The sequence below is a fragment of the Hermetia illucens genome, chromosome 2 (genome assembly GCF_905115235.1).
Source record: "Hermetia illucens chromosome 2, iHerIll2.2.curated.20191125, whole genome shotgun sequence".
In the NCBI taxonomy this organism is placed as follows: Eukaryota; Metazoa; Arthropoda; class Insecta; order Diptera; family Stratiomyidae; genus Hermetia; species Hermetia illucens.
This window is the reverse complement of record NC_051850.1, coordinates 133,942,724-134,014,812: the sequence shown is the minus strand read 5'-3', so window position 1 is coordinate 134,014,812 and position 72,089 is coordinate 133,942,724. Positions and strand designations below refer to the sequence as shown.

The window sequence follows — 72,089 nt, the reverse complement described above, 5'->3', positions numbered from 1 at the left end:
CCACCTCTTCGAAAATAAAGACAGATTTGCCTGATTTGTGTTGTGTCACAGAAAACTTTCAAAAGCCTCAATCGGTGTTATGATATAATTTAGGGAACGAAAAAGGAAAGTGAAGGGGGCGGGGAGGAGTTTAGGATCAAGATGGAAATGAACTGAGTCTGGCATGTGCTATAGGTAGAAAAAAGCGGGCATGAACGCGGAGGCTTATGTGTAGGATTACTCTATTTCTCTGTTGAATAGAATTGGTTTTTGCAAAGAAAATTCCCCTCACCGATTTCAATTCTCTTCATCAATAGCAAAGCTGCAACAACCGCTAACCGCTCTAGGCCTGCATTAGTTAGGAACTCCAGACATTCCATTGCCGAGGTCCACCAATTCGATATCCCTAAAAACTGTCTGGCGTTCTGGCTTATGCCATCACTCCATCTCTCTTTTTCTACCACAGACATTGCCCTTATTGACTTTCCGGGCTGGATCATCCTCATCCATATGGATTAAGTAACACGCCCACCGTAACCTATTGAGCCGAATTTCATCCACAACCAGACGGTCATGGTATCATAAATTCCGTCGTTATAAAGGTTACGAAAACGTCCGTTAGTCATGTAAGGGTTGAACATTTCTCGGAGGATTCTTCTCTCGAACACGGCCATGATTCGCAATTTTTCTTGCTAAGAATCCAGGTTTCCGAGGAATACATGAGGACTGGCAAGATCATTGTTTTATACAGTAAAAGCTTTGATCCTATGGTGAGACGTTTCGAGCAAAACAGTTTTTATAAGCTGAAATAGGCTCTGTTGGCTGCCAACAACCGTGGGCGGATTTCATCGTCATTGCTACTATCGGTTGTGATTCATTATTATCATTTCATTCATTCATTAAATTATCAACGGTCTCAAAGTTAGTCTTCTATCTTTATTGTTCTAGTTTGATCAGTGCGATTCGATATTGTTGGTTTAGTGGTTTTTGGCGTTGACGTTGCCACAATGTACTTCGCCTTGACTTCATTAATGTGCAGCCCAAGATCTCGCGCCGCCTTCTCAATCTAGATGAAGATGTACATCGATATCGTTTGCGTGCTGTTAGTTGCAGTAGCTTCACTTCAATGCCTCCGCTCTGCGTCTGCTTCTTTTAGTCATTGGTACATCCGTTTCACCATTTCAACTAATGCGTCCCATGCTGTATTCGATTGCATCATGCCCCTTTCCAGATTTTTCACCGTTAAGCGGGTATTCTGCTCAGTTTCGAGGTTTTTCCTTAAGTTCTCGAATCTTGGGCAGATAAACAAAACGTGTTCTGCATCTTCGGCTAGGAAAATCGGGCGATTCATCCAAACATGGCGGCCTGGTCTGATTATGCTTCAGGTTAAAGTTGCGTAATTAGGCAAGTCCTCACACGACCTCCGCGTGGTGGCCGCTGGAAACCGTCTTCGGGCGGGCCAAGAGTGTGTAGGGCCGGGCTGGGAGTAGGCCCATCCAACTGACGAGGATCTGCTTGTCTGCTGGTCATGTGTTAGGGGCAAGTAGATCTGGCGGGGGGATGGACTGAAGTAACAGCCCGGGGATCGTCCTCCCTGCATCGGAGAAGGTGCTAATAGGACCCCAAGCCAAGGTGGAACAGCATACGCCGAGGGCTGCGTGGCCAATGGGGAGCTTGGTCTTTAGTATGCGAACTCTGAATAACTTGGGCACCTTCAGTTTCAAATAAGACCCTTACCCTGGTGGCCGGGCCAGCCAGGGTGGACATTCTTCCCGGACTACTCGTGGGACCAAGACATGGACTCAATTAATAATAAAAAAACCAAAATGACGATAGAAGAGGAGGCGATGATGCCAGGCGCATCATCGGAGGACGAGCTGCTGGCCTCCAGCCAGGAGACAGTGGCCGTCGAGAGCAGTACACTCGGTGCCAGCCGTAGCACCGTTATGCTGAAACCAACCGCAGGGACCTCACGGAGCGAGGCGTCAGACGGACTAGTGGATTCTAGCCTGGAATCCACTGCCGTCAGGCTGGGTGTAGCGAGTACCAGACATAGTACTCCTGACCCGAAGCCCTCAGCGTCGGGGGATCCCTCGAAAACGAAAACCGACAAGAATCGCCGGAAACCGGCTAAGAAGCGAAGGTCCACGGGTGTCCTGCTCAAGAGTCAGTACCAGAAGGCCATGCATATTCTCGGCAAGATTGCCAAGAATAAGGAGGCCGGTACTGTCGACGAGCGGGATGAAAAAGACCTCGCTAAATACCAGGCGATTGTTGATGAATACAACAGCAAACGCCGGGCTGACGAACAGAAGGCGAAGCCCATCGCTCTAAAACGTAACCGATCTCAAGACGAGGTCGAACAAGATAAAAAGCGGAGTAGAGTGGGCAAGAGCGCAGACGCCAGGCAACATACGAAGGAAATTGTTCAGCAACCGTCAGCCGGCGGGCCACGTACTGCGAAGACCTTCAGCGATGTGGCCAGGAGTCACTTATGGGTGGCGCTGGCGGATGGCAATTCTGCTAGCGGCAAACTAACGCTGGAGGTGTGGACCAGTGTTGAGGCTAGGCTGTCGGGCATGGTCTATGAACATCTCGTGGAAATCGGAGGCAAACACCCGGGACTCACTCCCCACTTTGATTCATCTCATGTGGTCCGTGGGTTCCACGTAATAGCTTGCATGGACCAGTTCTCTAAGGACTTTCTCGGCTCGTGCGTCGCTAAGATCAGCGACGCTTGGGAGGGCGTTAAGCTCAAGACTATCCCTTACGACGAGATTCCCAGGAGACCGGTCGCTCGCATTTGGTTGCCGAAGATCCGCATGGAGAAGGACAAGCTGGTCCATTTCCTGCGCCTTCACAACCACGGGATTCCCATGGACGACTGGGTTGTTATAAAGGAGGAGGAACCTCAGATAAACAGCCAGCCCGTACTACTCCGCATAAACGAGGAGTGCCTGGAGGCACTGAAAAAGGCCGATTACAAAGTGTGGTTCGGAGTCAGGTATGCCAAAGTAAAAGTGTTCCGCTCCGCAAAACCGGACGACGACCTTGACCCAATCGACGCCGCCAACGAGCTGTTGGAGGAGATGACGATCGACGGTCCGACGGGGGCTGTCGAACCCCCCACGAAAGCAGATCATGCTGAGGGTAACGCAGATAAATCTGCAGCACTCGAAGTGTGCCTCGGCTAATCTGCTCGTCTTCCTCTTAGAGGAAGACATCGACATCGCATTAATACAGGAGCCCTGGGTCGGAAGCGACCGAACCATCAAAGGGCTCCAAAACAAATATTTTAATCTATTCCACAGCACAGGAGACGCTGATCAGGCTAAACCTAGAGCATGTATTCTTGCGAGGAAGAGTCTGCACGCTTTTCTGTGCCCGGACCTGAGTTCCAGTGACCTAGTTGTGGTCAAGCTGGAGCAGGTGGGGGCAGAGAACGTGTATATTTCCTCGGCGTACATGGCTCACGACCGATCAGCTCCGCCACAAGAACTACAACATCTGATGAACACCATAACACCAAAGAAAGCCAACCTGCTGATAGGCTGCGACGCAAATGCAAGGCATACGCTTTGGGGCAGCTCTGAAATCAACGAAAGGGGTGAGTCATTCTTTGATTTTATTATTACTTCAAATTTATCGGTGTGTAACAGGGGCAGTACACCAACCTTTCATTTCCCCTGCTCGGAGAACTGTGACGGTTGGGAAGAGGTCCTTGATATCACCCTAATAACCGACAACGGGATTCTTAGGGTGGAGGACTGGAGAGTGTCTGACCAGAGATCCTTCTCTGACCACAGTTGGATACTCTTCAGTCTAGATCTCGCCGCAGAGGTCCCCAAGCCCTTTAGAGACCCCAGGAGGATCGACTGGAGAAAGTTTGGTCAGGTAATTAAGAACAAACTCTCCGGTGCGCAAATTGGTAGGATTGGCACGACAGACGAACTGGAGTCAAAGGTCGGGGCTCTGGAGAAGGCTCTTGATACCGCCTTCAAAGTCTCGTGCCCTGCTAAGTACAGCAAAAAGACCCTGCCACCGTGGTGGAACGAAGATCTCTCTAGTCTCAGGAAGTTGACCAGAGAAATCTTCAACATCTGCTACAGGCAAAAATACTGGCAGCCATACAAGGACTGCCTAAAGAAGTACAAGTCGGCCATCAGGACCGCCAAGAGGCGGTCTTGGCTAGACTATTGTCAGAACATTGAAAGCACTAGTGAATCCGCGAGGCTCAATAAGATTCTGTCCAAGGAACATAAGAGTCCATCCTTCCTTAAAAAGTCGGAAGGCTCCTGGACGGAATCTTCTAGTGAAACCTTGGAGCTGCTGGTGCAAACGCACTTTCCCTCCAGCGAGGAGGACTGTGGGTCAGAACCTCGCTTGGAGGGTTTGCGGCAACCCCAGCTGTGCGAGACTATCAAATCGGTAATTACCGGGGATAGGATCGGCTGGGCTATAAACAGCTTCTCCGCATACAAATCTCCGGGCCCAGATGGCATAATGCCAGTCATGCTACAGAAGCAGCAGGAAAGGGTTGTGCCGTGGCTTGTTGAGATTTACCGGAGCTGCATCACTTTAGGATACGTACCGCAGTCCTGGAGGCGCGCACGGGTGGTTTTCATACCGAAAGCGGGCAGGCGCGGTCATGAGTCCGCGAAGGACTTTCGACCAATCAGCCTGACCTCTTTCGTGCTGAAGACCCTAGAACGCGTCCTGGACATTCACTTAAGGACGATTATGGAGAGAACGCCTTTCTCCAAGTCCCAGCATGCCTACCTCAAAGGAAAATCCACAGAAACCGCCCTCCACGGGTAATTGGCACGGTTGAGCGGTCGCTGCAGTACAAGCAGTATACCCTTGCTGCCTTCTTGGATATAGAAGGAGCCTTCAACAACGTCAGTACCAACGCCATCAAGGAAGCCTTGACCGGTATTGGATTGGAGGGGTATCTCACGCATTGGATTATATCCATGCTGAGTACCAGGATAATCCAATCCGATCTGGGAGGCAACCACTTGACCAGAGCTGTGAACAGAGGCACGCCCCAGGGTGGTGCTATCTCACCGGTGCTCTGGTTAATAGTAATGGACAAAATTTTACGTACATTAGACAGCAGCGGGGTGAAGGTGGTGGCGTATGCCGACGACTTGGTGATACTAGTATCTGGGATGTTTCTGTCCATTATGAGCGACATTATGGAAGGAGCGTTGCGAAAGGTGTGCCTGTGGGCCGCAAGATGCGGACTCAGCATAAACCCAACCAAAACGCAACTGATGCTATTCACCACCAAGACAAGGATACCTGAATTCCATCTACCACGGCTGAATGAACAAAGATTGGTTCTTTCCTCTAATGTGAAGTATTTGGGTGTAATCCTGGATCCTAAGCTAAATTGGAGGTTGAACATAGAACTGAGGGTTAAGAAGGCCTGTATAGCCTTCTATGCTTGTAAGAGAACCTTTGCCAGGAAATGGGGTCTCCAGCCGAAGATGGTTCTCTGGATGTACACCGCTGTAGTGCGTCCGATCCTGACGTACGGATCTATTGTATGGTGGCAGGCTTTGAAGAAGAAATACAATAGAACGAAGCTTAATAGGATTCAAAGAACCGCGTGTGCAGGTGCTACGGGGGCTCTGAAGTCTTGCCCGGCAGATGCTCTCAATGTACTCCTGCATCTCCTCCCCCTTGACCTCCACATCAAATATGTTGCAGCGTGCAGTGCCGTAAGACTGCGTGAGTCCGGATGCTGGGCAGCGAAGTCCTATGGCCACAGCAACATTCTAGATGAAATACCTCGAGAAATCTGGGCATCCCCCACGGACTATGTCACACGCAAGCTGAACTTCACGAGAAACTTTGCTGTGGACCTTCCAACCAGGGCAAAGTGGAAGACCGGCGGCGTGTTGCAAGACTATGACACGGTATTCTTTACGGACGGATCAAAGATGGCCTATGGAGTCGGCGCGGGGGTTTTCTCGAATACACACGGTGTATCCAAGTCGTATGGTCTCCCAGGTTTCACCAGTGTATTCCAGGCGGAAGTACTGGCGATATTGGAAGTCTGTCGATGGCTGGAGCGTGATTCGAGTCCCAAGCGTAACATAGCCATTCTGACCGACAGCCAAGCGGCCATCAAGGCCTTGTACTCAACTACGACATCTTCCCGGTTGGTGGGGCAGTGCAGAGACACGCTCAACCATCTGGGCGGCACGCTCAAGATCACTCTCCTCTGGGTTCCCGGGCATAGGAACATAGAAGGGAATGAGCGGGCTGACGGATTGGCCAGGCAAGGCTCTGCTCTTGGCAGTCCCTCGGGGAACACAGTCGGTGTTCCGCTGGCGGCTGTCGGGGGCCGAGTCTACTCGCACTACCTAGCAGCCGCGGGCCTGAGATGGCGAAGGCTTACAAGCTGTGCCAAATCAAGGAGAATTTGGCCCGCTTATAACATAGCCCGATCACGAGAGCTCCTGTGCCAGACGCGTGCAAATGCATTCAAGATTACGGCGGTCTGCACGGGGCACTGGCCCATAGGGGACCATGCCGCTAGGCTCGGCTTACCCTACAACTCGCATTGCCGAAGCTGCGGAGAAGGAAGGGAAACCCTCATGCACTTTCTCTGCGATTGCCCGGCTCTAGCTCGAGTCAGGCTGCGGACACTGGGTAAACCATTCTTTGGGGACCTCGGTGAGATTTCTAGTTACAGGGTCGGAGAACTGCTTTCCTTCGTGAATGCTACGGGCTGGCTCTGAGGATCCGAGCCAGCTGGACTCCGCTTCCCTGTTCCTATAACAACAGTCACGGTCTTGGGAGTTTGTGGCATCAAAACGGCGCACCAAAGCGCTAATTGGGCTCCTCGGAGCGGCCACTGATACCTACCTACCTACCCATCCAAACATTCTATGGCGTAGCCAGCAATGGAGTTCCTTAAAGGGGGAGATACCTGTAATAAATTCAAAAATCTGAGATTTTTTTCATGAAAAAATGTTCCGTATAATAAACCCTGCGAATTTCAAATTGTAATTCTAAATGATTTTAAAGCTATAACTTTTGAAATACCTGGAAAACGCCGACCTTTTCGCAATCTCTTACATCTTGATTCTCTTTAAATGATTAAAGATTGTATATATAGATTTTAGTGATCATCATCATCATCAATTAGTACAAAACTTTTTTATCTATCTACTAGTTGAACCTACACATTGCGCAATCAGCCAGATCTTAAGACCCCTCTTCAGAGAAAATAGCATTTTTGATGGCACCCCAATGCTCATCAATATTCCCAGGCAGGATGCCGAATAGATCTGCCGCTAGATTAGCATAATAGCTCTCCCACTTTCGAGCAACAGCTGGGTCGTACAAGCTGTCAATGTCGAACTTAGGAGGTCGCAACTCCCCAAGCCTGCGAGAAGTGGCGACGCAGCACCCAAGCGAACATAAGCGACCATCAGATGGTATACCTTTTAAGGCTAATATCAGCGCCTCTCTTGTTACCCACATCCAGAAAACAGACTCTTAAATCTAGCGAAGTGGTCGATCTAATTGCTCGTACGGTGTCGGTTGAAAACCAACTGACCTTATGGCAGTTTCTGTGTTCGAACAATGTGCTACCAATGACGAGGCGGCGGAAGTTGCAGAAAATCCGTGAACCTGCCACCATTACCGTTACGGCCAAGAGCGTGCTTCCCTATTACATGTCCGAACAAGGTGTTGTCAGATCTCACCGTTGCATTTAGATCACCCATCATGATCACAATGTCACCTCTAGGAAGCTTTCCCTGAAGCGCGTGCAATCGGTCGTGGAAAGCATCCTTCTCCACTACATCGAAAGCCTCCGTGCGTACCATTGTACAACTTTCATGCTCCTTGACCTGGACCGAAATCTTGCAGTTAGAAGTTTGTCAGAAACTGGCTACCAAGCCAAGAGAGCGCGCCCTGCGGTAGCAATCAGAAATAACCCGGCATAGGATTCGCATCTGCTACCATTAACTTCCCAGAGTACAAAAGCACATTGCCGCAAGAGGAAGAGTAGTGCTCTCCAAGGTTCCACCATCTTACTTCGCTCAGGTCCAGAATGTCTAGTTTATATCGCTGCTACCACTTGGCTTTCCAAAGTACAAAAGCGCATTACCGTAAGATGGACGTTGGAATCATTCCTCTTCTTGGAGAAGTCGGGCATTTCGATGACCCTAGATATAGTTATCGAGGACCGTGCGTACATTTCAAGGACCAATCATTAGCCGTTTTCGGCAGCCAAATTTTCAAATTGGTAGAAAAGCATCTTAGATCATACCTAGATCGAGATTCCAAAAAAATATTACATCATCATCATAGTAATATTTGACCTACATTGAATAAATGAACCGTAAAATCCATAATCTAATACTTTGCATCTATCATACCATAACACAAATGAATAAGTAATTGCAATACCTGTTTATTAGACTAGCTGCGATAGTCGCGAATATAATTTACTAAAGTCATCCTCCTTACTTTCAATACTTTGTCAATTTATCTATATATATACCCAGTATAAAACGAAACTTACTTATTGCTTTGGCGCAGACACTAGACAGACCACAAGTAACTCAATACAGTCTGCAACCTGAAAGTGTTTAACTAAAGATACATATTACACTTCTCCCCATGATAGACGCACAATCTCTCCTTAGAACCATGTAAGACAATTTTGAAAAAAGATAGACCTTAAACTCAACAAAAGAAAGAATGTTATTGTCTTCATATCGAAAACACTCTCTACGTCACTTATTACTTATGCGTTACAGGTAAGAAACCTGTCCATGCGAAACCAAAAGACTTCGACGGTTTAGGTATTTATTTGAGTTGAATGAATTTACAGCGCAAGCATTTATACATTCCCAACGGCTACTTTTGTCGATTTCTCCCACTGAAGCCAGACGCAGAACGTTAGATGGAATTTAAGAGAGTCAAACAGGTGGTTCTTGGGAGAGAGGTGACAACGATGGTGTTAGATGGAATATTCATTCCAACGTGCCTGCAACCAGGTGAGATAGGTAAGAGTGAATATCGAGAATCGATTATTTCAGATACAAAGTCCACATTATTACTATTGATTTTCTTATCTATATTTCTCCAAAAGCTGATTATTATAGAAATCTATATTTAATATAGTATCTTTATAGTATATAGTATAGTATCGAATCGGGCCAACTGGGAAGAAACTTACATCCAGGAACCCCTCTTTTTGGGTTAAACGCCCTAGTTATTCAAAAAATGGCCGGAAGCAGTATGACCGAAAGTGGCGACAGGTGGTAATCACTATTTTATTGTCATATTTTCAGGGTAAATGAGTTAGATTAAAATTATGTTAAATGAAATAACGTGAAGCAACTTAGCACTAGATGGTTATCATCTGAAATTTTCTAATATAATTCCGATTGCATTACATTCAATCAGTTACGAGGGTAGTTAAATAAGTCTTTAGAATAAAGTGTAAAAACAATTTTTTTGAGTAAATTTTTTTCTATTTTTCAACATAATCTCCTTGGAGCTCTATACACTTGGTCAATCGTTTTTCAAGTTTTTTTAATCCTTCAGAAAAGTGTGTTTTCGGAAGTTCCTCAAAATAAGCACTTACAGAGGCAATGACGTCTTCGTTGTCCGTAAATCTCTGTCCACCGAGCCACTGGGGGCTAAATCTGGTGAATACGGTGGGTGTTCGACCAATTCAAAGTTTAATTCTTCAATTTTAGTCATTGAAACCAAGTACGTGTGAACTTGGGCGTTGTCGTGATGAAAAAAATTTTTTTTTTCGCCAAATGTGGTCGTTTTTTTTTTAATTTCTTCTTTCAGCTGCCCTAATAATGATGCATAATACTCACCAGTAATTGTTTTACTCTTTTTCAAATAGTCAATAAGGATAATTCCACGGGCATCCCAAAGAACTGTAGCCATAACCTTACCAGCTGACTTTACGGTCTTCGCCTTCTTTGGAGCTGGTTCACCCGTGCCGATCCCCTGTTTTGACTGTTCCTTCATCTCAGGAGTGTAGTGGTGTATCCATGTTTCATCCACAGTCACAAACCCACGAAAAAATTCCTCAGGATTCCGACTTATGCGTGCCAAAAGAGCCTCAGAGGTGACCACTCTATTTAGTTTATTCTAATCTGAGAGCGCTGGCTAAAAACAGATGATTTGGGGCGATTCGGGCGCCATCCGTTGGCCATTCTAAGGACTTATTGAACTACCCTCTACTATATTAAGCTCCTTTCAATAATTTTTCTAAGACTTACAATATATTTCCCTGGGCCAGGTGGGGACTGAACATGGTTTTCAGATAGTTAGCAAACTCCGCTCATTTTTGATATGGCTTGTTACCTAAGAACCATCCTCCAACTTTATGGAGAATTTAGATTGGTGCATGTATAATATTGTATTTCGCCCCTTTAATGGTTTTCCGAATGGCCGCATAGAAGGGGAATAAAAATTCAAATATCTTTCAAGCTCTGTACCTCAATCCTGTTTATGAAATTTCTTCAGTTTTTTACCGGCTAATGCTAGCTGATGTTTCAGCGTGATATATAGCTATTTGCTAATCAGATTTTTTAGATATATCATAGATTAAAAAATTAATTTCAACAATAATCTTTAAAGTAACTGATAAAATTGAATAATTTAAGCGGGCCTTAAAGACCCTCAAGAATAGTATTTTAGACTAGGTTAGACCTCTTTCAAAATAATATAATCGCAATATATACTATATTATGACTGTATTAGTGTATGAAAATGTCTACTGAGATCAGGCACACAAGACTAAATTACTAGTATGCAAGGAACCTTAGTTATTTTATTTCCATAATAAGTCGACTCACACCACCTAATTGGTAGCCATGGATAGACACAAACCAGGATAATGGTGCCCTAACGTGAGCAGTGACGATATCCATCTGGCATGACAAGGATTTCCGATTTAGCTAATGAATGAAAATAGGTTGCATATGAGCTGATATCTGTGAAATTTTATTATATTAGCACAACAGTAGCATCTTACGAAAACTTAATAATCTTAGTAGAGTTCGAAGTAGTTAGTAGTGACTCAATTGAGACTCATGGCTAGCACCTGATCGTAGTCTCGAATATAAACTCTCATCAGGAGCACATCTAAGGCAACTACACAGCTAAGATAGTGGGTCGCAGCTTTTTCCCTAATTCCTCGTAATTTAAATGGTCAATTTTACCATAAATCCTTCAAAAGAGCATGAAGTTTCAGCTTCCTCCTACCAATACCTAGGTAGGAAAAGGGCAGGATATAGCGGAGGTAGTAGTGAGAGAAAGAATAGCACGGCGGTTAGTAATAGCTCTAACCCCCAAAACAGAGGAAATCTACCAAGACTGAGAACGGAGAAAAAGCCGTAATATCTGAGCCCTTGTCGAAGTCGCTACTGGAATCACTGAAGAAGAGAGTCCTCAGCCGGAAGACCAGGATACAGGAAAACAGGCAACCTAATAAGTGCAGAATCGTCTTAAAGAAAATGAAAGCTTTGTCCAGCGAAATATTTCCATAGACGTTATAAATGATATGGTGGAGAACACTAGATCTTATCACATGCCTGTAATTTTTTTAATATTATCTCCAAAGCAGTATAGTAAATGAGCCGCAGATATCAAACGCGAATAAAAGAGCCGTCATTAAACCACAAGTGCAACACCCAAAAGTAGATCACGCTATTGGAAGACGCTGCTGCATTGATGACATTGACGGTTAAAATCACCAATTTAGTAAGGAATTTCCTGAGCCTTCGGCGTATTTCACAGCGCTAGGTAGGTTAAAACAAGATAACTTTTTGATCTACAGGTCACAGAGCCTATCATGAAATCAATAGGCAGAAATCATACTGCTCGCAAGAGTTAATGAGCGACATTAATGGGAAACTTTGGCACCTCGGCAATAATCTGGGAGCTCACCAATAACCCTGCTTCATGGAAGCAACTTAGATGGATAGAATACTGCAGCCATGGAGTACCACAAACTCCCAACTCTTGACGATAGATGACCGAAAAGCTTCAGGACCGGATATTAACCCCACCGATGTATTTAGTAGAAACACGAGTTTTTTCTTCTGTAAAAAGGGGGATATCCACCACCATCAATCGCTTCTTTGTCAGAGGGAGTTAACTTCTTATGAACGCTGGGTGCTGGTGTGTTTTCTGTAAATAGAAAAAGAAAATTGTCCGTTTTGAAGTTTGATTAATATATCTAAGAAAGGCTATTGTTATTAACTTCAATCTCATTAGTGAAGGTTTTTTTAGGGTATAGCGTGTTGATGTTATCCAACATATTGTTGATACTTGTTTCCGAGATCACTGCCAAAATGTCATATCTTTAAAAACTAATTTAGCCATATAATTAATTAGAATAGTATTATAGATTTATATTAGTATAAATATACCTAATAAACCCACTGATGAGCAGACTTGTTATCAGCAAAAACTTTGGACTTCAGATATCCCCATAAAAAGTAGTCGCAACCTCCAAGCACTGCACTAGGTTCGCCTCATCCCATGCTTCGAATTGGAAATCTGCAGAAGTTTCTTAGCATCAAAATTCAATGTGTGGGTCTGAATATCTTGTGTGAATAAACGCCACGATCCTACCATGGCATGATACGACTAAACTGCAACATTGATCTAACAATGGAAGGTTTTTTGCCTTTGCACAGATTACCCTAACCCTTTGATGCCTCTCAACGCTGTTATCCTGGGTTCGAATATTATCATGGATGTTTATATTCATCTCTGAGCTACCTAGCTTTTCAATTTCACAACATTATTTTTCATGATAATGCAACTCAAGCACAGTCTCATTGAAAAGAGACTGTGAGACTGTCCTCCACTCCACAAAGGAGTGGATGGGAAACACACGTTTGGCTAACAGCGGAGCATAAAAGAGTCTTACAAAAAACAAGTACATAAACGACTTATGTATGGGCGCTTTGAAGCATGAATTTAATATATTCATTAAATTTTAGACACATGCCAAGATGCCCAGGTATCCTATGTATTTATTACCAGGAATTTGCACAAAACCGTCCTCATCCGCGACAATAAGGAAATCCGTCAAATTACTTTTCAAGTATATGAGTACACGAATGCTTTCTTGTGTACCGTATATAACATATATAGACAATTAAAACATCGTCGAATGCAACTGATAGTAGTTATGGCGGCGAAATCCGCCCGATTGTTGGCAGTCAAAAGAGCCTCTTTCAGCATACAAAAACTGCTCTCCTCGAAACGTCCCACATAGGGTCAAAGATCTTACTATACAAGACGATGATCTTGCCAGTCCTCGTGCATTCCTCGGAGAATTGTGTTCTTAGCAAGAAAAATTACAGACTCTTACAGCCTTGTTTGAGAAAAGAATCCTCGGAAAAATTGTTAGCCCCCTACAGTAGGATGGACGATTTTGTAGACTATACAACGATGAAACTTATGAGGGATACCAAGACAGGTCATTGGTTATCGGTAATATTCCACTGAATAGGTTTTGGTGAGCGAGTCACTTAATCCCTATCATCATCGTGCCACTGCAGCCAGACGTCGGGCCCTGCCCGCCTAGATCGTTGTCCTCCAATTATCTCGATCGCGTGCCCACTGAATTATTTCTAGCTGATCGTACACTTCATACAACTTCGTATCGAAGGTCCCATCCATCATGGTCGCAAACTGCTCCGGAAATTCGCCGATGGACTCTCCTTTCGAATTTTTTTAGCAAATTTTCGGTTAGGGTTCAGGTTTCGTACGCATAGCATAACGCTGGTCGTATGATGGTTTTGCATACGCTGAGCTTCGTGTTTCTGTGCGCATGCTTCGATTTCATTATGGGAAGGACCAAGGAGAAAGCATTTTCGCTAGCTGTATCCTTCGCTTGCCTTCGTCAGTCTCATTGGCATCCTTTGACAGGCTGCTACCTAGGTATATGAAACTGCCTACGAATTCGATGTTGAGGTTCCCTACGTTGATGCTCGAATGAGCTGGAGTCCCACTTCTTGATTGCATCATTATTTTCGTTTTGTTCTCATTAGTGTATAGTCACAGTTGAATTTCTTTCGCAGCAGTATCAAGAGTTCTTCTGCGTCGGTCAGTTTTCGGGACACAATGTTGATGCCATCTGCTTACGCTAACATTGGTGTTTACTTAATGAGTAGCGCCCCGCCGGTGTTGGTATCCATTGCTCGGATAGCGTATTCCAGTGCTAAAATGAGGAGCGTCGACGCCAGTCTAACGCCCCTCTTTAAACTAATACGTGTTTCAAAAAGATCAGTCAGCCTGTTCTGGATCCTAACCTGTGAGATGGAGTTGATCATGGTCATCTTCGTCAGTCGCACTAGTTTAGCTGGTATACCAAATTGCAGCATTATGTTGTACAGTACTCCACGATCTGTTGTATGCCTGCTTGAAGTCGACAAAGATTTGGTACACGTCAACGTTATATTCCCAGCACTTTTGCAGGATTAGTTTAACGGTAAAAAACTGGTCGGTTGTGGGGCGACGCGGTCTGAAACCGCCTTAGTACTCGCTAGTAAGTCGTTCGGCGTATGGTCTTATTCTATTCACCAGAATTTTGGTCAGTATTCTGTAGGGCGAACAGTTTGTAGTTTTTACAAATAATCTATCTCCCTTTTTGTGGATGATGCTCCTGCGCCAGTCGTTTGGGATCTCCTCGTTCTCCCAGATTTGCAGCAGTGTATCGCAATTAGCAGACCCATTCCACCGGATTTTAACAGCTCGACTGGAATCTCGTCCACACCCGGCGTTTTGTTTGATTTCAGTGACTGCATGGCGAAATCAACTTCTTCAGCTGTCGGAGGATGTGTAGTGGGGACAAGATCACCAATACCGCCATCGATTTGGGTGCCAGGTGTCGGATTCAGAAACTCTTCAAAATAGAAACCCCAGCGTTTGTTGATGTTGTCGGTCCAAATGATGTTTCCATATTTATCCTTGCAAAGGCTAGTATTAGGTTGGTAACTGTTCTTAATTGTATTTACTAGTCTATATGCTTGTCTGATGTTTCTATTAGCTAGGTTTTCAGTAATGTTTAGCAACTGCTCATCAAAATTTTTCCCGTTCCTATGTTTAATTATTCTATTCGAAATTTGCCGCAGCTAGTCATACTTTTCTTGTTTGGCTCTGGTCGCACCTTGGATATATTGTCTGTAGGCTTCGTTCTTTGTGCCGAGTGAGATTCTGCATTCATCGTCAAACTAGTTAATTCGCGTTCGACGGAATTTGTATCCCATGACCTTCTCTGCGACTTCCTTGGTAATGCCTTTAAATTCTCCCCAGTGCCCCTGTACATCGGTGGTGCTGATATCGCGTAGCATAGGTGATAGCTTTTCTTCCAGAGCGGCTATATATGCCCGCGCCATAGCATCCCTCAGGAGTTTATCAGTCGCGAAGATTTTGGTAGGGGTGATTCCCAATTGGTGCACTGGACGCCCATCTTTTACTAATGAGGATATGGTCAATTTGGTGGACGGGGCCGGTGCGGGAAGAACGTGGAGCTTACGGCAAGATTTCTACTGCTGACGAAGTCAATTAATCGTTGACCGTCATGATTGAATTCCTCACGATGGCTGTCTCCTTCAATGGTTCCCCGATGCCAGCTTTCATTTACGATTTTCGCATTAAAATCCTCCAACAGTATTTCGACATCGTTTGTTGGGAATGAGTCAAACATTGTTTCCAGGCGTACATAAAACTCGTCTTTCACTGCATCTTCCTTGACTTCAGTTGGGGCGTACACGTTGATGGCCCAGAGGTTGAAAAACGAGTCCTGATGCGAATCGCATACAACCTTTCTTTGATAGGTTTGAAATCGGTGACGTGTGGCTTAAGCTGTTTGATCATTAAAAATGCAACTCCAAACTTTTTGTGACTTTCTATTTGGTAAAAACAATCCCGCCCGGAAGTCCTAAAAAGGTAAAATCTGTAGTAGAAAAAGGTGGCTTGGCAGACACTTCCTCATGGCCAGGACTTCGGACAGCGTCTAGAGATATCAAACTCAGCGCAAAACCGGGATGTTAGGACTTCCTTAGTAAAGCGTCATTGACCGGATACCGGTTGTTGTGTTGCGCTGTTGCTGATGATGAAGGCATCGAATCACGTTTTTGATTCACCTAGTCCATATTCAAACTACTGCTGCGCTTAAAATTTGCGGAATACTCTGGGATTGTTTGCAGTGTTTAGCCACAAAGTTTATTTATACCCTATTCAGATACTAAGTGAAGGCAGATTAGCTACCTTAAGCATAGCCGTCATCCTAAATTTAAAACTCTATCATGCTTTGTTTGATGAGACAATGAATGAAATTATTTTAAAAGTTTGGCTCTTCTGTGGAACGGTTGCGCCAAAGTTATGGGGTCTAAATGAAACGATTAATCCTCATTTATTCACGGTTTTAATGCAACTGATTGAAATTTACCTTATTAATTAAAATTTTACCTCGTTAGAGAGTTTGTTTCTCAAAAAAATTACAATTATGGGTTTTAGGTCGATTTTATGCCCTAGACGTTAGCAATCGTCGGAAAACATCTCTAGGCGAATTCGCTTGAATTTTAGTCTTTGGAGTATGGAATTGGATCGGGTGAGTGTATTGTGAGTAGAATTGGGAAATATTACTCTGGAAAGTGAGGCATGTGCGTCTTGGGTTTATGACTATGAGGTATCAGGAGTATGTTTACTGGTGCAGAGAAAGGAATGTGCACATCCCTTACTACCGCCACTCTTGCAGCTCTATGTTAGGGTCCTTTCAAAGCTTCAAAATACGTTTACAGTGTTCGGCACGCAACGTTCTATCAAATGCACAAACCCCCTGATAAGGTATGGTAGTCAAAAGCGCTTTATATATATTTTGGCGTGTATAGCAAAAAATCACAATATTTTGTAGGATGTTATTCCGATTGTCTCGCTATAAAAGATTTAAGCAATCAACTTTGCAAGAAACTATTGAACACTAATCTCTTCGGTTCAATATAAGGATTGACTTAGAACAGTATCAGTACCTTTTGGCCAACCCTGCGCAAGTGACCATGTAATTCTGGTTACCTGTTCACGACTCAGCCTATAGAAAACTCATAGAAGAAATTAATGAAACTAACTCTTCAATTTGAATTACATACATACGTCGCGTCACGTCGTGCCTCAAATTAGAGTGGGAGCCGTCGTTGCATAGTGTATCTGTGGCCCGGTCAGTTTCTATACGACAGTGGTCAGATACAGTATAATCTGAATCTAAAGTGCATCTTAGATTTATAAGAGGTAAATAGCTATGTATAGACATAGTGCTAGTGAAAGTGCTGATAACCAGGAGCATTATAAAAGTGCATTACTAGTAGCTAAGAAATTACTCACGTTTCTGAAGATGGTTGAGAAAAACATAATGAGGGACAGGTAGTGTGTGTGGATATTTAGTGAAGAGTTTTTAAGGCGGTGCCCTCGAGTCATATATAATTAACCGAAAGTGGTAATCGGATGAATATCTTCAATTGATACGTAATGGAAATCTTATAATCGTTCTATTCGAATGACATCATGATTTATTCAATTAGAAATAGAAAAGCGATCTTTAAATACTATTCGTATGCAATCTTTATTCTATATGTGCATTATTTAGATGATTATCATTACCCATGAATATAGCTGCGTCTGAATCGTTTATCGGTTTGGTACATTGTGTTTAATTAGTTGCATATATGGGTACTTCCCACTAATTCTTGCGGATCCCATCTAAAGACTGAACGATAGAGTCACCAACGTTTGAAAGAAAACGCCCAAAATAGTACACAGTAGCGCAATGCAAACATGTGCCTATTATTTCGATCTGCTCCATGAGCTGTGGTGATGATAAACCTATAACAACAGTGAAGACGTTATCGAAAGTCAACGAATAGTGAAATTTAACATTGAAAGCATCTACATATAATTCCGAACATATTTTCACTTTGATACTACTAAACTACCTATTTCTGGCTTCCAATCCAAAAAAGAAACAAGTTTTCTGCTTAGATCAGAATTTTCCAATGGCTACATAGTGTAAAGCTTTTTTTAGATGTTGATGCTACTCGTGACAATAACCTTGCTATTTGCGTTTATTATTTACTTTGCAATGAACTTGCTAATATTCTGTTGTGCTCATTGTTATGATAACACAAAAGAGAAGAATCGCTAATACGTATTAGAATAAAATAACGGTTCGAATTTGAGTGATTATCGTAACAAGATCGGGAGATTTTTCCACAATCAAAAGAGTGGGTCATGGTTCGTTACATACAAATTTGCTAAATATGCAGCCGTGATTCGCTCGTACACCGCAACCCAATTCGAGTTAATAGCGTGGTGACATGCAGGCAGCAGAAATAATAGAATTGTTTTTTTTTTCACAACCGGCGTCTTATTAATAATTCACGATGAAACTGAGGACAAAGATAATCACAATACTTTTCTCTCTGCATGGGTAATGGAAACACACCACAACACGTTACATTCCAGAGTTTCAAGTAATTACAACAAGTTATCAAGTTTCAAAAATATCAAATGATTGGAGTATAAACACACTAACTCTGACTAAATCGTTTTCGTTAGGGTTTTGTAAAAAATCCCTAAAGATAAATGCAAATTTCAAAATTTGAGAAAAATTCTTTCAAATAGAGACTCTTCCAAAGTTGTGCTGCTTAACCCAATATAACTATAATTTTACCATACAGTTGTGCAGATTCTAATTTTGGAGTAAATTGTCAAAATTTTTGACTGTTTTTTTTTTTAATTTAATTTATTTTTTATAAACGTTGTATATCGTGATTCTTACGGTTTAAAACTTAAAAAAATATATGAAACTCAAATTTATTTTAAAAATAAGAAAATAAAGTGAAATCCACATAAATTCACTTACTCACTTAGTTACTTCTCTCACTAACTTAGCACAAAAACGTGTACACATATATTCTCAGAAGTAATTCAATACTTTGTTGAGCCTTCACCATTAAATATTACTTCAAATATGCGCTTGAGCATGGAGTCAGTAAACTTTTTGAATTCATCTTGCGATATGAGATCCTATGTCTCTTTTACTACCCTTTTTACTACCAGAATATTTTTATATTACCTTCCGTACAAGGATTTCCCACATATTCCCTGGAGGGTTGAGATGTGGGCTGCGGATTGCCGCGTTTTCTTGCTGAAAAATAAAGTCATCACCGCATAATTGTGCGTGCAATCGTTAAGGTACTCAGAGGTCCTCCATACTTTTCTGAATTAATTTATGTTAGAAACCAACCAACCCCAAATTATAACACTGTCCCCATCTGATGCCCGACTCATTCTAAAACCATCTCGAAAATGTTCGTCAAGTAAGTAGAAATGAAAGCCATCAGTCCCCGCTCAATAATTTTTTTATCCTTTCCTTTCATGCTTGGCACGAAATTCATTTTAAGCTTTTGTGAAATTCATATACCTCAAAGATGGCTGCAAAATTTTGTTACACCGAATATGGCCATGTGGGATATCAAATGAAAGGTCTCGATTAGTACTGCAAAGTAGCTATTAGTTTTAACATTAAACATTTCTGGGGCGCGAAAGGATCCACCACTTGAGGGAGCCATTCTGAGAAACTACGGAACCGAAAAATCTGAAATAGTAGTCCATGCACTTGGTATCTAGACGTCAAAATACTGCTCTCTACAATATCTACTCAAATAAAGTTAATAATAATATATTTTTATATTTTGAAAATTTACTGTGAACCCTAGTTCATCCTAGATCCGAATAATTGCAGTGAAGTAGACTTTAGTAGGGAGCATCATACTGGAAAGTTTTATGGAAATTCTACTATTATTAACAAAGTTAAAGTAGATCAAATTTGCCTTCTTCACATCAAATTACTACTCTCCACAAGATAAACTGTCAGTACCACATCGAATTGAATATCGGATATAATCAACGTACTTCGGGTACCCAGGTATTCTCACACAAAATAACAACAAAACCTTTCATACCTGAAACGACCAACTTCTGGTTTCCCGACTTGTTAAAATTAAATTGAATGCCTTGCTATATGAATTGTTGATTAACATTCTATTTATTCCGTTCAACTCCATTCGGGCTTCGCGTTGCTCGTCAGTTTGATTTACGAGAATTTTTTTATGTTCCCTACTTCCAAGTATTTCAACCTAGCATCTGATATTAAGTATTCTCCCAGGTACTTCAACCTACTTTGCACAATTGTCGGCCACTGTCCCAGAAAATGTGCGGAAGTTTCTTCACTCTGCTCACAGAATCTGTAGACAGTATCGGTAGATATCTCTAGCTTACCCCAAGTTATAATTTAGCCTGCAGTGACCAGTGAGTATTTCTATTAAAATGCGGAGTCTTTTCTTGGGTAGGTTTAAGCAATGTTTTGAGCACTTAGGTTCACATCTCTCGTGTGCACCCTTGACTGTTTCATTCGCCCAGTATAGTTCCCTAGGCCTCCTCTTCATTTTCATAGTCGTAGCCATTTTCGATTCCACATTAGGGCTCTGATCCCCGTAGCGGTGTCCTTGCTACTTTCCTGCCCGGGAACCCAGAGCATCCAGGCTTTATTGAGCGAGCCGACCGTATTCAGTCTGCTAAAGCATACTTATTCCTGGTTGGAAATAAGTACCGTATTAGTCGCTTGGCTGTCAACTAGAACAGCAATATTCTGCCCCTTAGAGTTCCTTTCGAGTTTGAAGGAGGCACATCTTTCTATGGCGTATATTTTTGCTTCTAACATATTAGCGTTCTTGCCCGGCGCCTGCTCCCTCTGCTGGGGGAATCCATCAGTGTACGAGGTAATCAGCTATTGATTTAAGCTCTAGGTCACTGCTATGCTCTTCCAGTTTACTATGTTGCTCCAACGTGATTTTAACGTGGAAATGAAACCTCGTGGTCAAGTTATCCTTTTGTATCAGTAATTCAGGATACCAGCTAGAAAGAATATCCATCTTCCTTGAATTTAGGCAACTTCCCGCCTCAATACTACTCTCAGACGTTCTGAAGATCGCCCTTCTGCAACTGTATTTGTAGATGAAAAGGATTCAATCCCAGAACAACCTCTGGGAATGTCGTTGGTCATGTCCTCATTGCCCCACTGATACCCACGCAAGCCAGTCGTGTACTTCAGCTCTGTGTGCCTTATTATTATAGTGTATATATATGATAGTACACCATTTTTGGGGTGCATTCACAGTTTCTCCCTGCTATGGACCTGCAAGTCATAAGAGCCCTTGCAGCTTTCCAATATGTGTTTTCTACAGACACAGAGAGCTTTTGATCTTATGTGATTCCTCTGCTACTCATTTCATCTCTCTTGGTACTATAGTGGATTTATGCGCATCCCCTCCTTTTTGCACCAGACGCATAGGATATTCTCATATTCGTCTCTACAAATTAAAACACTGCCATCAAGGTAAACTTGGAGCTGAATTCCAGTATTTTTTAGCGCTCCTCGGATGTCGTCAGCTACCATACTTCACATTAGCAGTGATAGTACCCCGCCCTGTGGGCAACCTTGAGTATTGAGTAGTATGACAATAGAATTTGTATCTGTCGGCACTTCTATTTGCCTACTCTCTGATACATGACCGTTTTGGCTGACCATTCTGCCCGGTAAACGTGTTAAAATGCGATGTCAATCAAATTGTTCTGAACGACTTAGGGTGAAAGCAATCCTTTTTACCCACTTTGGGAATAAAGACCACTTTTACCCGTCTCCATACCCTAAGTATAAATTCCGAAGCCTACCTCTTTTACTACTTTCCAATTCACATTTTCCCTTTCTGTCCATTGTTGGGGTATCAGGCAGTATGTTGTTGCCTTCCGCCATGGGGAGGACCCCAGGCAATAAGTTCTGAGGAGTAGATAAACTCTGTCCTCCTCATTTTCGGTAGATATCCCCTCCTCCTTCCTCAAATAGACACAAGGTATTGCCCTGTCCTGGCTATAGCTTTATATAGCCTGCATGTTTCTCTTCATAGAATTTCCTAAAGCTGTTTCGTTTTGCTTTCCTGATCGCGTTGCTACACATTGTCACTGCATTTTTGTACCTCTGCCAGTCCCCGGTTTTTTCTTGCCCATTTAAAGAGTTTTTGGAACTCCGTTTCCATTCCGGTTAGGTTCCTCTTCCACTAGGATATGTCCCTTGGTGACTTAGCTGACCAGCTGGCCTTATATGGGACAATTATTCTACCTACTTCCACCACTGTTTCCAGCCTTATTTCGCTCCTGATCTCACCGCTAACTTGTAGTTGAACCGTGTTGTTACTTAGGTGTCTTGTGTAGGAGTCCCAGTCTGTTCTCCTGGAATTCCTTACTATTCCTTTTACTTGAGGACAACTCAATATTGAATCTGATTTTTCTTTGATCCGGCATAGATGGCTCATCCGACACTCTCCAATTTTTTACTATAACTTTTAACTTAATTTTTAATAATAATTCTTAATAATATTAGTATTTCCACTAAACCTTTGGCTATTGGCTAATGACAAACATTGGGGGTTCTGCACATATATGTAGCAGTCTTCCAATGAGTGCAGCGTAATCTGTTTTGCTCTATATCACGGAGGTATCGATTGATGCTCTTGGCAAGGAGGTATACCGTAAGTGCCTTGCGCAAGTACGGTTTCGGGGAACTTTGCGAGAGGCGCCTGCCCATCGCACTGTCTTTAAACCGGCCGTGATCGCGGGAATGATTCTCGTTGCCCTTTTTGCTAAGGAATGTAAAGCCGTATACAAGCGCAGGAGAGTAGGTTACCCGTGAACGTAACTAAATCAGTGACAACTCTCTTGGCAAAACGAAACAGGAGGCAAATGGGCTGCGCGGCTCATTAACAACTTAGGTGTTTGGCTTAATCAAAAGAATGGTGAGATTGATAATTTCCTCCTTCTCCCAGCTCCTAAGTGAGCACGGAGGTTTTCCTTGAACTGACAATTTCCTTGTTCCTCTCCCCTCCCATTGGCGAAAGGAATTCTCTGACTTGAAAGTTCCCTTAAGCAGGAGATTAGAAAGGGTAGCACGAAATAATGTGAAAAACAGTTCGTACATAGATCTCTAACGACGGTGAGGCGTTCAGTTGCTAGTCAGACGAGTAGTGTTGTGGGAATCTAGCACTGTTTGCATAAACGCATTCACTTACTCTACCCTAAAAAAACAAGTCGGAATTCCGGAAGCTGGCACTTCGAGTATAGACGTTTTGTGTTCATCTTTGTGAGAAACTTTCTATGCACATTTTTGCATTCGCATATGGCTAAAAACCCAAAAATTCCTTCATATTTCTTTTTCAAACTACAAGATATACATACATATTCTTCATCACCATCAACGGCGCAACAACCGGTATCCGGTCTAGGCCTGCCTTAATAAGGAAGTCCAGACATCCCGGTTTTGCGTCGAGGTCCACCAATTCGATATCCCTAAAAGCTGTCTGGCGTCCTGGCCCACGCCATCGCTCCATCTCGTCTTCTTTTTCTACCATAGATATTGCCCTTATAGACTCTCCGGGTGGGATCATCTTCATCCATACGGATTAAGTGACCCGCCCAATGTAACCTATTGAGCCGGATTTTATCCACAACCGGACGGTCATGGTATCGCTCATAGATTTCGTCATTGTGTAGGCTACGGAATCGTCCATCCTCATGTAGGGGGCCAAAAGTTCTTCGGAGGATTCTTCTCTCGAACGCGGCCAAGAGTTCGCAATTTTTCTTGCTAAGAACCCAAGTTTCCAAGGAATACATGAGGACTGGCAAGATCATAGTCTTGTACAGTAAGAGCTTTGACCCTATGGTGAGACGTTTCGAGCGGAACAGTCTTTGTAAGCTGAAATAGGCTCTGTTGGCTGACAACAACCGTGTGCGGATTTCATCATCGCAGTTGTTATCGGTTGTGATTTTCGACCCTAGATAGGAGAAATTGTCAACGGTCTCAAAGTTGTATTCTCCTATCCTTATTCTTCTTCGTGTTTGTGTTTGACCAGTGCGGTTTGATGTTGTTGGTTGATTCGTCTTCGGTGCTGACGTTGCCACCATATATTTTGTCTTGCCTTCATTGATGTGCAGCCCAAGATCTCGCCCCAATGGCCGCCTGCTCGATCTGGATGAAGGCAGTTTGTACGTCTCGGGTGGTTCTTCCCATGATGTCGATATCGTCAGCATAGTCCAGTAGTTGGGTGGACTTGAAGAGGATCGTACCTCTTGCATTCACCTCAGCATCACCGATCACTTTCTCGAGGGCCAGGTTAAAGAGGACGCATGATAGAGCATCCCTTTGTCGTAGACCGTTGTTGATGTCGAATGGTCTTGAGAGTGATCCTGCTGCTTTTATCTGGCCTCGCACATTGGTCAGGGTCAGCCTAGTCAGTCTTATTAATTTCGTCGGGATACCGAATTCCCTCATGGCCGTGTACAGTTTTACCCTGGCTATGCTATCATAGGCGGCTTTAAAGTCGATGAACAGATGGTGGAAGTGTTGTCCATATTCCAACAATTTTTCCATCGCTTGCCGCACAGAGAAAATCTGATCTGTTGCTGATTTGCCTGGAGTGAAGCCTCTTTGGTATGGGCCAATGATGTTCTGGACGTATGGGGCTATCCGGCCTAGCAAGATAGTGGAGAATATCTTATAGATGGTACTCAGCAACGTGATACCTCTATAATTGCTGCATTGTGTGATATCTCCCTTTTTATGTATGAGACAGATTATGCCTCGTTGCCAATCGTCAGGCATTGATTCGCTGTCCCATACCTTGAGCACAAGTTGATGAACCACTTGGTGTAACTGGTCGCCTCCATATTTAACCAATTCGGCTGTAATTCCATCGGCTCCTGGCGACTTATGATTTTTTAGCCGATAAATTGCACGGACTGTTTCTCCTAAACTTGGTGGTGGCAGTATTTGTCCGTCATCTTCAGTTGGCGGGACCTCCAACTCGCCGATGTTCTGGTTGTTCAGTAGCTCATCAAAGTACTCAACCCATCGCTCTAATATGCCCATTCTGTCGGAAATCAGATTTCCCTCTTTGTCTCGGCAGGATGAGCATCCAGGTGTATAAGGCTTCATCCTGCTGACTTGTTGGTAAAACTTTCGCGCCTGGTGCGGTTGCTCCCTGTACTTTTCTAGTTCACAGACTTGTTGGTTCTCCCAGGCTTCCTTTTTCCGTCTGTGAAGTCGCTTCTCCGCTCGACGGAGTTCGTGACAAGTCTCTGCGCGTGCCCGCGTTCTTTGAGAATGCAACATTACTCGGTATGCGGCATCCTTCCGTTCCCTTGCTAGCTTACATTCATCGTCAAACCAGCCGTTCCGACTCCTTTTGCGGCTGGGGCCAAGTATATTTGTGGCCGTATCCATGATAACGTTCTTCAGGTGGTTGTAAAGATCATTTGTTGATACTTCATCTGCAGGCCCTCTGTTGACTGCGGTTATTGCGGCATCCATTTCCCTCTTATAGGTGTCGCGGAGGGTTGTGTTGTTGAAGGCTTCAGTGTTCACTCTCACCTGATTGTCATAGGGGATTCTAGGTGATATTGTTATTCGAGCTCGGAGCACCATGCCAACGGGATAGTGATCCGAGTCTATATTGGCCCCCCTATATGTTTTGACACTCATCAAGGCTGAGAAGTGGCGGCGTTCGATCAACACGTGGTCAATTTGGTTGAAAGTGGTCCCGTCTGGAGAGGCCCACGTATGTTTGTGGACCGCTTTCCGCACAAACCAGGTACTTCCAACAACCATTTCGTGTGATCCTGCTAATTGAATAGTCCGCAGTCCGTTATCATTTGTTTTTTCGTGTAAGCTATGGGAGCCAACGTATCGCCTGAATACGGGCTCCTTCCCTACTTGGCTGTTAAAATCCCCAAGTATGATTTTGATATCATATCTGGGACAGGCTTCGAGGGTTCGTTTTACTGCCTCGTAGAAGGTATCCTTCTTCGACTCTGCAGTCTCCTCTGTTGGGGCGTGAACGTTTATGAGGCTTATATTTCTAAACTTGCCTCGCAAGCGCAGAGTGCATAGCCGTTCGCTTATGTCTTCAAAGCCGATAACAGCAGGTTTCATTTTTTGGCTGACTAAGAAACCTACTCCGAGCACATGGTTTACTGGATGACCGCTATAATATATGGTGTAGTGGCTCTTCTCTAGGAAACCGGTCCCTGTCCATCGCATCTCTTGCAACGCTGTTATATCAGCCCTATATTGGGACAGGGTATCGGCTAGCTGCTTATCAGCTTCATCTCTGTACAGAGAGCGCACGTTCCATGAGAAAATCAGCAAATAGTTGTTCCTTTGTCGTTGCCGGGTCCGTCGTTTTAAAATCCGTCCTATCCGAGGCTCCTGTTGTGGCTTCGTAACAAGTTGTTTTCCGTGTAGGGTTGTCAGCCCTACCCAACCCCCAACCTGGAGGACCAGTTGGTACAATTTGTCCCGTTTTTAGGCGCGGGAGACTCGCCTTCATCCTTCTCCGTCTGCAGCTTTTTGTCAAGAAAGAGCTCCCAGCGGTCACCACGTGGAGGTGGAGATAGGGTTTGGTAGTAAAGCTGTTGGTGTTGGTTCAGCAGGCATTTCCCAGGTGGGTACCAATCCACGTTTCGCCCCGGGACCTATACTACCCTTTGACCACATACATATTGCAGACGTAAATATTATGCTCACGCTAAATATACAAACTTTGCTTATTACTGAGTACTATATACACCTATTTTCGATTTACTTCGTGCATAAAAGTATTCATATGTACATAAAAAGTACATATATTGAATACCGTTGGTTCAATGTACAAATATATCTATCTGAATTAGGCACTACCCCGAAGCTTCATATACATATCCATATATATACATACATATGTCTACCTCGAGTAATTGATATTAATATATAATATAAATGATTAAAAAACTAAAACGAAATGTTTCCCTGCGACCTATCATTCATCTGAGCTCACTTTGCTACCGTATTGACGAATTGATATGCTATCATGACCTCATATACGTTTTAGAATGCATGAAATTCATATAAAATGTAAAAATTTCACCTTTTATAACTTTGTTAATAATAATTGGATTTCAAACTTCCCAAAGTTATGCCTTACGTTATCCCTTATGCAAGTGCCGAATCTTGTACTTCTAGCATGAACTTAAAGGGGGTTTCTGGCTTAATTTCTAAAATATGGAAATATACTATTATTACTTTTGTTTGTGCAGGTATCGGCTCGGGATGTATTTTGAGACCTAGATTTCTTTTAGATACACCACTGTGATCTTTTTCATATTTTTGGGTTGGATAGGTTCTGAAAACAAGGCATTCTACACTTTTTGAGGGTCGTATTTTGAGCTCTCACGCCCTTACGCTTCACCCGAGATCAAATATGGGGCCAGTTTCGAAAAGGATTAATTGAGCCCTTTCATTTGATACCCCACATGGCCACATTCTGTGAAAAAATTTGCACCCTCCTTTTGTATGTGTGGGGAGCCCTCCCCCCATTAAACTTAACTTAAAATGGCGCCACTCGCTACATGTAAAAGGATTCACAGACCGCACGGTCTCACCATTTTTTTGTGACAATCATTTTAGCCGTTTCCGAACAGACAACAGACAGACAGACAGACATCGACTCGATTCTATGATAATAACGTTTTGTTTCACACAGAACCTCAAAAACACAGAGCATGAGAGCAGTGATAAGAAAGCTGTGGAAGGGAGAATCATTAGACTAGTTGGACTTGGATAGATTGAAAAATTACGAGGAGAGAAGAGGAGAACATTTAGGCTAATATTTAATATAGTCTGTCCAAAGGCGTTCAAAAGTACACATAGCGCACAAAATGAATGAAACTGCGTTGGAGGGAGAAGACGTAAAGTGGCTCAGCCACAGAGGGAAGCCATAATGCGCACGTTGACCCCGTTGGGAAGGAAAAGTTTCCTTCAGAAGGTTTAAAAATTAATATCCTGTGATCCAGTCAGGCTTTAGTAAAGCATATGACGTAACGTTGGAAAGCCAAAGCAGAGAGAAGGCCACTGGAGTAAATGGGAGAAATGCACAGGTTCAAGAAACATTAAGTTTTCGATACTGCGGTTGTAGGCATCGAAGGGATGTTTCTGTTACCGTAGAGTAATTCCAAGCTATCAATGTACTTTGAAGCTATTAACAACCTTAGATGAACGACTGTTTTTTAAGGAACCCTGGATAAAGTAGCCAAAGAAAAACAGAAATGAAATGTTTGTTTGGCGTAGCATTCATTCTTGGTTGCTAAAGCAAGCAAACAAGCAAAGGTGTGCGTTTGAAAAAATTCCACGCAGCTATAGACTGGAGGGAACCGTATTAACTACATATTGCTCTACCGGTCATGAAATTTAGAATACAAAGTTCGACCATAGTGAGAATGTGCGTTTATCAGAGAGATTCCTTATTTTCAAAATCGTGGTGATGTATAATATTTATATCAATTAGAATGCGTAAATCAGTTTCATCTATAATAAAGATAAGGGAATTCATGGGTGAAATCCAACCAATCCTATTAGTTGAAAACATTTAAAGGAAATCCAAACACACTTGTTTTTTGGGAGAATAATGAAAAGCACTTCTCCTTTGCCTCTTTCCATTGACCACTAAACTCGCGTTCATTATTTTTTCCATAAAGATAATTAAATCGAAAATGCTTTACCAATTATCGCTTCCGAATCACCCACGATGTTGAAAGTTCACTGCAATCAGCTAAATTGTATGTCAGTTGAGCTAGGAAAGCCGCCCACCCAAACAACTTTCCTCAAACGATATACTTCATTTGCTCTACTTGACCCGTATTCCCGCTCCTTCAAGAGTAGAAATATTCAAGTTCAGACTCATTTAACCCCAAGTTAGAAATAGTTTCCATTTCTTTGCATACGAGTACTTGCTCCATTCAATTCACATAAGTTCTGAAGAATCACTCGACGAAATAAAAAAGCCATTAAATGTCTTCCAAATCATGTTAATTATGATATTAGCAATAAGCGTTTATAGACAGGATAGGACCGATTAAATCTAATTAGAGCCACAGTGACAACTGTCAGGAATTGACCAATTTGGAATATCGATTTTATCGAGAATTGGAGCTAAGTGGTGTAGGCTGCCAACGTCTAATTATTTAGATATATTATGGTCAACAAATGAGAAATGCCAAGTGGAATATAATCATAATATTGATATGATTTGGATAATGAATGGAATTGAAGAAATATTTATCTTTATATTAATGGAACTTTCCATTTAAGTTCAGAAAAATACGATGTCGTAGATGGTAATATACAGTGTATACAGTACCTGTGTGAATTGGTATTATTGGCTAATAATTTTCAAGAAGAAATTTGAAGAAACGCTCATTAAACATTTACTCTCCCTTTCCTTCCAGATAAAATGCGGTGGCTAATATTTTCCATTCTATTCTTCATATCATATCATTACAAAGTATTCGCCCAAAGACACAGGACATGTTGTGAAGAATACTGTTTTGTCACAGACCAAGAAAAACTGCAAACAAAACATTTCTCAAGTAAAACGGCATATGAAATTGTGAAAGGAGCCGACTATGGAAAACAATATACCGTGCCATGTAAGAATTTAACACTTAACTTCAACACTTCGCACTACAATCTTAATATTATACTTTATTCCCAATTTCAGATTGTAAACCCGTGAAATTTTGGCTTCTAAGTCGACATGGTACGCGACTACCCGATGAGAAAACAATCGATAAATTACCAGATTTACAAGTGGTAATTATAAAATTATATTTATATTTTGTTTCTTTCAATTCTTCAATTTAGGACGTGTTCCAACTTAAAGCACTTCATAAATGATCAGATCAATTAATCCGTACATGGGGAATTGGAAGCCACCCACAAATATTACTGCAAAGACACAAGAAGAGTTATTGCATCTTATATGTATATGCATATATGTTCCTTGCTTGTTGCTCCTTGAAAACAGTCTGCCCCTTGTAAACAGCCACTTTTCTCCTTTCGCATTATTATTTTTCCTTTTATAGTTCAGTGATAAACCAAAAGCGGCGGGACAAGCACAAACGTTCTTGATGGTGCAACAGGAATACAAAGCGCATGCACAACAAACTAGGCCATCACAACGTAGGGGAACTTGACATTCCAACGGAAGGGCTACCCAAAATTGTATACGACCTGCTCACTTCTTTGTGGAGTAGCACAGTCTATTTTCTTTTTTTGCTTTATTATTACCATCATACTTAATGCTGTGCAGGTGATAAGGTCACAACCGTGACTGGGATTTGAACCCAGGGCAACGAGATGGAAAGGCTAACGCTCTATTCCCTCAAATATCGCACCGTTCTGCCCAAAATATTCTATCAAATCACAATTATTTTTGCGAAAAAGAAAGAGGTGGTCTCTACATCAAAGCACATATTTTTAATCAAGTGAGGGGGAATTGTCCTTTCCGGTTCGCCGAACCATACATCGACTGAATTTGTTTCCTTTAAATTATATCCTTTATTTGGTGTAACAAAATACATCACTAGCCAGTGATCCACCATCCTATCCTATTTTTTAGAAACGTGCAGAGTCACACTGCAAATATGAAGACTTTTGTGATTTTTTTAATGGAAGAACATTTAGATGCAATACTGTTCCATATGTACGTAACGCATTTCTAACATTATATAGTTGTAAATTCCCCTCCTTTACAACTCGCACCAGTTAATATTGATGTATCTACTTATTCAATTATGAAGGAAATCGCTCAAACATCATCCCCCACAGAAAAAGTAAGAATTCAATAGCTTTTAGCAGAGAGTATCCTTCTGGTTATGCCTCTGGCAGGAGTGAGCTGTTCCAGGTAATGGGTTTGTGAGACCCGATCCCTTGCTTAATACTAGGTCGTTTCTGCTGACTTTCATCATCTCTATTATTGATAGCGTATTTCACATTTGTTTATCATTCGGATCTACCACAACCTTACTGGGTCACGCCGTTTCTTCTCTTCTTGACTGGAATCTTCCCTTTACAGTCATTTTTACCGAAGATGCTCATTCCACAAGTTCCTTCCTCTACAATAGTTTATAGGGTTGTTTATTCTATCTTTAGTTTTTCACGCGTTTAAAATAATTATGTATAGTTGCATATATTTTCAACTGATCATGGTAATGTTTGATTTATCAGCGGCACCCTCGAAGAGTGAGGCGGTAAGAAGGACGTGGATGAAAAAGGAAAAGGTCCCACCTTTCTATTCCGGCAAAACAACCCACAACGGTCCTAAAAAGTTACATCCCCCGAAAAGGGGGGTTATTTTCATACCATTAATAAGCTTATTGGTAGGGCAATCATCGTCGCGATGCGCAAGGAGGGTTACAGTGGAGGGGAGCTCCCTTGCCCCCCTAAGCCCTTCCCACCCGCGCTGCCTAGGCCATCCTTAGTAAGGAAATCCAGCCATCCAAGTTTCGCACTGAGGTCATCCAATTTAATGTCTCTTAAAGGCTGCCCTCCTGGCTTACACCATTGCTCCATCTCAGGCAAGGTCTGCCACGTCTTCTTTTTCTACCATAGGTATTGCCCTAGTAGACTTTCTGAGCTGACTCCTCCCCACCCACATGGATTAAGTGATCTACCCACCGTAACCGGATTTTACCCACAACCAGACGATCGTGGTATCGCTCATAAATGTCACTGTTAGATAGACTTGCCGAATCGTACACCTTCATGTAGTCGGGGCAAAAATTCTACGCGGCTAAGAATTGTTCTTATATGAACCTAAATATTCGAGGAGTACATGAGTACTGGCAAAATCACTGTCTAGTACAGTAAGAGGTTTGACCCTATGGCGACATGTCTCGAGCGTAAAACTTTCTGTAAACTGAAATAGGCTATTTTGGCTCCACAGAACGATGTGCAGATTTTATCGTCGTAGATGTTATCAGTTGTAATTTTCGACCCTAAATAGGAGAAATTTTCAACGGTCTCAAAGTTATAATCTTCTACCTTTATTGTCCTCTTTTAACCAATGCAATTTAAGGATCCTGTTTCTTTCGTTTTTGATGCTGACGATACTACCATGTATTTCGTCTTGCCTTCATTAATGAGCAGCCCAAAACCTCACGCCGCCAGCTCTGGATTAAGGTAGATTGGACATTTCGGGTTGTTCTCTCCATAATGTGAACTTGAAGAGGATGGTGTTACTTGCATTAGCATCAGTATCGCTGATCACTTTTTCCAGGGCCAGATTAAGAAGGATGCATGATAGGGCAGCCCCTTGTCTTAGACCGTTGTTGATGGGAAACGGTCTTGAGAGTAATTCTCCTGGAATCATCCACCACCTTGAGCACCAGCTGATGAAGCGCTTGAAGCAGTCAGTAGTTTCCATATCTAACCAGTTCAATTATAATTCCAAAAAACTCCTGACGGTTTATAATTCTTAAACCGGTGAATTGCCCGGATTGTTTCTTCCTTGCTTGATGGTGGCAACATTTCTCCGTCGTCTTCAGTTGGTGGGACCTCCAGCTCGCTGATATGTTGTTTGTTGAGTAGTTCATCAAATTAACTTCCATCCAATATGCAACATTCTTCTATTTCATTGCTAGCTGATATTCACGGTCAAATCAATCGTTACCACTTTTAAGCGGCTGGGAACAAGTGTATTTGTGGCGGGTAAATAGTTATGAAGATCATTTGTCGATGTACCATCTCCAGGCCCTCTGTTCACTTCGGTTATTGCGGCATCCACTTCCTTTTATAGGTGTTACGAAGGAAGGTTATATGTCACTCTCACCTGATTGTCAGAGAGGATTCAAGATGGTGTCGACGGTGGAGCTGGAGCGACGACAACGGGATGGCGATCCGAGTCTATATTGGCCCCCTGTATGTGATGACATTCATCAAGGCTGAGAGGTGGCGACGTCCGATTAGCATTCAGTGCCGTTAAAAGTGGTCTCGTCTGGAAGAACTCATGTTTGTTTGTGGATGGCTTTCCGCGCAAACGTACGGCACTGCTAGTTAGATAATCCACAGTACGTTGTCATTAGTAGTTTTATGTAAGCTATGGGGGCCAATGTATCGTCTGAATATAGACTTCGTCCCTCACCAAGTGGTGCAGGCTTCGACTCTACATTCTCCTCTGTAGGGGCGTCAACGTTAATGAGGCTTATATTTCGAACTTTGCCTCGGAAACGTAGTGTATGGCCGCTCGCTTATCCTTTAAAAGCCGATAATAACAGATTTCTCTTTTAAGTTAACTAGGAAACCTGCTCCAAGCACATGGCTTACTGAATGGTCATGTAATATAGCGCAGTGTGCCTGTACCCAGGTAACGTTATGATATCACCCATATATTATCGGCAAGCTACCTGGCAGCTCCTTTTTTACCGGAAGAGCACGTTCCATGAGAAAATACGCAAATCGTTGCCGGGTCCGTCGGCGTAAAATCCGTCCAGTCCGAGGCTCCTTTAGTTTATTTTATTTGTTTTTATTTTATTTTCAGCCCAATTCTATCTATATGCTGGGTCTGTATGTATGGTGGCACTTCAGCGTCGCCCAGAACTTGCCAAAAATCGTACATTCCTCCCTCGCTATACTCAACACATCTACCGGCAACTCACCCGTACGCCAAGACCATCATTCGAGATTTCTCAGATCAGATTACACCAATGATACGGCGGAGATAGGTGTTAGCAAAGGTTTGGAGCTTTTGAATAACAGGGGCGATAATTTCCCATGTCCTGCTACTATCATAAAACCGGGAGAAAATTGGACGAGAACAACTTGATGCAGTTCCTAATTTTAACAGTGGAGGCGCCGCCCTGGGCAGAAAAAACACTACCAGGATAGACAAATTAATCGACACCGTCGATGCCCTGCCCATTGATATAAATAGGAACAGCGCGATGACCAATCGGGTTGAGAACCTTGGTTTTGTTGATGTTTATCTTCAGTCCGACTCTGCTTGCTTTGCTTTCCAAATCGAGAGCCATTTGGTGAAGGTGAGAAATTCGGTTGATACAGCAAACAGATATCATCAACGAAGTCAAGGTGTTTGAGAAAATATGGCATGGCCCATTGAAAAACTCCACATCCTTCAAGCAAGGCATTACAGAAGAACCCACCGATAATGTGAATGAACGCCTTACTCCGCTTTGAACTTGAAATTCCTGTGAAACTTTTCCACGATGCAACACGTGGCAATTTATTCATTCTATGTTGCTCTGGCAATAGCTACTAGTTTCTCCAGAATGCTTCTCCTGATAGGGAACCTCCGAAATCTCCGAGTGAAGATCCTGCCTAAAACTGGTGATAGCTGTTAACAATTCTCCAATAACGCATTTTTGCTACTATCACTAGCACAAAACCACAGTGCCTTAGGTGGGAGAAGAGTTTTTGCAGAGTCCCTCCATTCTAGTTTGCCTAGCATCAAAAATCCAGCCGATATCCTCAGATTTTACGCTCAAATTGGAGAAAGCGGACATTCCTTGGGGCCCCCGACAAAGAACGACTTATGCCCGAAGGTGGTAGCCAATAACTACAGGGATGGGTAATATTTCATCAGCAAGGAAATTTTGAAATTTCGCAAATCCTTACTAATCCCCCACCTACAGGATAAAAGCTGGGGATTAGCAGTTGAGGACTAGCAAGAGGTACTTGAGTGCATTCTTCTCAATAGGATAAGGACGCGATAAATTATTAGTCATTACTATTGATACGTCACACTTACTCCTGAGGTGCTTAAGTGTTACATGACCATTCAGACTGTAGCAACTTGTCCCTCCTTCTTTCTCGAACGGGTTGGGAGCGTCTTTGGCGAAACTACTAACTACATTTATCATATTTTTCAAATTGATAAGAAAATTCCAAAAATTCCACATAAAGTTAAAATTTGATTCGGTATTAAATAAATTCCTCATGAAAATTTTTTTTTGTTAATTGAACGCAGCTGAGGGAAGAAATCATCAAAAACTATGAAGTACGAAGGACTAAACCAACCACTGGAGCTTTGTGCGTGGAAGACATTCAATTACTTAAAAGCTGGTTCTTCGATAAAAATATTACACGAGATCACCATGATTATTTAACTGTTCAGGTAATTTATGAAATCCTACACAAGTAGCTCCTACTACTAATTTTTTGTCTTTTTATTTGCCAGGGATGGAATGATTTGAAGTATCTAGCGAAGAATTACCAAAGAATATTCCCAGAAGTCCTAACACCTCTTTACAGCACCGAAAAGTTTTATGTAAGAAAATAATCACGACCGATAATAATGCTTTTGTTATTCATATTTTTTTTTTTTTTTACTTTAGTTCCGCCACACATCAAGTCAGAGAACTCAAGCAAGTGCTCAAGCTTTCGTAGATGGACTTTTTGGAGAGAATTTTCATAGAAGTGTTCACTTTCCACAACCACCAAACAATGATACATTGCTAACACCTTACTCAAGCTGCTCAATTTGGAACGAACAAGATAACAAAAATGGAGAACCAGGAACTGAATTATTTAAATTTAAAACTTCAGCTTTGCTAAATCAAACGATCTCAGATATATCGACACGATTAGGGTAAGTTTCAAGGGCAAACGAGCATTCTTAATTTGATTCAACTGTCACTAATTAGCATCACCACAAGCTATACAAAATGATAATCTCCCCCCCTCAATTTGTAATCAAAGAAATTATAATTTTTTTTCGAAAATTTTTTAAAAAATTATTAGAAAATGCAAAAAAAAATTAATAGAAATTACAAAAGAAATTACGATATATATATTATATTATATTTATGTTTATATTAATTAATTAATTTATTTAAATTAATTTCAATTGACAATTGAATTTGTCCGTAGCTTCCAATATCCACTGGAATACAAACAAATCAAATTAATGTGGGACATGTGCAGACTTGAGCAAGCCTGGTATTTGGACAGACCAAGTCCTTGGTGTGCTGTAAGTTCCAAAATGTTTGATAATGTCCAATTTCCTATTGTAATTTCTTACTTGCAGGCATTCACTCTGAGGGAAATCGATGTGTTAGAATTCTCAGAAGATCTGAAATACCAATACAAGTCTGGATACGGCAATGAAATAAACCCCAAAGTTCCTTGTGAAATAATTCAAGATATGTTAAAACGGTTGAGTACAGACAGTCAGCCGCAAGTTACAGCCTACTTTGCACATTCCTCATTATTGCAGTTGGTTCTAGTAGCTCTAGGTAAGAGTCGCTTACTAAAAACTTTTACACTTGTTAAACTTATTGTTCTCGACTTTTAGGTGCTTACAGAGATTCAGTATTATTGACCAGTGATAACTTCGAAACGATGTCTCAACGAAAGTGGCGTACTAGCTTATTAGATCCGTTTGCTGGAAATTTAGCTGTAATTAAATACAAGTGAGCATAAAAAAAGCAACAATAAATTAGTTCAGTAGATAATATGAATCTTCCTTTCAGCTGTTCCGACAACACCCAAGATCCTTCGCCAAAGGTCATATTCTTTTTGAACCAAACTCCATTGCAACTGGGTTGGTGTAACGTTGGCCTATGCAACTGGTCGGATGTCATGAGGCAATATGAAAAGTTCTTTAATGCTGACTGTAAGGAGACATTCTGCAATTTGAATTCAAGTGGCCTCATACGTGGATCAATCCTTCTTACCATTGCATCTATAGTTTATAGGTTTATCTTTTAAATCCAGTGTCATTTCAGAAATAAGTACAATATATTGTAGATGAATAAATTTCTCGTAATAGTTCAAGGTTTGTCGCTTCAAAAATTTCTGATACAAGTTATTTTGATGAAAGCAAATCAGTCAGGCGGTCAAAGGGTAGTATAGGTCCCAGGGCGAAACGTGGATTGGTACCAACGATGGAGCATAAAACCTGGGAAACGCATGCTGAACCGACACACCCAGCTCTACTACCAAACCCTTTCTTCACCTCCACGTGGTGATCGCTGGGAGTTCTTTCTTCATGAGAAACTGCAGACGGAGAAGCGCCTAAAAACTGGACAAATTGTACCAACTGCTCCTCCAGGTTGCGGGCTGGTTAGGGCTGACAATCCTACAAAGAAAACCGATGTCACGAAGCCACGGAAGGAGCCTCGGACAGGATGGATTTTACAACGACGAACCCAGCAATGACAACGGATTAACGATTTGCGCATTTTCGCGTGGAACGTGTCCTGTAATGACCGAATGCTGCTGAGCAGCTAGCCGATACCCTGTCCCAATAAAGGACTGATGGAACAGCGTTGCAAGGGATGCGATGCGACAGGGACCGGTTTCCTGGAGAAGAGCCGCTACACCATATACTATAGCGGCCATCGAGTAAACCATGTGCTCGGATCAGGTTTCTTAGTCAGCCTAAAAATGAAACCTGCTGTGATCGGCTTTGAAAATATAAGCGAAAGGCTACGCACTCTGCGTTTGCTAGGCAAATTTAGAAATATAAGCCTCATTAACGTTCACGCCCCTACAAAGGAGACTGCAGAGTCGGAGAAGGATACCTTCTACGAAGCAGTTGAGCAGACCCTCGAAGCCTGTCCCAAGTATGATATCAAAATCATACTTGGAGGTTTCAACAGTCAAGTAAGGACGGAGCTCGTATTCAAATGATACGTTGGCTCCCATAGCTTACATAAGGATACCAATGATAATGGACTGCGGATTATTCAGTTAACAGCATCGCATGAAATGGTATTGGAAGTACCTGGTTTGCGCGGAAAGCGGTTCATAAACATACGTGGGCCTCTCCAGACGGGACCACTTTCAACCAAATTGACCACGTGCTGATCGGACGCCGCCTCCTCTCAGCCTTGATGAATGTCAGAATATATATCTCGTTGGCATAGTGCTCCGAGCTCGAATTACGACACCACCTACAATCCCCTCTGACAATCAGGTCAAAGTGAATACTAAAGTCATTCACAACAACGCCCTCCGCAACACCTATAAGGGCGAAATGAATGCCGCAACAACCGCAGTCAACAGGGACCTTGGAGATGAAGAATTAACAAATGATCTTCACAATCACCTGAAGAACGTTATCATTAATACGGCCACAAACATAATTGGCCCCAGCCGCAAGAAAAGTCGGAACGGCTGGTTTGACAATGAATGTAAGCTAGAAACGGAACGGAAGAATACCGCATACCAAGTAATGTTGCACTCTCAAAGAACGATAGCACGCGTAGTGACTTATCACGAGCTCCGTCGAGCAGAGAAGTGGATTCAAAAATGGAAAAAAGAAGCCTGGGAGAACCAACAAGTCTTTGAACTAAAAAAGTGCAGGGGCGCAAGTTTTACCAACAAGTCAGCAGGATGAAGCCTTATACATCTCGATGCTCATCCTGCCGAGACAAAGAGGGAAATCTGATTTCCCATAGAATGGGCATATTGGAGCGATAGGTTGAATATTTTGATGAACTACTCAACAACCAGCGGCGAGTTGGAGGGCCCGCCAACTGAAAACGACAGACAAATACTGACACCACCAAGTATGGAAGAAACAGTCCGTTCAATTCATCGGCTTAGAAACCGTAAGTCGCCAGGAGCCGATGGTTAAATATGATGGTGACCAATTACACCAGCCGATGCTCAAAGTATGGGACAGCGAATCAATGCCTGATGACTGTTAACGAGGGATTATCTATCTTATACATAAAAAGGGAGATATCACAAAGTGCAGCAATTATAGAGGTATCACGTTACTGAGTACCAAGATATTCTCCTCTATCTTGCTTGGCCGGATAGCCCCATACGCCCAGAACATCATTGGCCCATACCAAAGAGACTTCACTCCAGGCAAATCAGCAACAGATCAGATTTTCGATGAGAAAACTGTTGGAATATGGATAAGAGTTGCACCATCTATTCATCGACTTTAAAGCCGCCTATGAAAGCATAGCCAGGCTAGAACTTAATCCGTATGAATGAGGATGATCCAGCCCGGAAAGTCTATAAGAGCAATATCTATGGTAGAATAAGAAAACGAGATGGAGCGATGGCGTAGGTCAGGACGCCAGACAACTTTTAGGGATATCGAATTGGTGGACCTCGGCGCAAAATCGGCGGCAGGCCTAGACCGGATACCGGTTGTTGCGCCGTTGATGATGAAATCAGTTTACCTTTTGATAGTGATAGCTACGATCGTACAGTGCAGAAAAGAGCGACTGATTTAGAAATATGTTGATTGCAAAGAAGAGACAACTTGAAAACAGAGGGATTAAACCTTCTTTTGCTAAAGCATCCGAGATTTAATTTCCCTTCACACCGCAATGACCGGGTACCCAGAGTAGTTCCATTGTATTGAATCTAGAAACAGAGTTCAATCGACTTCTACATTCCTGCACTATTTTTGAAGTGATCAAAATACTACCCAACGCCCTCAATGCAGCTTGACTATCGCTACAGATTGCGATGGACCTTCCCTTCAACCGCTTGTCCATCATCCAGGTTGCCGCCCTTAGGATCACATACACTTCAGCCTGAAAGACCGTTGTATATTGTCCCAAGGGAAAACCCCACTTTTCGTTTTTATACGAGAGGTCGACTCCTGCTCCAGAATTCTGTTCTGTTTTGGAGCCATAGGTGTAGAAAACGTCAGTATATCCTGGCACGCATTCTTCTATTTCGTCCTAGTTTTCTCTTCGTTTCAAGATAACTTCACATTTACCACCAAACAGATATATGGGGATCCGAGAACCAGTAAGCATTGCAAAAACTGGATTCAGTTAATGCTCTGTGCCCTTTGTTCCTCATAGATCTAATCGAATTAATATATGAACTGCTCTCATTGCTGTGCTCTGAATAAACAAATCCAGGCTGTGCCGCATGTCGTGTTCATGGTACCGGTGATACCCAGACATACATACTTTGCAGTACGGCTAGTTGTTTATAGCGAAATCTCTTTGGTTTCACCTTAACCCACCACACCACGGATGCCTCAGGGAACATCGTCCTAATGATAGCAAGATATATTCACATTACTACCTGAGACCTAAGTCCACATGTCTACAAGTGGGGTCGAAGCAAAGCTGTGAGAGCTCGTTTCATTTTCACCTCCCCATGTTTATTCCAAAGAGGCTTCTTGTCTAGAATAACTCCCAGATATTTCATTTCTTCGAAGAGTTGAAGGGTTGTTCCCCTCATCTTTGGTTGGCAAAGACCATTCAGTTTCCTCCTTTTTGTAAATAATACCATTGTGGTTTTATTTGGACTTACTGAAAGTCCATTCCTGAGGCACGAACTATCAATCAAATCAACGGCGCCTTGTATATTTCTGCACATCGTTCTGAGATCTCGACCAGCAGCTGGAACAGCTACGTCGCGTAAGCTTGAGCGTGTATTGGCAGATTTTGCAGGTCGCATAATAGTGAGACGATCAACATACTCCACAGAAGTGGCGATAGCACACCCCCTTCAGGGCAGCCTTTCGTCGTTTCCGTTGTTGGGTAGCGATCAACACCCACCTCAGCACACAGTAATCTCTGTGCTAGCATAGCATAAATCCGCTTAATTAAAGTTTCATCACAGAACTTTTGGAAGGGCGCACAGTCAAAGCCCCCTCAATGTCCACAAACACCCCCATAGCGTACTCGCCTTTCAGAATTGCGTCCTCTATTGTTAAAATGAAGAGCAGACTCACAGGACGATGGTAAGCATGTTCTTTTCCATTTAGTGGGGGCGAACAGCTGCTTGCACCTTTCAGCGAAAATGATGTTAAGCGGATTTGCCTGAAATGCTTTGGATTTGAATAGTCATCTTTTCCAGGCTTACGTATGAATCTTAACCTTTTACCAAGAGGAAGGCGCGTAGCCTAGAGCAAGACATCCACGAAAAATATTTCTTAGAAATCGCTCTAAGTGCTCTATGCCCTCTTTAGTACCACTAGGTAGATGCCATCTATGTCAGGTGCTTTGAAGTGTTCAAATGATAGTATAGCAGCTCTGGCATTTTCATTGGTAACAACCGCTCTCAAAGTGTCCCAATTGCAACACCTTCGTGTTGAAAGGTTTGCAGAAATCGCCAATTCTCTTCCTCCCACTTCTGAGACCTGGTCTCCCGGGTGGAGTTCGTGAAAGAGAGTCTATCTTGGCCAACTCATCCTTATCAAGGACTTTGCACAGCCTGGGAGTCTCCCTTCACGTTTCGAATGTTTTACGATCCTCTTATATTCACGCTGTGAGTTCTGGAAGTTTAACTAGTCTTCTTCCTTATTACTTTTGCAAGCACGATTTAGAAGTCGTCCGGTTGATTTCCTGAATCTTTGCAGTTCTGCGTTCCATCATGGAACCGTTTTACCGCGTTTCCGTTTCAACGTTTAGGAGCAAAGGTCATACAGACAGTCAACTGTACCATTACCTACACAGAAAGAAACAAGTCGGAAACCCGCAGCTCGGCACTTCAGATATAAAAAGTTTTATTTTATCTTTTATGTAATTATGTTTGGGTACACTATTATTCCACTTATATGTGTATTATTCATAGTGTAATACCCAGAATCTATCTAATACTCAATTCGATGTGGAATGGAGTCGACTTCCTTGCATAACCTCTTGAAGTGTTCAGCTTTACTTCAAAGATAACTGCTTGTAATTTTTTCCTCACCTTTTTATATCGGTTCCGCAACTCTTCAGACTCAGCCCGGTTTCTGCTACGATGACTGCTCCTTGGCTCAAAGAGGCCTCCAAAATGGTAATAATAATCATTGGTGCGTCAATCCGATCAAGACCTTGAAGGGTGTTAGAGCACTTCAATCCATAACGGTACACTACCGTACATTGTAGGAGGCATTGTGGTCAGCATTACGCTCGCCCATGATTATTACCCTGATTTGACTGAGGCACTCATTCACAGCTGAGTCGACTGGTATCCGACATTCAGTGGTGATACAAATTCCTCTGCCATTAGTGAGATTAAAACCGTCTGCTACGACAGTCTAGCACTTTAATTACTGAGCCCTCCGGATCAAAAGGGGGTGTCATTTTTTCTTTTCTTTCACCAAATATAGTCATGTGGGGTATCAAGTGAAAGATTTCGATTAGTATTTTTCAATGCTGGTTTCAGTTCTAACATTTCATGCAAAAGGGAGGAGGCCGAGGGCTGAAAGATGGTCACTCAGTGTGTGAACCCAGTTTCAAAACCTACCCTACCGAAAGATTTAAAAAAAAATCACGAAGCTGAAAGTATGCGGTGCCTAGACTTCGAAATACCCTCCATACTCATATATCTTCAAGGTTAATAATAGTATATTACTATAATTCTTAAAATTAATAGACTAGGAGTGGCTTTCTAGCTACAAGGTAGCTTTGTACTCCCGAAATATATATATACGTTAAAAACCAAAAATTGTAGTTTGGAGAAAGCAACTCCTTGTCTATTAATTTTAGGCTGAACTGCAAGTAGCAGTCGAAAAATTAACCTCTTATAATTCTTAGTAAATAACTGTGAAGCCCCCCCCCTTGGCTTGGTTTTACCAAGTTTGGTGGAAACCGCACTATTATTAACATAGTTATATCAGGTCAAAGGTGTCGATTCAGTGTAAAAACTTTGAATGTCAGTATCACGTTAAAGTGAGTATTCTGGCGTAATGTATGTACGTACAAATGGAACAAATGTCTACCCAAATATTTTTAAACATGAAATACACAAAACCTTTCATACCTGAAGCCTCCAGTTTTCCAACTTGTTACACCTTTAGCAATAAGTTATTTTAGTCTTTAGATTATATCTTAGAGTTAGTATAACTGTTAAGGTAGCCGCTAATTTAATTATATTTGCACTATTAGTTATAATGTGTAAATAAAACGTATTTTGAAAATAATTAAGCAAATTATAATGTATAAATTTTTCAATAATTTTCCTAAACCAACAAAACAGAATGCAGCCGCAAGAAATCGAAGAATTCTTTTCTCTTATTAAATCCTCTTTCAGGGAGCTAATTGAACCAACGCAAATACTAAGCCCTTTCAATTGATACTCCATAACACCATATTCTGTGAAAAAAAAAATGTACACTCCTCTTTCGTTTGTAGGGGAGCCGTCCCTCAAACTCAAAACGCCATTTGTTGCATGTAAAGGGACACACAGACCACATATCCTCACCAAATTTCATGACAATCTGTTCAGCCGTTTCCGAGTAAACCGGAGGTCGGACGAACAGACAGACAGTAAATCGATTTTAATAAGGTTTTGTTTCACACAAAACCTTATTAAAAGCAAAACTTCGCTGCTCGCAACAGCTAGTCGACGAAAGAGACAAGGATTCATGGGGAGTCAGTTATAAAATAGTAACCTGCAGAATCGGCATTCTGTTCATTTGATGCCGAACAGATGGACTCCCACGTACCGACATTATTCTCTGTGTTTTTCGGATTAATGTGAGGAGGTAAAAAGGCTGAAAGTGGCAGTCCTCCCTGTGGTAAAAAAGATGGCAGCAGGAACCCACGATATCATCGCAGAGGTACACAAACTGGTGTGTCACCATTGGCTGGACCTATTGCTCAGCGAATTCGATCCTTCCCTGGACGAGGGTTTTTTGCCTTTCGCCGGGAGATAGCAAGGCTCCCTTGCTCAGTAAAGTCAAAGGAGAGCCTACGCTACAGTCTCCATGGCGACCCCAGTAAGGTTGACACAACCAGGAAGGTGGCCGAAAAGCTCATCAGGAATGAATTCGCCGAATTAATTTTATAAACTGATAACATTTTTTCGGTGGACCTCGGTGCGAAACCGGGAAGTTTCGACTTCGTTACTAAGGTAGCCCTAGATCGAACACCGATTGTTCTGCTGTTGATGATGATTAGTAACAGGCACTGAAGTTGAGGATACCATTTTGTAAAGCTCGACATAAACCCCATTCCTACACCATGAGCCAACAATTTCATATGCACATAACCCTGACCTTTCCTAATTAAATACCTATTTAACAAACAAGCAATGCAGATCATTTTCTATTCCATTTTAATTAAATTACATGCTCCATCCATTACAGCCATTATCAATATTGACAGTTCACCTAATAAAGCCTCATCTCATCAATTTGAATAAAAAATACTCGGGTATGTCCGTTCTGAATGAATGGGATGAGCATTTATCTCAAAACAATACTATGCTCTCGTTAATACTACATAAAATACTCTAAAGCTCAAAGAACAATGAAATGATTGCATTAGCACAAATTAACAATATACTACACGCTAATTAAATCCAAACAATTGAGGCATCTTTCTTCTTCCAAATTTACATTGTAATACAGTCAATTCCAATTGTCGGACGAATCAAGGCCCGGACGGGTGGACAGTCTTTGCGCGTTTGCTGGGTTCTTCTTCTGAGTTTTCGAATCAGTGCGGTTTGAATAGTAACGGAGAACGTTAAGGATTTTATCGAAATTCCATAGTAAGATTGTGGGAAAGTGCAAATTATCAACTACTTCTGACGCGTCTCTCTAATTAAAAGTTCACCTAATTGTTTAATACATTTCGAGGCTGCATAAATTTATATTGAATAGTGGTTGACTCAGAACGCCCCACGAGTAAGAGTGTTTACATTTGGAGTATTCTGCCCTGAACCATAATGGCTAGCATAGATAGTTGTTGGCTAAATTAGCAAAATTCATCTATTAATCTAGTGAAGAGGTCATTTCTTTATTATACTTTTAATTCTAAATGTCGCATAGAATTACAACCAGATGATGGGGAACGGGTTAAAGTAATTCTCATGAGTGGGTACTCTATAAATATTAGCTAGTTTCTAGGGAGGTTTTCAAAATAAATCAAATAATTTCGATGGTGTTTTTCCGGAAGCTACTTTATTTGCTTGCGTAGTTTATAGATTTACTATCAAGACCAGCAAATGGCTAAATATCTTGGAATTGTGCATTTCCTCATTTGCATCTATTTTTAATTTTCTCCTTGACAAGTCGAATTTTCGAATCTTACCCTTCAGCGCCAAAGGGTTTCAAAGGATCAGATAACCAATATGCAGATGCAATATGCATATTACAATCGGCATTTTTCGTATTTCGCTTCACTTTCCACAAACACAAGGACCATTGCAATAAACATGGCAGCTGAGGGATAAACAACCCAAATTGACTGCCATCTTTCCGTCACAGTGTCCTATAACATATGGTTCCTACATATCTTTATCATCTTGCATCTTAGAGACTTAGACTAAACAAGTTTAGTTGCCGCTTTTCCAAGTTCATCTAGGGATTTGGAACTCTAGGAGGGGAAGATAGAATTCATTATATATTTCGACTAGAAACGTAAGAATAAATGTAAATCAGAAACTTGCTATGATTATAAACAAATATTTACATAAAATGTAATATTTTATAAGAAAAACCAAATCAAAACCAATTCAACTAAAACAAAGTACTCTATGGCAACAAGAAAGTTAACTTTCCAAGATGAACAGTAAAGTTTAACGCTCGCAGATATTATGTTATTATGACCTTAAAAACTTATTAAAATCGGGTCTGTCCGTCCGTCCGTCTATCTCTACCTTTTTGGCGTTGGCAGGTGGTAAGGTTCAAAAACTACCGCTGGCGCCTACCATACGGTTATGTGAGACTTTTACTCACTAAAACCACTTCCTTCTCCTTCGCCTACTTCGCGGGAGTACCGTTTCGGGATTACGTCGCGGAGCGAGATCAGTTACGAACTGCGTTACTAACTAACTCGTGTTGTTATTTGCTACTTTTCTCAGAAGCCCGCTCTTTCTTAAGCAAATTGTGAATCGTTTTCATTATTTTTTCCACGCCCTCTAAGTTTTTTCGAAGGCTAACATGTGGTCGACAATATTCTCCCTGTCTTCAGAGAACTTCTTCCGACCAACCGGAGAGAGGAGAAAGGAAATTGTTAGTCCAGGGAACCCCTTGCCACCCAGTCCCTCCGAGTAAGATGCGCAACACGACTCCATCTGCGAGCGTTCCTCAGCATCTCTCTGACAATGTTGTCTGAAGAGAGCTCCCCTGTGCATAAAGCTGCTAACAAAAGGCGTCCCACCTTTCACAACTAGAAAAGGTGTGCTAGTCGTCGTCTGCCACTCCATTGCAGAACACACAATCAGGAGTCTTTCTAGTCTTGTGCAAATAAGACTAAAACCTCGATGCGTACTTGGAAGTTGAATAAGGAAGTACTTAATCTTACCATGCGTTCGGTTCAGCCGCGGATCGAAATGGTAGATGAGCCGCGCAGACTGTCTGCCTATTGGCTCATTTTGCGAAGAGAATTGCACTCGGTAAGTGTACGTTGACGTTCTTCATGGGCAACCACCTCTCTATTAAATCTCCCCACTTGCGGCTTTTGACAGCGTTACGCTCTTTAGCAAGGAAAACAACGGGGTCACTCCCGCGATCACTATCATGGCCAGTTCTAAGATAGCACAATAAACGGACGCCAGTGGCAAAACTCCCCGTCTTTGCACTTGAACAAGAGGCTTACGATGCACCTCCTTGTCGAGAGAATCAGCCCGTACCTCCGCACCACAGAGCAGAACGGAAAGCGTTGCTCCCATCAAAAGACGCCCCCTGGGAAATACATAGTCCCAAACATTTGTCATTAGCCGACTCAAGGCCGAGATCCTAGTTGCAGCCTTGTCTGCTGCTGCTTTGATTTGCTCGAAGAAGCTCATCTTCGAGTCGTGCATTAAAAAAGTTCTGACTCTAGTCTCAACATGACGACTGATATGGGTCGTAGAGTCGAGGTTCTCTTTCTGGTCAAAACTTTGGTTTTTCCAGCGCAAGGGTGAAACCATGATCAGTCATCTATCCGCTTCCCCGTCGCATCAATATGCCAAGCCTACTTTGCACCTGTTCAACATTGCATCTGGCAACAAGTGCCGTAACGTCATCTGCATAACCAACCGGGCGCGACTCTTCTCGCATGTAGAGTCTTAGCAAACTATCATAGGAAGCGTTCCGGTTGTGTGGCATCTTTGTGGATCTCCCGACAGCATCCACCATGGATCTCCCTGCTCTGAACCCGAACTGCCTTGGAGCTAAGTCCCCAACAGCGCGGGTGGCTTCAAAGAGTCTACTCTTGATGAGTTTTGAGCACTTTACCGGCCATGTCAAGCATACACAGCGGTCTGTATGTGGGCGCGGACGGTATGCTCAGGGTTTCCTTTTCCTTTGCTGATCAGCGCGAGTCTCGCCTCCTTCTAACGACAAGGAAACTGCCCTCCTTTAAGCAAGCGTTGAACTCTCCGAGCGATTTATTAATCTTGCAAATACCGATATTTCAATTCAATTAATTTAATCGCTAGAAACAGCGGTCCTGATTTACCTCCTTGACTAGGTTCTGCTAAACGCGAGGTTTGCTTTCATTTATCGCACTGCGCAGTCTCCTTTTTGCTGATCTATAGTCTGCCTTTATGGCGCATGCCTCCTCGCTGGCATGTAAACATTGTGCCAAACGGCGGTGCTTATGACACTTCTTCCGTAGGCCGGCAATTTCTGCCGTCCACAAGTACATAGAAGGTTTGTCACGTTTGGGGCGTCTTCTAGGCAAGATTTTATTTCAAAAATTGCCTCGTTTGTGAGGACCACGATCTCCTCAATATCTTCTACCACGATAGTCACTTCGATGTCATCTGCGAAGCCAATGATTGTCACTCTCTTGCACAATTGCATCAATCCATCCATCCATATTATCCAAATATTCCAGCAAACAACCTTGGAACTGTTTTGCTGGCTACTACTAGAGCTTTATTCGGAATGCCATCTAAGCCTGGAGCTGATCATCTTTTCACAGACCTATTCTCAGAGATTACCCAATTCGAAAATCACAATGATGCCGCTATATGGCACCTAGACCTCAAAATTACCATCCATACTTATTTTAATTTGGTTAGTAGGTTATATTATTATACCTGACTGGGACTGGGAACCTTTCTTAAGTTTATTCTAGAATCACCAAGTTTTGGCGTCGTCCACAACTCCACAACCCGGAGATCGCGCCTTTCCATTCTTGTGTAAGTAAGACTGAAAACCTCCCTGCTCACTTAAATATTGGATAAGGAAATAGTCAGTCTCACCGTGCTTCCTATTCAGCCACGTACCTAAGTTGCCGATGCTCAGTCCATCTGCCTCTAGTTTCATTTTGCCAAGAGAGCTGCCACTCGTCTAGAGTGTGTTGCCGTTCTTCACGAGCATGTATATGGCTTGACGCTCCTTAGCATGAATGGCAACGGGGATCACTCCCGCGATCACCATCACGGCCGGTTCAGAGACAGTGCGGTATGCAGACGCCACCCGCAAAGTTCGTTGTCTCTGTACTTGCGCGAGACGTTTACGAAATACTACCGTCAACCCATACCACTGCGCCGTAGAGCAGGACAGACTGCGTTGAACTCATCCTGAGACGTCGCCTGCTAAACGTAGGACCCCCAATGTTTGCCATTAGCCTACTTAACGCCGAAACTCCAGCTGCAGCCTTGTTCGCTGCCGCTTTATAATAATAATAATCGTTGGCGCAACAATCCATATTGGATCAAGGCCTTGAAGTGTGTTAGAGCATTTCATTCAAGACCGTAACGGTACACCACAGTACACTGTGGGAGGCAATGTGGTCAGCATTGCGCTTGCCCGAGATTATTACCCTGATTTGACTCAGGTACTCATTCACAGCTGAGTCGACTGGTGTCCGACATCTAGTCACGATAACAAATTCCTCTGCCCCCAGCGAGATTTGAACCGCGACCTTTCCGCTACGACAGCCCAGCGCTCTAACCACTTGAACCATCCGGACACCCGCTTTGATTTGCTAAAAAAACTCGTCTTTGAATCAAGAGTCAACCCGAGGTACTTTACTGCTGCTTTTGACTCGATTATCGATTCGCCGAACGATATGGGACGCAGGGTCGGAATTCTCTTCTTAGTCAAACCGTCTGTTCCGGACATACCACGAAGTACTGGGAATTAGATACCAAGAAATCTATTTTTGTATCCTTGTTTATTCTGGTTCTAGTTATTTTTTTTTACTGAAATGTGGGCTTACCTTTAATATTATCTGCATATTTACAAACAGTCCAGTACGAGTATATAGAACATAATTTACATTGATTAATTGAAATAGTTTGTTACTCTACTCTATCAATGAATTAAATGTGCGACCAATTTAATGTCAAGTACAATTGCATTATCCACCAAAATGTACATCGTTTAAAGTTGTCAAGAAATAGAAGTAGATGCATTTTGCTGGGTCTACTCGTTCAAGTGTTTTATTATTCTATCAACCACTCGTTTGAAAAACGACTTAATTTTCAACAGTTGAATTACAAACATTCATTAAAATTATGAATTCAAGGTCATCCCCTATTCCTATCATACATGCTCTGCAAACGAATAGATACATGAACATCTGCACATAACTAGGAGGATTGCTATCCCAAACTCCGTGAACTATGGAAATTAGGAAATTCGGAAGCCAATATTTCGCCAAGACTCCTAATCTGTAATATTCAGTCGGATCTTTTAGAGCTACAGTTTAAACAACCCAAACTGCATTTAATCCAGATCCGATTGATATTTAGTACGCAGTATTTGGATACGTTGTTCGATACTACAAAAATATTACATTAACGCATTCTATAGATATATGTATGACTGCCATAAACCCCTAGAATAATGGGTTCCACTGAACAGCATAAACCGCAGTGGAGTGATTCCCCTTTTTAATGTGTGACCTATGGGCTGCCACTTCAGCTTTCTCATCTACATTTACATACGTCCACGTGTATTTGGCCCGTACGCCAACCAGGTTCTTCGTTTAACAACATAGAGAACACTGGAACAGCCTCAACTTGATCTTGGTATTAAAATAATTGCATTTCCAAATTTTGGACAAATCATTGAAAGCGAATTTTACGTCGAACTACATGAATTTCGATACTGCCATTAGCAGAAACAAAGCTTCCTAGGTATATAAAATAACCAACCCCTGGGTCTTCTTCCCATTACTGCAAATAAGAAAAGTATAATGACCAATCAGACTGAGGACCTTAGGTTTATTGGTATTTATCTTCAATCTAATCTAATGCAATTACGCTTGTCGGTCGCGTTTGTGTCGTTTGCACAGCAAGAAAGTTCTTCCACGGTCCTCCATAACACCTATAAGGGGAAATGGATGCCGCAATAACTGCAGCTAGCAGATGTCCTGGAGAGGAAGCATTAACAAGTGATCTTCACAACCACCTGAATAGCGTTATCATTGATACGGAACGGCTGGTTCGACGATGAATGTAAGCTAGCAACTGAACGAAAGAATGCTGCATACCGAGAAATGTTGCATTCTCAAGCACGCGCAGAGATTGATCACGAACTCCGGCGAGCGGAGAAGCGACTTCACAGACGGAAAAAGGAAGCCTGGGAGAACCAACAAGTCTGTGAACTAGAAAAGTACAGGGAGCAACCGCACCAGGCGCGTTTTACCAACAAGTCAGCAGAATCAAGCCTTATATACCTTATCGATGCTCATCCTGCCGAGACAAAGAGGGGCATATTGGAACGATGAGTTGAGTATTTTGGTGAACTGCTCAATAACCAAAATAAGGCGAGTTGGAGATCCCGCCAACTGAATACGACGGACAAATGCTTCCACCACCACAGCTAGAAGAAACAGTCCGTGCAATCCACCGGCTTAAAACCCATAAGTCGCCAAAAGCCGATGGAATAACAGCCGAATTGGTTAAATATGAAGGACTTTACTCCAGGCAAATCAGATTTTCCCTCTGCTGCAAGCGATGGAAAAACTGCTGGAATATAGCCACCAGTTGCACCATCTTTTCATCGACTTTAAAGCCACCTATGATAACATAACCAAGGCAAAACTGTACACGATCATGAGAGAATTTGGTATCCCGACCAATGTGCGAAAGCCAGATAAAACCGACAGGATCACTCTCGGGACCATTGAACATCAACAACGGTCTAAGACGAGGGAATGCCCTATCATGTGTCGTCTTTAACCCTAAGTGATTCGAAATGCAGATGTAGTAGGCTACGCTGACCATATTGGCATTATGGGAAAAACAACCCAAAATGTACAGTCTACCTTAACCCAAATCGAGCAAGCGGCGCGAAATCTTAGGCTGCATAGTAATAAAGGCGGAACGAAGTACATGGTGGCAACAAATTGTACTGGTTAAACGAAAACAACAAAGATAGGAGACTACAACTTTGAGACCGTTGATAATTTCTCCTATCTAGAGTGGAAAATCACAACCGATAACAGATATGACGATAAAATCCACGCACGCTTACAAAAAACTGTTTCGCTCGAAGCGTCTAACCATACTGTATAAGACTATGATCTTACCAGCCCTTATGTACTATCATATATACCTCGAAGACCTGCGTTCTTACCAAAAAAAAAAGTGCGAACTCTTGGTGGGCACTTGTGCAAAGTAGGTCGAGGCATCTGGGAGAACACTTAATACCAAATGCCAAGTTGAAAGATCTGGAAGTAGGCAACATACTAAAGTTCTTAACGGTTATAGGCTTGCTTGAGATACTTTGATCAATAGGTACATTATAACCACAATAGTTCCTCAAGGACGCGATGCGACTTTCCCTTAACAGAATAATAATAATAATAACTCTCAACTCTCTCAACTCATTATCGACTCGGTAGTTGTAGGACAAGCAACTCGAGGCCAAAGAAACCTCTTCAGTTGCTATATCGATTATGCCAAGGCTTTTGATAGCGTTCCGCATACCTGGCTAAACGACACCCTACATCTGTATCGCATTGATCCGAAACTAATAAAGTTTTTGGCGACAGTCATGGAAGGGTGGCATACCACCTTATCGGTGCGTACATCTGAGGGGTGCTCATACCTCAGAGCCCATCTGCATACGGAGGGGCATCTTCCTGGGGGATTCGTTGAGTCCCCTTTGATTTTGTATGGCACGGAACCCCCTTTCATGGCTACTGAATGATGCTAGAAGGCATGGTTTTGCAATAAAGTATGGTCTACGTGCTAAGTGCGAACTGGCACACTTGATGCATTTAGATGACATCAAGTTGTATGCTGGTACTGACAACCATTTTAGAATCTGTTACGAATAATAGACATGTTCAGCCGTGATATTCGGATGGAGTTTGGATTAGACAAGTGTCGAATCCAAGCCATCCGCAAAGGTTATCACGAGCCGCATGCCGGACATAGCATTGGTGACCTCCACATCGAAGCTATGACCGAGACAGACTTCTGCAAGTACCTAGGAATTCTGCAAGGAACCCATGCTCGAGTTGGTGATCTGAAGGATGCTCTGCTGTCCGAATTCCTGCGACGTGTAAAGCTGGTGCTGAAATCGCATCTCTCGGGGAAGCGCGTTGAATGTATTCGCTATCCCTTCACTGGCTTATGCATTCGGAATATTGCCGTGGACAAAGACCGACCTGGAAAACGTCCAGCGGCGGATACGGACAACTATGTCCAAATTCCGAATGCATCACCCAAAGTCTGCCGTGGAGCGGATGAACGTGCCTCGTGACATCATGCGTGAGGTAGGGACGTGGTTGACGTGGCGGCACAACATCATCGCCAAGTCGACTCGCTGCGCGCTTATTTTTACAGTAAAGAGCAGGCGAGTCCCTTGCATGCGGCTGTCTGTAAGGCAGACTGTGGGCTGACTCCACTTAACCTGAAGGATCGATCTTTCAATCCTCTGAGTGGGGTGAAGTCGGACCAAGAGCATTTGTCGATTTGCATTTGTCGAACAGATGGCTGTGTGCTAGGAAGCTCTTTGCTGAGACGGAGGGGTTCATGTGTGCCATTCAGGACGGCGTGGTCGCCACCCGAGCTTATAAGAAGCTCATCATGAAATAACGGGTGGAGAACGACCAGTGCAGAATGTGTGGTTCGGCGTTAGAGACTTTGAACCATCTCATTTCTGGCTGTACTGTTATGGCACCAGTGCAATACATCACCAGACATAATGCTGTATGTAGAGTTATCCATCAAAACCTTGCATACAAGCATGGACTGATCACGGGAACATGTCCGGTTTACCGATATGAACCGCAAGCAGTACTTGATGTATTGGGACCGGCAAGTTCTGACTGATCGCCACACTCTACACAACAAGCCTGTTAGTTGACAAGATGAGTCGCTCCGCGTATATTATTGATGTTGCTATCCCCCATAATAGCAACATTGAACGGAAATACGTGGAGAAGAAGGTGACCTATGAGCCATTGGCTCGGGAAATCAAAGAAATTTGGCGTCTCGAGCGGGTGGTTGTAGTTGCCATAATATTGTCAGCTACAGGTATTGTACCTAAATCCCTCACGGCTTCCCTTGATGTCCTGGGACTTTCGCACAGTCTGGTTCAAACCATGCAGAAGAACACCATTCTGCATACGTGCTCAATGTTGCGGGGAATACTCGACGGATTCTCCCACTGACCTACCACCGGCCACCACCACCAGCACCCCTTTAGTTTTTAAGTAGGTAGGATCGTCCGAGCCTAAATGCTTGGCACTTAGTGCTAGTATTAGGTAAAATCCGGCATCTGCCGAGATTGTGATAACTCGGAAATAATAATAATGTGTGAAAACATCCAGCATACGCTTCACTTACACAATACAAAAATAAACAGTATAACAGAATATTTACACAAACAGAATGTCCGCCGCTAGGTCTGCAGTCACAGCGGTACCACTGGATGGTCTCCGGATCATCGCGATTAATGTGAATTCCATCGTTGGAATCCACCGAAAAGCGGAGCTCCTTGATTTCACTGCCAGGCAACAGCCTGACATTGATTGATTTTAGAAACCCACCTCAGTTCCAGGCATTCGACAACAATCAAAGATCTTGAACTCGTGAGGAACGACAGACAGATTGTGATGGCGGAATTGGTACTGGAATAATTGTGGTTCCCCATTATCGTTTCAGGCTCATTAATAGGCATGAATTTGAAATCTTTGAATGCATGGAATTCTCCTGTATTCTGCTTTCACTATCTAGAGGAGGGAATTTATAGATTCTGTCAATCTATGCAGTGGGCAACAATCGAGCCAAGTTCAAGGAGGAATTCCATTCTCTGTTTACGATACACGAACTGAACAGTTTGCATAATTATTATATTATAGCCGGCGATTTGAATACTAAGCATTCCTCGTGGCTAAATGCCACAAACAATCCCAGAGGGGTATTCCTCAAATCTTGGATAGAGTAATACCAGATAGAGTATAAATGCGAATTATACGGATCAAATAGTCCAACCCAGGGCAAATTCCTATATGGATTTGTGCATTGCCGATGCGCGCCTGAACTTTAAATTTAGGAATCCTCAACGGAAACTACAGACTCTTCCTTACGATAGCGACCATAACGCATTTCTTTTTGAAGTTCTATTTGATGGACGAAGAGCTCGCCGTGAACAGTGCGTTCACAGGCTGAACTTTAAACAAAGAGATTGGAAAAAATTCCAAAAGAAGTTTATTCGGGGATATCGAGAGGAATGCCCACCTCTTGATGGGGAAAACGATGGTACAATTGCGCCAGATGACAGGAACTTGAGCAACGAGGAAATACTTCAGTATCTTTTCAAGCTGGAGAACTTAACGATGGATATGATTGAACAAGATGTCCCTAAGATTAAACCTCGTAATAATATGGAAGGATACGAAACTGCAGTCATAAAACGGTTAAAAATAGTGGAAAGCCTTCTGCTCACTCGCGTCAACAAAATCTATCGGAGATAATGGGTACTATCACCATCCCATATTGGTTGAGTTCAAATCATCAATCCTTAAGATCTCACGGGATGTTATCCACCAATATTACATAAATGTAGTGAACTCCCAATGGCGGGAGAAGTGAAAGGGTATTTCACCAAGCGATTCAGATGCCATGTTTGCAAAGATAAATATCTTATTCCGGAAGAAGTCACAAGTAACTGTGCCCAGAATCAAAGTCGGTAACAGCGAGATACAACACCTTATTGACTCAGGCATAGACACGAATAGGCACAGTTCTCCAGTTTCGCTCTGCGTTGCAGGCTGATCTCATACCGAGTGATAATCTGCTTAATTACTTTGTCTCTCATGTGTGGAGTTAACTTCCAAGGGTAAACAATATGAGATCATCCGGTATAGATGACATTCCCAACGTGGTCCTCAGGCATTTACCAAACATTGCCATTCATAATTATTGCATTTTGTTCAATAATTTATTGAGCAATTCTTTCTTTCCGGGACAATGGAAGACAGAGCGAGTATTCCTGCTCTTAAAGAGAAGGAAGGATTCATCCAATCCTAAGAGCTATCGCCCAATCAGCTTGCTGCCTAACATCAGCAAGGTTTTCGAGGTTTTGGTATTGAAAGCCTTAAAGGAGCATATCAAGAGGAAGGAATTATCGTCGAACGCGCGATTCGGATTTCGACCTGGACAATCGACAATACATGCAATAACGAAGGAAACGTCTGATATTTGCTGGCGGACTTATAGACATGGGGAAGGCCTCTGATACCACCTGGTTGGATGGACTGATTTTCAAACTACTGAAGAACGAGTTTCCCCGCTACCTCGTAGCGATGATGTATAGTATACTGTATGGCAAGTGCTTTGTCATCACGGACGGAAGTCTTAACTACTAGTAGAGAATTTCATATTTTGAATGGATTACAGCAAGGAACAGCGACTGCACCTACACTTTCCGCAGTATTTGCTGGCAAATTACTCAACTTGTTCGAGTTTAATAAATCTCCTAAAAGGTCGTTGGTTGCCTTTGCTGACGATCTGATAGCCTACACGGCACACAAGAAGGTAAGTTAAGCATCAGAAGATGTTCAATGATATTAAGTTCTTCGCGAACAGCTGGCGAATGAGTAGGAACTTGAAAAACAATTGGAGAGATTTCCACATTGTCGCGAACGAGGGTAGTTCTGAGCGCATTCCTCATAAGAAGTGCGTTAGATACCTGGGTGTGCGTCTTGACGAGAGTTTCCAATTTAACCAGTCGCGCTAGAAAGCGCTCGCAAAGCATTCAAGTCTGTTCGAAGAATCTTTTATGCTCTATGTCTTAACCGGAAGGTTAAGATTATTTGTTATCTTACTTTGTTTAGACCGGAGCTCACGTATCCTATCCGGTTTGCTAGCCAAATAGAGTAAATAAGGATATTTGAAAGGAAATGTCTGCTTCGTCAAACTATGAACATTATGTAACTAATGAGGTGATGTATGCAACTGCTGCTATGCCGAGAATCGACTGCTGCTATGCCGAGAATCGACACAGTTAGTGTCAGAGTGATTCGGAATCATATAGTGCGATCTGTTTCGCATGGCACGAACCCTTGGGTTCCATAGCCTTTCTACCCAAATGATGGGCGTTTCGAGAAAACTCCCACGACAGGCTTCATTCCTCCCGAAGCGCTTGTGCATCTTGACAGGCATGGTCCAATTCTTGATTTTGCTGGTGATCCGGTTATATGTCATATATATAGGCGGACCGCGGATAAAAGGATAGAATACTGCCCGAACTTGACTGTGGGGACTCCGGAATTCGACTGGAGCGAGTAGAGCGAGAGCAATTGGTATTACGCCGGATGAAAAGGAGAAATGCTGGTACTGGTGGCTGCGGGATGCCGGTTAGCGGCGGCCGTGCTCAGTTCTGTCATTTGTGCTTGGTGGGACTTTGTAAATATATACATATTGAACGGGTGCTGCATTTGCCTCCTGTTGAAACATATACATACATATGTTATTACTCTTTGTCTCTCTGTTATCATAATATTACAACTGTTATTATTACTTTTTCTTTCTATGGATATTGTTATTGTAAAAGAAAAAACGAAAAAAATACATGAAACGAAAAGTAAATAGTTTTAATTATGATTGTTTTAAGAACAATAATTTAAAAGTTAAAAGTATCTTTTCAAGCATTATTACTTTCATATTTCTTTATTTGCCACTAAGATCTAGAGAATTCTGACGGTTTTTTTTACTATTTCCCGACAACTTATTGTAAAGTTAGATTTTCGTTTCTTACTGTTTCTCTTCTCTGTCTATAAACCGTTATCAAAAAATATTGAGAGCCCCCCATTAAGTTATTTTGTTAGTTTAAAAGATTGTTTTTCTGTTCATTTTTCCAATCAATATATCATTGTTACTTATTTCTTTAAAATAAAAATGATTTAGAAAACAAAAATGAACCAAAAATATCCATTTTATAAAATGTCGGAACACATTGGCCCCACTTCTTGTAAAAAAAAAAGATATCATGATTTCCTTACCCTCTTCTTTCTCTCTCCGGTCATCGATATTGATCAGGAGAAAATATTTAGAATCGATTTATAACTGTCTAAAAGATGGGGCGAGATGAGGCATAGACGCGCTGGAAGAGGGCGGCACCGGCGTTCAAATTTTTACTTCGCGCAGAACTATAGAACAACAGTACAATTTGAACTTAGCCTTGATGGGGTTAGGTCACTTCCTTTCTAAATCGTAACAATATAATAGGAATGAATGTGGTCAGCATTTCACTCCCCCAAATATTATCCTAATTTAATTCAAGTACTCATTCACATATGCAGCCTACGATTCAAATTCCTTTGGCACTAGCGATTTGAATCAGGACTCACTCCAGAAGGGGAAGGGGGAAATCCTCCCCTCAACCTTTTGTGAAAGCTCGGTACGTATGTTTCGCTATCATCCTAGATAGTACTAGTATCCACTAGTATTGACGGTGAATGAATTCCTATTTTCAAAGTTGATCTCTTTCCTTGGTGACCAAAAAGGAGCAGGAGCAGGAGCTTTCCCCTGAAAACTAGCCAAATCTTAAACGTTACATTTGGTATGAGTCTCAGACCAATCTAGCAGAGCTAGACATGTTTATATAGTTCTATTATCTGAGAAAAACTACGACTATAAAATTTGAAGTGGATGGTAGGGGATATATATTCATGTGTCGACATTTAGATCTATTTAGAGATTTATTGGTTCTCGCCCTTAAGATAGTTTTTGAAAGAACCTATTCAAATTCTACCAGCATTCTGCTCAATTTTATAGGCTATATACTGAAGCCAGAGAAGGTTTTTATAATTCATAAAAGAATATTCTCATTTTAGGAAATGTTAAAGTTAATTGGAATCTTAACATTTATATTGATAACCCATCGCATGCATGTACGCGCAAACTACTGCTACAGCTTGGATCGAGAAAAACCCCAAAGACGATTCTTCTCTGATGCTACATCCTATGCCTACGTACGAGGTGCCGAGTATGGAAGGCAATACGCAGCACCATGTAAACCTCTTCAAACCATTACACCACATCCACGTATTTAAAAATCTTTATTCAGTTTGCAGACCATCCAAATTTTGGCTATTAGCACGTCATGGTACTTCCCTACCAGATAAACAGATTCTCGAGAGTCTCGACGAATTAAGAATGGTAAACTGACTTTCTACCTAATTGAAAAAGATTCCGTAGTACTCAATTAATTAATTTACTACTTCCAGCTTAGAAACGAAGTGGTGGCAAACAATCGAAAGACAGCAACTAGTCGACCATCAAATGAATCCCTTTGCGCAGAAGATCTTAAATTAATTCACTATTGGAATCTGGACGGAAATATTACCGTGGAACATTCGAACTACTTAACGATCCAAGTGTGTAAATTATGTCTTAATTAACTCTAATTAAGGGAAATATGGTAATGTGATTTTTTTATATTGCTTCTTGTACTTCTTCAAGGGATGGAACGATATGAAATCATTGGCGAAGAGTTTTAAGCGAATATTTCCGGATTTACTTGGTCGGGGATATGATGTGAAGCAATTTATGGTATTATCTGGATTGTTTCTTATTTTAGCTTCTTAACACGTTTTTATATTTTTCAGTTTCGTTACACCAATGAACAGCACACAGAAGCAAGCTACAAAGCGTTTGTTGAAGGGCTTTTCGGGAAAGACGCTTATTTGAATATAAGCAAAGTATCTCGCCCTATATACCCTCCCTTATGGTTAGAGAAATACAAGCCCAAGCATCAATTTGTTGAAGAGGTGAATAATTTCAAGAAATCATCAATTGTCGTTCGAATGATATCTGACGTATCAGCAAGATTGGGGTATGTATGAAATAAGGTTACGTTCAATACTACACTCAAATGAGCAATTTGGACAATGTGTTTCTAACAGGTTTATCGTGAAAAATCATTCAAACTGTTCGGGGAAGTAGGAGTTGTTGTTACTGCTGTGATCTGTTTCAGCCCATCTAACCCACAACCACGGCTTGCCGAAAAGCTTGCACTTCTCCTCTACCGCTCTGCTGTTCTACGCTACGTAGTTCTAGGGGAACCCATTTGCCGACAATACTGACAAAATGGGTTTCATCCGTAATTGAGTTGTCACTCTTTCTCAATGTGTGACCTATCCACTGCCACTTCCGCCTTCTGATGAACATAGTTAATCATAGTTAATAACGGGTGTCTGGCCCCTACTCCGACGCTATTGTCTCGAGTAAGAGTGCCGCTATGATTTGATAAGAGCTTGAAGTTTCCGAGTAATAGCGAGGGTCCCTTTTCATTTACTCCTCCCATATAGCAGCATATAGAGAACATAGACCCGAAACTGCTGCAACTTGATGTTGGCGTTGAAATAGCTGCCTTTCAAACTCTTAGACAAAATAGCCAACGGTTCCGTCCTCGGAGCCGAAACAACTCCTCAGACGCTGCTTTATCTCTTCCGAAAGCGACTACTAGTGTTGTCTTTTAAGATCTTTGCTCGTTTGAGCCTACAAAATCCACAGTTGAGTGCTGCTTCCGTCCTGACGATGAAACGGTCAGCAATCTGGGTAAAGAAGTGAGTATTTGCCCGAAAAGCCTCTGCACTACAATTTAGAAATCAGTTGTTCCTCGGTTCGCCAAGAATAGCAGGAGCCTTATTCAATGACCCTTTTAAAGCTTCATTATCATCATTATCAACGGCGTAACAACCGGCCTAGGTCTGCCTAAATAATAAAAACTGTCTGATGTCCTAACCTACAACACCGCTCCATCCCAGGCAGGTTCTACCACGTCTTCTTTTTCTAACATCCAGGTTGGATCATCCTCACCCAACCCCGCAACCTATTCGGCTAGATTTTATCCGGTCGTGGCATATATATTGGTTGCCATTTATTGATGGGTTATAGTGCGTCAGAGTGGATTCTACTGCATCGTATAACCCGCAATACAATTGTCGCTCCTCCTCAAAATGTGACCTATCCACATGACCACCTATCCATTTGACAGCCACTTCCGCCCTTAGATCGCAGTGCGAATAGATGCCAGGCCTGTGCGCCAAGCATTTTCTTCGTTTGAGAATGTCTTAGTCAGACCGAGGAACTTGGTTTTGTTGGTTTTTATCTTCAGGTCAACTCTACTTGCCTCTCTTTCCATATCCAGAGCCATTTGGCCAAGGTTCGTGACCTAAGATGCCATAGTCCATTAAATTCGTTCACGTCCTCCGGGCAACGCACAATGAAGAAGAAATAATATCGGTGACAGGATACAGCCCTGGCGGACAAAATTCTCCGAGGTTTTGCCTCGTTGCAGCACGTGACATTGTGCGCCATCATATGTCGCTCTGATAGTAGCTATAAGTTTCTCCGGGATATGTAGAACACTTCAGATGTACTCCAGATGCACTCCCTGTGCACGCTATCGAAAACTTTCCCGAAATCGATAAAGACCAGGTGCAGCGAAGATCTAGAGTCCGCACAAAATTATACGTCGAGTTTTGAAGTGATCAATGTAGGAGGATCCGGAGCGGAAACACGCCTGCTCTTCGTCCATCAAGCCTTCTAAATGTTCTGTGATGCGCTTCAGGACTATCTTAGCCATTATCCAGGGAGCGCGCAGATACTCATTCAAATGTTACACCCAAAGCGGGTGCCTTTCCTTAAAATTTTAAAGATCTTCTTCCACTCTCTGAGAATGGTCTCGGATTGCCAAAATTCCCGTGCAGCGATAAATAACTCTGAGGGAAGACCGTCAAACCCAGCGGCTTTACTACCATTGAGTGCATTGATTGCCGGAATGGCTTCTCTTCTGCTTAGAGAAACAGTCCATCTGCATAAGCTAGGATGACTAGTCATTTCATCCAAAAGAGGTAGAACCTCCCCGGAAGTAATACGGTTAAGAGCCGTGGTGAAATGTTCTTTCCACCTCTTCAGTTGTTCGTCATCGTGGATGAGACGTTTTTCACAGGACTATCGAAAGATTTGCGACCAAACGCAAGCTCTTCCATTATGCGGTATACATTCCTCAAATCATTGCGATCTGTGGCATCTTTCGCTTCCCTGACCAGCGCAATAGAAAATTCTTTCTTATCACACCGAACTTCTCGAGATTTGGCTCGGTATCGCAATCCGAGAGAATGACGCCCACTATCACTCGCTTCAACCCCTTCCGTTCGTCGATCTACTTCCACAATTCACGCTCCTTTCGAACGAGGAAGGAAGGAAGGGAAGGTCATCGATATTCTCAGGCGGGTTACTCAGTACATCTGCCTCCCGATAAGCAAGATTGCTCTCCCACTATTGAACGGTAACTGAATCACACAAGCGTTCGATGTTGAACTTGGCCGTCGCGGTTCCCCAACCATGCGAGAAGTGACATACGCAACACCCAAACGAACGTAAGTGACCATCTGATGGTGATCACTTTGGAGGGCGATGTCAGGGCCCCTCTTGTTTCGCCCATCCAGACGACTCCTAAATCAACTGCTGATCGCAAAGCGAATCGATCTGAAACCCAACTGACCTTATGGCAGGCTCTGTGGTCGGGCAGTGTGCCAGCAGTCACAAGGTGGTGAAAGTTACCGAAATCCACGAACCTCCGGCCATAACCGTTGCGGTCCCCGAGACCGTTTTTTCCCATCAAATCGCACCTTGGCATTCAGAGCACCTAACACGATCAAAATTTCACTTTTAGGAAGCCTACCCTGAACTGCATTTAATTGCTCGTAGAAAGCATCCTTCTTCACTATATCGGAAGTCTTCGTTGGTGAGTAGCATTGTCAAAAACCACCTCCCAAGTCAAGAGAGCACCCCTTGGGGTAGTGTCAGAAGCAACCCAACACCACATTCTTGAATGACACCACCTGCCTTTCCAGAGTACAAAAGTACATTAATATGGCAAGAGCGAGGGGATACTCTCCATATCCAGCTTCTACCGTTGGAATTTCTATTCAAGTTGGAAAAAGCGAGCATTCTGTGGACCCTCGCCACTATTGGCAAGAAACATGCGCACATTTCAGAAAGCAATAAGTACTCCCCAGAGTCTATCTTACTTTGCTTAGGCCCTGAATGTCCACCTTATATCCTTGGGATTTCCGTCCAAATTGGAGAAAATGAGTATTCTGTGGACCCCAGCTACCACTGTCAAGGAGCATGCGCACATTCCCGAAACCAATCGTAATCCATTTTCGATAGCCAACGGTCTTCGGGGTGAGGTCAGCCTTATCCGAAACGTTGTAGACGTTTCGGTAGCAATAAAATTTCAAAATTTGCAGGTTTCTAGCCCACAAATGCCTATCCCCTTTAGCCACCTCTTACGACAATTACGACAAGCAGGGAACACTTCGAACTTATTCTTAAGCCCCAACTCGCAGGGCACGGTCGTCGTATCGCTAATAAATTTCTTCGTGGTCCATCCCCTGGCAGGGACCAAAAATTATTCGGAGGATTCTTCTCTCGAACGCAGCTGAGAATTCGCAATTTTTCTTGCTTAAAACCTTAAAAGTGTCCGAAGAATATATAAAGCCTAGGGTGAATTTAAGGGGGTTTTCCGGTCAATTTCAAGAAGTTGGCAATATTCTTTTGCTTCAGCCGTTGTTCCGTTTACAAGCAGGGTCGGCTCGTCGTGATCGGTTTCGCCATTTGGCTCTATCAAATGTCTGATCTGGATGCAATCTCGAGGCTTTTAAATCCCCATCAAGCCACCGTTATTTCGGCCTGCCTTTTGGTCGTTTATCATCGACTTCGATGTTCAGACCAATCTTGGCAAGTGAATTCTCGTTAGCGCGAATTGCGTGGCTATACCATCGAAGACGCATCTCTCACAGTTTGTCCACGATCGATGCAACTACATAATGACCGCGGATATCCTCATTTCAGGTGTGATCAAAAGGTGTGACGCAAGACGCCGTTCATTGTCTTTTATAGTCGGCCGACACTCAGAACCATAGAGGGCGACAGGACGGACGACATTGCGGTAAATTTTAGATTTGAGACGTTCGCTGATACGTCGATCACAAAGAACACCCGTTGTGGAACGCCACTTCATCCAGGTTGCGGTAATGCGTGAAGCAATTTGATAACGCAGTTCTCAAAAATTCAGTTTTGTTTAGATTCAATCTAAGACCGTATGGCATGAGGCGGTCATTCCATTTTTGGACAAGTTGCTCGAGATCATTTTTGCTATTAGCTGCTACGAAAACATCATCTATAATACATAAAGCAGTGTATAGGGCGCTGGAGGCTGGATGTCCCATGTGACGGTGTCCATAACAAGAACAAAGAGGACTGGTAAGAGGGCCCTTCCTTGATGAACACCAACAAAACAGATTGGTAGAGCAATTGAACCCAGCGCAGGAGTTCTTCTGGCACTAAGTGTTGTCGTAAAACATGAGTTCGTGTGGCACACGGTCAAAAGCTTTCTCTAAATCCAGAAATGCAATGTAAAGAGGGCAATATGCTATTATTAAGTTTATTTGAGCAAATAGGAAGTGGGACATATTTTGTGGAATAGATTTCATATAAACGCATAGCATTTTTTGAGATTTTTCAATTGATTAGTTTCCGCAAATGAGTCGTGTCTCACTTTAAGTTCGCACATTTTGACACCTCACACAATCATTTTGCAATTTACATCGAAACTAAAATCTGCTTGTGAAAGTACTAATTAAGTCCTTTCATTTGATATCCCACACTGGTATATTGGGTGAACAAAAAATGTGTGTCCTCCCTTTAAACTCCACCCAAATTTATGTCACCCATTGTGTGTGCGGGATTTCATAGTCCACAGATGTCACCCAAATTTCGTTTCAATCGCAGACTGACAGAGAGACAATAAACCGATTTTAATGAGGTTTTGTTTTACACAGTTCTGTAGTATCAATTGCTGCGTGTCTTGAACGAACCATCATGTGCAATTTCTGAGATGGGGTGGCTTTACCCAAAATGACATGTCCGTAAGCTATAAAAAGAGGCAGGCAATTTCTTCTCAATTTTTATAATATGGTATTATGCTATTATTAACTTTATTTGAGCAGGTATTGGAATGGAAGGTATTTTGGGGCTTAGATTTTATATAGGTGCACCATTGTGATTTTTTACAAATTTTTCGGTTGGATAGGTTCCGAGAGCGAGACCTGTTACCCTTTTTGAGGCATACATTTTGAGTCCTCGCTCCTCTATGTTTTACCTAATGTCAGATATAAGATCAATTTTGGAAAGTACTAATTGATCTCTTTCATTTGATATTTCACGCGGTCATATTTTGTAAACCGCCCCCCCCCCCCCCTTTGCATGTATGGGGCCCCCCTCAAACTCAACCGAAAATGGCGCCACTTGCTATTTGTAAAAGGATTCACATACAAGATGTTCTCACCAAATTTCATGATAATACACCGTTCACCTGATCGCCATGAAAATTGGGATAACGGTTGAATATTCAATCCCATTATCGTAGGGGATGAGCAGTTTATACAGGTTGATAAGGGCGGTCACCCCCTTAAGAAATTATGGCCTTTCAAAGTGGATTTGATTTTTCGTATGTCGTCCTAGTATGTTTTAGTTTTCAACCCCACTGCGTTAAGGAGGAAAAATGAAGGGGTATGCAAGAGAAAGGGGAGGAAACTCGGTTAAAAAATTGTGACGGTCATCCCAGCTTAAAAAGTTATGGCGGCTCAAAGTAAAGCTATTTTCATGTCCAAACGGTAGGGTTTAACTTTAAACCCCATCTCCCCAGGCAAAAAGGAGAGTATAATGGAGAAGCGAAAGTTCTTCTCTCCCAAAGCTCGCTGAAAAATACAATGCGTGTTCTCAAATATTATAAAATATGGTAATTTCACACGTACATTTGACAGGAACAAACAAGTGTATCATCAGAATGGTTCACTTCTTCCTGTACCGGAAGAAAATCCGCAGTTTTCGGAAATACGCAGAGGCAGAACAAGGTCTGCCGGGTTCAGCTAAAAGAATATAAAAATCCATTGAACTAAGAATCCACTATGGAATTACCTGTAACAAAATCTTTTCTTAAATTCTCAGATATCCTTACCCTCTCACCATAAACCTAGTGGAATTGATGTGGGACATATGCAGATACGAACAATCTTGGTATATGGACAGTCCAAGCGCCTGGTGCGCGGTAAGCATTTAGAACTTTCCTGTAGATCAACCATGATTTGAAAATTATTTCTATCCTTTTTCCCCGTTGACAGGCGTTTACCCTCTCTGATCATAAAATTCTCGAGTATATACAGGATTTGAAGTCGCAATATCAAACAGGATACACCAGCGATTTTAATTCAGATACACCTTGCGATGCACTTGAAGACATGATAAGACGATTTGAAAAATCTTCCGATCCCCGCGTTGCGGTTTCGTTTTCGCACTCATCCATCATACAATTATTTTTAGTTGCTCTTCGTAAGTTTGAGAAACCCATTCTACATTAAAAGCATTTTTATGGAATTCCTCTTTCTAGGCGCATTCAAAGATGATGTCCTAATGACAAGTCTCAATTATAATGAAATGTGGGATAGAAAGTGGCGCACCAGCCGATTGACACCTTATGGGGCAAATATATTAGCAGTGAAATATGAGTAAGTCAAGCTTCCCATTTTATTATTATTGAATCTTTGAACTTATCCAGATACACTATCATTCACTATCCTTTTGTTGTCTTTCAGTTGCTCTAGGGATAAAAAGGATCCTACCCCAAAAGTTAAGTTCTTCTTAAATCAGCGTGTCCTGACGTTTCCTTGGTGCAATGCTGATCTTTGCAAAATGCAGGATATAATAAATCAATACAATGCATTTTGTAAGCACGCCTACAATTCGGCAGATTACAAGTATTTGTCGTTTATTTTTTTGATCCCTTCACTATTGACCTTACGTTATTGACAAATTAATAAACCTTACTTTATATCCTTTTTCATGAATCGATTTTCGAAGCCATTCCTTTATTTATCATACTTTTATTTTTATTTTATGATAAGTGAATAAATATAAATAAATGAAATATAAAAAAGATAAACTATTTCTCTCAAGAAAGCCTGAAAACAGTTTAAAAAAGAAATAGAAAATAGGACCGAAATTTCAACTATGAGGAGGTAGAATGCTACCCTTTTACTTCACTTCAACAGATATAAAAGACTAAATCCATAAAATTCATTATCTCATTGCACCTTGAAATCAGTTGCAGTGGACTTGAAGAGCGACATATTGCCATTTGATACATCAGAGATTAATTTGCGCAAAGCACATTTTATCGTAAATGCAGCTATCACACTCAAAGGTGCGGACTAATGAACTTATTTGTCAAGCCTATCTACATTCATCATAACCTCCAAACAAGGACAACGCATAATTTTAGTCAAATCCTATTAATGAGACAAAGATGATAACAACAACAGAACTGCTATGGTAACTCATACAATCAAAAGTAACTGAAAAGTCTTCATGTATTCATTAATCATCTTCATCAACGGCACAACAACCGGTATCCGGTCTAGGCCCGCCTTAATAAGGAACTCCAGACATCCCGGTTTTGCGCCAAGGTCCACCAATTCGATATCCCTAAAAGCTGTCTGGCGTCCGGACCAATGCCATCGCTCCATTTTAGGCAGGGTCTGCCTCGTCTTCATTTTCTACCATAGATATTGCCCTTATAGACTTTCCGGGCTGGATCATCCTCATCCATACGGATTAAGTGACCTGCTCATCGCAACCTATTGAGCCGGATTTTATCCACGGCCTGACGGTCATGGTATCGCTCATAGATTTCGTCATTATGTAGGCTACGGAATCGTTCATCCCCATGTAGGGGGCAAAAATTCTTGGGAGGATTTTTCTCTCGAACGCGGCCAAGAGTTTTCAATTCTTCTTGCTAAGAAGTTACCGAGGAATGGCAAGATCATTGTCTTGTACAGTAAGCCTATGGTGAGCCGTTTCGAGCGCAACAGTTTTTGTATGCTGAAATAGGCTCTGTTGGCTGCCGTGCTGATCTTATCATCGTAGCTGTTATCGGTTGTGATTTTCGACCCTAGATAGGAGAAATTATCAACGGCCTCAAAGTTGTATTCTCCTATCTTTATTCTTCCCATTTGACCAGCGCGGTTTGATGTTGTTGGTTGGTTGGTTTTCGGTGCTGACGTTGCCACCATATTCTTTGCCTTACCTTCATTGATGTGCAGCCCAAGATCTCGCACCGCCTGCTCGATCTGTATGAAGGCAGTCTGCATGCCTCGGGTCGTTCTTCCCATGATGTTGATATTGTCAGCATATGCTAGTAGTTGAGTGGGCTTAAAGAGGATCGTTCCTCTTGCATTAACCTCAGGATCACAGATCACTTTCTCGAGGGTCAGGCTAAAGAGGACGCATGATAGGGCATTCCCTTGTCCTACACCGTTGTTGATGTCGAATGGTCTTGGGAGTGATCCTGCTGCTTTTATCTAGCCTCGCACATTGGTCAGGGTCAACCTAGTCAGTCTTACCAATTTCGTTGGGATCCCGAATTTCCTCATGGCCGTGTACAGTTTTACTCTGTCTTTGCTGTCATAGACGGCTTTAAAGTCGATGAAAAGATGGTGAAACTGATGTCCATATTCCAACAGTTTTTCCATCACTTGCCGCACAGAGAAAATCTGATTTGTTGCTGATTTGCCTGGAGTGAAGCCTCTTTGGTGTCGGCCAATGATGTTCTGAGCGTATGGGGCTATCCGGCCTAGCAAGATAGCGAAGAATATCTTATAGATGGTACTCAGCAACGTGATACCTCTATAATTGCTGCATTGTGTGATATCTCCCTTTTTATGTATGAGACAGACAATGCCCCGTTGCCAACCGTCAGGCACTGATTCGCTGTCCTATACCTTGAGCACAAGTTGATGAACCACTTGGTGTAACTGGTCGCCTCCATATTTAACGAATTTGGCTATAATTCCATCGGCTCCTGGCGGCTTATGATTTTTTAGCCGATGAAATGCACTGACTGTTTCTGTGGCGGCAGTATTTGTACGTGGTTTTCAGTTGGCGGGACCTCCAACTCACCGAAGTTCTGGTTGTTCAGTAGCTCATCGCTCATCGCTCCAATATGCTCATTCTGTCGGAAATCAGATTTCCCTCTTTGTCTCGGCAGGATGAGCATCGAGGTGTGTAAGGCTTCATCCTGCTGATTTGTGTTTTTTGACTGCGGTTATTGCGGCATCCATTTCCCTCTTATAAGTGTCGTGGAGGGCTGTGTTGTAGATGGCTTCAGTGTTAACTCTCACCTGACTGTCAGAGGGGATTCTGGGTGGTGTTGTTATTCGAGCTCGGAGCATCATGCCAAAGAGATAAAGATCCGAGTCTATATTGGCCCCCCTTTACGAATGTATTCGCTATCCGTTTACTGGCTTATGCATTCGGAATATTATCGTGGACGAAAACTGATTTGGAAAACGTCCAGTGGCGAATAGGGAGTACTATGTCCAAATTCCGAATCCGTGGAGCGGATGAACCTACCCCGTGTCAACGGAGGTAGGGGCGTGGTTGACATGGTGCACAACATCAGCGCCGGTGGCAAAGAGGAGGCGATCCTTAGCATGCAGCTGTTCGTAAGGCAGACTAAATGTGTCTTTGGCAATCATTTGTCGATTTGCATTTGCCGAACAGATGACTGTATGTGGTGGGTTTCATGTGTGCTATTGAGGACGGAATGGTCGGCACCCGAGCTTATAAAAAGCTCATAATAAAAAAGCGGGTGGAGAACGACCAGTGCAGAATGTGTGATTCAGCGTTGGAGACGTTGGACAATCTCATTTCTGGCTGCAATGTAATGGCATCGCTGCAATAATTTAACAGGCACAATGCTGTATGTAAGGTGATTCACCAAAACCTTGGATACAAGCATGTGTCTTCAATTGGTGAACCTACGAATTGCCGATATTTCCGTTATTCGACATTCGCTCCAATATGCCCATGTGATCGGAAATCAGATTTCGCCTCTCGATATAATGAACATCGAGGTACATATGGCTTCATTATACTGACTCGTTTATAAAACTTCCACTCCTGGTGCGATTGCTTTCTATACTTTACGATTTCACAAATCTGTCCTTTTTCTCTCAGGCTTCCTTTCCTGTCTGTCACTTCTCCGCTTGGCAAAGTTCATGATAGGTCTCAGCGCGTGTGGTACTGCAGTCGGTTGTTATTCATGTTTAATTGTAAACGATGGGGGCCAATGTATTTCCTGAATACGGGGTGTATAATTTTGATATTAAAGCTGGGAAAGGCTTCGAGAATCCGTTCTACTGTCACGTAGAATGTATCCTTCTCCAACTCTGTGGTTTTCTATGTAGGACGTGAACGTTAATATTAATCTTTGGCGCAACAATCCATATTGGATCAGGGCCTTGATGTGTGTAAGAGCACTTCATTCAAGACCGTAACGGTACACTGCAGGATGACAGTACCCTGTAGGAGGCAATGTGGTCAGCATTGCGCCCACCCGAGATTATTACCCTGATTTGACTCAGATACTTATTCACAGCTGTGTCGACTGGTATCCGACGTTAAATCACGATACAAACCCCACTGCCACCAGTGAGATTTGAATCGCGACCTTCTGTACGACAGCCTTGTGCTCACTCAACCACTCAACTATCCGGACACACATGAACACGTGAACGTTAGTGAGGCTTATATTTATATACTTGCCTCACAAGCGCAAAGTGCGTAGCCGTTCGCTTATATTTTCAAAGACGATACCAGCAGGTTTCAATTTTTGACTGACTAGGGAACTACTCCATGCACATGGTTTACTGAATAGCCACTATAATATATTTCGAAATAGCTCTTCTCTTCTTCTTCGTTTTTAGGCTGGAGACTCACCACCATTTTTTACCGTTTGCAGCTTTCCGTTAAGAAAAAACAAAGCATTTGCAAGTAGAGCTTTTGGTGTTGGGTCAGCAGGCAGTTCTATGCTCCATCGTGGTTGCTAATCCACGTTTTCGCCATGGGCCCCGTAATAACCTTTGACCGTTAAGATACTTCCAGCGGCATCAAGTTTGATGTAGCGTTGACAGAATCGGCACTACCTACTTAAATATGCAAATTTTTAAACCACTCGATGTTCTGCCCATTAAAGCAAAAAGTAAGAGTGCGCTTATCAGTCAGACTGAAGGCCTTGGTTTCTTTTTTAATGTTTTACTTCAATCCGACTCTCCTTGCCTCTATTTCTAAATATAGTGCTATCTAACCAAGGTCCCTGGGTTAATGGTAGTGTAAGGAAGTGTCACCCCGTAGTCGAGGTGTTTAAGGAAAGATGACATAGCCCTTTAAACCACTCCACATCGTCTAGGCAAGGTAGCATGAAAGGTCTGTCTTATACCGATGCAGCACGTGACATTTTTCGCGATAATATGTCGCTCTGATAACAACTATTAGATTCTGCCAAACGCTCACCCCCTCCTCCTGCATAAAACGCGGATCGCTCCGCGTATATTGCTATCCTCCATAATAACAGCATTGAGCGGAAATAGGTAGAGATGAAGGTGACCTATGAGCCACTGACTCGGGAAATCAAAGAAATTTGCTCTCTCGGGCGGGTGGTTATAGCTCCCATAATATTGTCAGCTACAGGGATTATAACTAATTCCCTTACCGCTTCATTTGATATTTGGGACTCTCACACAATCTGGTTCAAACCATGCAGAAATACACCATTCTGCATAAGTGTTCGATGTTGCGAGGAGTTCTCGACGGATTCTCCCACTAACCTACTACCGACCACCACCATTAGAACTTCTTTATCTTTTAACTAGGTAGTATCTTCCGAGCCTAAATGCTTAGCACCTAGTGCTAGTATTGAGTAAAATCGGGCATCTGCCGAAATTGTGACAACTCGGATGAATAAAATAACTCGGCCGTAGCCGGTCCGAAGTCCGGTTATGAAACGAGGAGGGATGAATAGCTTCAGTTTGAATGGCTACAGGCCACCGCAGGGTCTCAGGGGGTTAGTTGGGCACTGAGGAAACTGTCACCACACCTGGTAGTTAGATACAAATGCAAAAAAGTTGGGAATCTGAAAGCTATGCGCTTCAGGTATGAAAGGTTTTGTGTATTGCCTATATTAGCATATTTCAATAGGCATGGCCCTCCCCCACCTAGCTCGTAATGTTTATCCATTTAGTTTGGCATATCAATCGCTTTAGTGTGATATTGACATTCAAAGTCTTACAATATAATAAATTTGCACAAAAGTGAAAACTTTCACCTATTATAACTCTGTTAGTAACAGTGGCATTTCACCCAAACTTGGTAGTATCATGTTTGTGCCGTTACTACTGAAAAATTTGATGATTCTAGGTCAAACTTTAGGGAGGTTCCCCGTCAATTTCTAAATTTCTTCCTTATAAAGAATATGGTATTATATTATTATTAGCATTATTTAAGAATCGTGGAAATAAATGGAAACGTAAGTTGTTTACTTGATATTTGATAGGATATCTTTTTGCAAAATTACAACCGAACATCATCGTTGCATAGAGATCCCAAGTTTTTTGCGTACGTCCTTCGGGATTTGCGTTCACTCCTGCTCGATGACGGTGCCAAATTGTTGCACAGCGGTTTATTTCAGTGCCATAACTCGTTGCTTAATTATTGCCCGTACATTTTCTATGGGATTTAAAACCGGGCTTTATGCAGGCTAGTCCATGGTTGATATGGTCTCATCCTCGAACCCTTGCTGTACAAATATCGACTTATGATATTGCGCGTTGTTTTGCTGGAAAGTTGTCTTTGAATAAACTGTCAACGGGGGGTTTTCCGGGTATGGTAGAAGATGCTCTGACAGCAAATTCCGCTAGGGAAA

General features: G+C 42.5%; 2 protein-coding genes across 2 annotated transcripts; both read left to right on the top strand.

The window, feature by feature from the left end:
• Window positions 1-17,142: 17,142 nt before the first annotated feature.
• LOC119650193 (multiple inositol polyphosphate phosphatase 1-like) lies at window positions 17,143-36,766 on the top strand. Its single transcript, XM_038052759.1, has 10 exons — window positions 17,143-17,283; window positions 29,422-29,622; window positions 29,694-29,785; window positions 34,959-35,105; window positions 35,169-35,258; window positions 35,326-35,579; window positions 35,861-35,960; window positions 36,018-36,225; window positions 36,285-36,402; window positions 36,463-36,766. The coding sequence occupies exons 2-10, from the start codon at window positions 29,427-29,429 to the stop codon at window positions 36,698-36,700; spliced, it is 1,443 nt and encodes a 480-aa protein (XP_037908687.1). The 5' UTR covers window positions 17,143-17,283; window positions 29,422-29,426; the 3' UTR covers window positions 36,701-36,766.
• Window positions 36,767-44,268: 7,502 nt separating this feature from the next.
• On the top strand, window positions 44,269-66,255 carry LOC119649022 (multiple inositol polyphosphate phosphatase 1-like). The gene is made up of 10 exons (XM_038050977.1): window positions 44,269-44,546; window positions 58,094-58,270; window positions 58,326-58,417; window positions 58,486-58,635; window positions 58,721-58,810; window positions 58,867-59,093; window positions 65,282-65,381; window positions 65,455-65,662; window positions 65,721-65,838; window positions 65,926-66,255. Exons 2-10 carry the CDS (start codon window positions 58,096-58,098, stop codon window positions 66,137-66,139), a joined length of 1,374 nt encoding a protein of 457 aa, XP_037906905.1. The 5' UTR covers window positions 44,269-44,546; window positions 58,094-58,095; the 3' UTR covers window positions 66,140-66,255.
• Window positions 66,256-72,089: the final 5,834 nt, after the last annotated feature.

Excerpts from the sequence above, each read along its gene's own strand:
- LOC119650193 (XM_038052759.1), top strand. The coding sequence starts at position 29,427 with ATGCGGTGGCTAATATTTTCCATTCTATTCTTCATATCATATCATTAC. Across the intron at positions 29,623-29,693 it reads AAAACAATATACCGTGCCAT|ATTGTAAACCCGTGAAATTT; the intron begins GTAAGAATTTAA and ends TCCCAATTTCAG. Across the intron at positions 29,786-34,958 it reads AATTACCAGATTTACAAGTG|CTGAGGGAAGAAATCATCAA; the intron begins GTAATTATAAAA and ends AATTGAACGCAG.
- LOC119649022 (XM_038050977.1), top strand. The coding sequence starts at position 58,096 with ATGTTAAAGTTAATTGGAATCTTAACATTTATATTGATAACCCATCGC. Across the intron at positions 58,271-58,325 it reads AAGGCAATACGCAGCACCAT|TTTGCAGACCATCCAAATTT; the intron begins GTAAACCTCTTC and ends ATCTTTATTCAG. Across the intron at positions 65,839-65,925 it reads ATATTAGCAGTGAAATATGA|TTGCTCTAGGGATAAAAAGG; the intron begins GTAAGTCAAGCT and ends GTTGTCTTTCAG.